We start from the raw sequence: 72089 nt of genomic DNA on the forward strand, positions 1-72089 counted from the left end.
AGTTAATCATACAGAATATTAAGAGTAGTCAATAGTATTTCGTAGCATAATATGAACTCATTTATAAAAGCTTTTTCTTCATATTAGCGTTTTATAAGTTTAAATTCGGGTACTACCTACCCGTTAAGTTCATACTTAGTAGCTAATATACAATTCAACTACTACAATCCATATGAAAAACTGATTATAATAATATATCACATACAAATATTCTTCAAACTTACAACTTCGCTATATTACATATAACATGAAATATAGTACACTTTGATACAGGACAGTTTTGAAGATAAATCTAGTTAATACGCAAGTTGTTCAGCAAAGGAAATAAAGACACGTAATTCATAAGTCCAGAAATAAGTCGTGCATTCTAGTTTTACTAAGACGACTTCCCATCCTTGGTCTTGTGGAAAATAACCGTTATGACCATTGGCTAGGCAGCATGTTGTAATGTCGTCAAAGGACGAGGGTTTCGTAATGTCCAACAGCCCCGTAATAGTCTAAAACCTTGTTTCTCACCCCAATTACTGAATCCGTCACTTGTGGGAAGGTTTTATTTAAAAGTTGCAATCCGATGTTCTTTTTCTCACTTTGGTAAGAAGCGAACATCACTAACCCGTAAGCATAACATGCTTCTTTATGTTGCATGTTAGAAGCTCTTTCTAATTCACGAAATCCTATGTTGGGATATGTTGAGTCAAAATAGGTTCTTAACCAGTAGCGTAAAATTGCATTTGGGTTCCCCGCATTTAACGCTTTAAAGAAAACACGGTGTAACTTATGGTCTCCCCAATGTGATATACCTCACCTATCAAAGGAAAGCCTTTTATAAACTAAGGCATTTCTGGAAAGTCTTTCAAATGTTTGACAAGTTAATTTTGCCATAATTAATTGTGCTGATGAATTCTGACCTACTCTAGACAAGATTTCCTCAATCATATCCTCTGGTAGATCTTCTAAAATATTCGGTTGTCTACCCTTAACGTCCATTTTGTTTTTATACTGTAAAATAGACAAGGATTAGATTCGTAAAAGATAATTAACAAACAATACAAGCAATTTTTACATAGAACATAAAAGTACAAGCACACTACAATACATATAATACACAACATGATTACAACCCTCTAATCTGAATCACTGGTTTCTTATTCTTCGGACTTTGTTCGTTTTCCTAATTTTCTAGGAATATATGGTGCTCCTCTAATACAAGCCGTCGTTTTCCACAATGGTTTAGAAAAACCTGGTGGTTTAGAGGTTCCCGGGTCATTGTTACATTTTAGGAAATACGGATGTTGCCGATACATATAAAGTTCATCGGGGTTGGAATCGGGTTTCTCTATTTTTATACCTTTTCCCTTATTATTTTCTTTCGCTTTATTAAATTGGGTCGAGGTAATTTCTATAACATCATCGGAATCCTCATCGAGATCCGATTCATCAGAAAATTGGTAATCTTCCCAATATTTTGCTTCCTCAGCGGAAACACCATTGACCATTATTAACTTTGGTCCGTTGGTTGAGGATTTTCTTTTATTTAATCGATTTACTATAGGTATGAATATTTCTTCCTCCGGAACCTCTTCTTCTGGTTCCTCCTCTTCTGATTCCTCCTCTTCTGGTTTCTCTTCTTCCGGTTCCTCCTCTTCCGGTTCCTCCTCTTCCGGTTCCTCTTCGGGAATTTGTGAATCTTCTCAAAATATATTCGACTCTTCATTATTATTAGGTGAATCAATGAGATTTGTACTAGTGGTAGACATCTATCACACAATATCAAACACATTAAGAGGTTAATATATCACATAATATTTACTTGTTAATAATATATAGTTTCCAACAAAAAAATGTTAAGCAATCGTTTTTGAAGAAAAACACGGTCGAAGTCCAGACTCACTAATGCATCCTAACAAACTCGGTAAGACACACTAATGCAAATTTCTGGTTCTCTAAGACCAACGCTCGGATACCAACTGAAATGTCCCATTCATATTGATTATAAACGTTCCATATTAATTGATTTCGTCGCGAGGTTTTGACCTCTATATGAGAAGTTTTTCAAAGACTGCATTCATTTTTAAAACAACCATAACCTTTATTTTATCGATAAAGGTTTAAAAAGCATTACGTAGATTATCAAATAATGATAATCTAAAATATACCGTTTACACACGACCATTACATAATGGTTTACAATAAGAATATATTACATCAAAAATACGTTTCTTGAATGCAGTTTTTACATAATATCATATAAGCATGGACTCCAAATCTTGTCCTTATTTTAGTATGCAACAGTGAAAGCTCTTAATAATCACCTGAGAATAAACATGCTTAAAACGTCAACAAAAAATGTTGGTGAGTTATAGGTTTAACCTATATATTATCAAATCATAATAATAGACCACAAGATTTCATATTTCAATATACATCCCATACATAGAGATAAAATTCATTCATATGGTGAACACCTGGTAACCGACATTAACAAGATGCATATAAGAATATCTCCTATCATTCTGGGAAATCCTTCGGACATGATAAAAACGAATTCGAAGTACTAAAGCATCCGGTACTTTGGATGGGGTTCGTTAGCCCCAATAGATCTATCTTTAGGATTCGCGTCAATTAGTAGATCGGTTTACTAATTCTTAGATTACCAAGAAAAGGGGCATATTTGGCTTCGATCATTCACCCATATAATGTAGTTTTATTTACTTGTGTCTATTTCGTAAAACATTTATAAACTGCATGTATTCTCATCCCAAAATATTAGATTTTAAAAGTGGGACTATAACTCACTTTCACAGATTTTTACTTCATCGGGAAGTAAGACTTGGCCACTGGTCGATTCACGAACCTATAACAAATATGTACATATATATCAAAGTATGTTCAAAATATATTTACAACACTTTTAATACATTTTGATGTTTTAAGTTTATTAAGTCAGCTGTCCTCGTTGGTAACCTACAACTAGTTGTCTATAGTTAGATGTACAGAAATAAATTAATATATATTATCTTGAATCAATCCACGACCCAGTGTATACACGTCTCAGGCAAGATCACAACTCAAAGTATATATATTTTTGGAATCAACCTCAACCCTGTATAGCTAACTCCAACATTACTGCATATAGAGTGTCTATGGTTGTTCCAAATAATATATATACATGGGTCGATATGATACGTCAAAATATTTGCATACGTGTCTATGGTATCCCAAAATTACATAATATATTAGAATACATGTATAATACAATATAAGTTAGCTAGGATATGATTTGTATAGAATTGTTACAATATTTCCCGTAGCTACAACAATCAAAAAATATCCAATCTTGTTTTACCCATAACTTCTTCGTTTTAAATCCGTTTTGAGTGAATCAAATTGCTATGGTTTCATATTGAACTCTATTTTATGAATCTAAATAAAAAATGTATAGTTTTATAGTTGGAAATATAAGTTACAAGTCGTTTTTGTAAGAGGTAGTCATTTCAGTCGAAAGAACGACGTCTTGATGACCATTTGAAAAACATACTTCCACTTTGAGTTTAACCATGATTTTTGGATATAGTTCCATGTTCATAAGAAAAATCATTTTCCCAAAAGAACAACTTTTAAATCAAAGTTTATCATAGTTTTTAATTATCAAACCCAAAACAGCCCGCGGTGTTACTACGACGGTGTATGTCCGGTTTTACGGTGTTTTTCATGTTTTCAGGTTTTAAATCATTAAGTTAGCATATCATATAGATATAGAACATGTGTTTAGTTGATTTTAAAAATCAAGTTAGAAGGATTAACTTTTGTTTGCGAACAAGTTTAGAATTAACTAAACTATGTTCTAGTGATTTCAAGTTTAAACTTTCGAATAAGATAACTTTATATGTATGAATCGAATGATGTTATGAACATCATTACTACCTCAAGTTTTGTGGATAAATCTACTCGAAAAGAGATAAATGGATCTAGCTTCAAAGGATCCTTGGATGGCTTGAAAGTTCTTGAAGCAGAATCATGACACGAAAACAAGTTCAAGTAAGATTTCCACTCGAAATAAGATTGTTATAGTTATAGAAATTGAATCAAAGTTTGAATATGAGTATTACCTTGTATTAGAAAGATATCTTACTGTAAATAAGAAAGATTTCTTGAGGTTGGATGATCACTTTACAAGATTGGAAGTAAGCTAGCAAACTTGGAAGTATTCTTGATTTTATGAAACTAGAACTTATAGAATTTATGAAGAACACTTAGAACTTGAAGATAGAACTTGAGAGAGATCAATTAGATGAAGAAAATTGAAGAATGAAAGTGTTTGTAGGTGTTTTTGATCGATGGTATATGGATTAGATATAAAGGATATGTAATTTTGTTTACATGTAAATAAGTCATGAATGATTACTAATATTTTTGTAATTTTATGAGATATTTTATGCTAGTTGCCAAATGATGGTTCCAACATGTGTTAGGTGACTCACATGGGCTGCTAAGAGCTGATCATTGATGATCATATACATAGCATTGTATATGTATATTTTATTGGCTAAAGGCCAAAGGAAAAACTACACGAATTATAATGCAAAGTTGTGGAATGTTCCCTGAAAGTAAGTTCAGCGGTTATGTTTTCACATTAATGCAAGACCGCGGTTTAATCCGCTGAGTTTCCGCGGATAGTTAAGTAACTCGCAGACCGCAGATATTTCGATTCCTATAAATAGAGAGCTTGGCCTTTCATTTATAGGTTGTTGATTCTCTGCCATTTTGCCTAAGCCTTTGTAATTTCCACTTGTGATCTTTCCCAAGGGATTTTTACACCGCGCAAAGGTGAATTAAGCTAATTAACAATCAAGACCGGGTCGGGGTGGTTGATCACTTGATAGTTAAAGTAAAAGACGATCATCGGGGTCCAAAATAATCATCAAACATTCCATCCTCCATTACAATCTTATTGCACTCAATCCGTAATTAAATAACATCATTAATTAAGGATTGATCAATTGGCGCCATCCGTGGGACACGTTTTACAAATTAACCTGAAAATTTTTTGTTTTATGCCGTTAAAACAATTAATTCGATGGTTTAATTTCAATCGTGTTTTTGTTGTGACGATTTGCAGGTGCATACATTTAAAATCGACGGTGAATTGCTTGATTGCTTAGAATTATGAGTAATATTGGAAATAATAGTGATGTAATGATCGTTGTGCGAGCGAATGCCCAAAAAAGAGGAAAAAAACGAAAGTCCGCTAAAATGTATCATAATTGGCAATTTGCGCCAATTAGTTTCCCGAAAATGCAGAGCGATGATTTCTCTGAAATGCCGATAATGGTATCGTGTAAAATCGCGGAAGCTGATATCACAGTCATGAAAGTCCATGTCGACAACGGCAGTAGCGTTGATATTATTTATGAACAATGCTTCGCTCAGTTGCCAGAAAGTATTAAAACAAACCTGCAAACAACCGCAGTTTCACTAACCGGTTTTGCAGGAGAATCTTCATTACCTATAGGTGTTTTGTCATTAAACATTGAGTTAGCTGATGTTAATGATGACGCTTTGGTGCGACAAGTGCGATTAGATTTTTATGTTATGCGAGCCTCTTCTCGCTATAACATGCTGCTGGGGAGAACCGCTATAAGTAAATTTGGAATTGTCCCGTCTACAATTCATGGCATGATTAAGTTTCCAACATATAAGGGAGTTGCCACAATATGTTCAATGAGCATTATGCCTATTTGTGCGGCTGTTAACGTAAAAACCACAGGGCAAGAACCTGTTGATGGTGCAGATGCTATGGAAATAATTAATCCAGCATATCCAGAACAGAAAATCAAAGTAGGACGCAATGTTAGTACGGATACTAGAAAGCAAATTGTGCAATTACTTGTCAAGTATATGGATGTTTTTGCCTAGTGTGAAAACGATATGACTGGTGTTCCGCATCATATTGCGGAACACAGGCTTAATGTGAATCCAGCTCTAAAACCCGTAGTGCAAAAGTGAAGGGGCATGGCCCCAGATCGCGTAAAATGGTTGTGTGAAGAAGTAACAAAATTGGTAAGAGCCGGAATTTTGCGCGAAGTCCAATACCAATCATGGATTGCGAATCCAGTATTGGTGAAAAAACCTGACGGTTCTTGGAGAATGTGTATTGATTACAAAGATTTGAATAAAGCGTGCCCCAAGGATAATTATCCGCTTCCAGAAATTGATTTAAAAGTTGAATCTTTACATGCTTTTCCATATAAATGTTTTCTGGACGCGGCAAGAGGATATCATCAGATTCCTATGGCTCAAGAAGACGCAGATAAAACCGCATTTCATACGGGCAAAGGCATATATTGCTATATAATGATGCCTTTCGGTTTAATCAATGCGGGTGCAGCATATCAACGGTTGATTGATACCGCATTTGATAAACAAATAGGGCGTAATCTTGAAGCTTATGTAGATGATTTAGTCATCAAAAGTGCGAAACAAGAGCGAATCATTGAAGATATGCGCGAAACATTTGACAGACTGCGAAAAATAAACATGAAGCTTAATCCGCTAAAATGTAGTTTTGGCGAAACTGAAGGAAAATTTTCGGGATATCTTGTTACAGAGCAAGGTATTCAAGCTAATCTGAAAAAGATCGCGGCTATAGAAAATATGACCAAGCCGAAAACGGTCAAAGAAGTGCAAAGTTTGACGGGAAAACTAGCCTTATTAACGCGCTTCTTGTCTAAAGCTGCCGAAAGGCAGTTGCCATTTTTCAAAACTCTGAAAGGGTGCTTGAAGCAAAAGAATTTTGTTTGGTCCAGCGAGGCAGAATCTGCGTTTCAGGAGATGAAAACGTTGTTAAAAACTTTGCCTACACTAACAGTGCCGGTTCATGGTGAAACTCTTTATCTTTATATTTCAGTAGCAAACGAAGCTTTTGGCTCAGTTTTGATTGTGGAAAGGAACAAAATACAAAAGCCAGTGTATTTTGTTAGTAAAGCTCTTACGGGGAGTGAAATAAACTATGTGCCGATTGAAAAGTTTGTGTATGCGCTCATTTTAACAACGAGAAGGCTACGAAGATATTTTCAAGGGCATCCCGTGCATGTATTAACTAATCTACCAATCAGGCAAGTCTTAACAAAGCCAGAGATATCTGGTAGACTCGCATTATGGGCGGTAGAATTAGGTGCTTATCAAATATCTTACCTTCCGCGTAGCGCGGAAAAAGGACAAGTTATGGTAGATTATCTCGCTGAACTGTCTGGAGAGTTGGAGGTGATTAATGAACGAACCGCACAAAAACCTGAACACGGTGAAACGTGGGATTTATTTACTGATGGTGCTTCATGTGCAGAAGGTGCAGGTGCGGGTTTAGTTTTGGCAAGTTCAAGCGGTGAAGAGCATACTTATGCTCTGCGGTTTAATTTTAACGTAACAAACAATGAAGCAGAGTATGAGGCATTGCTTGCAGGTTTAAATATTGCGCGAAAAATGAATGTTGTTAAGTTGCGTGCATTTATGGATTCGCAGTTAGTAGCGAATCAATTTAATGGATCTTTTGACGCGCATGATCCCTCTATGCAAAAGTACTTGCAATTGTTGAAAGAAATGGCAATGCGATTTGAGCATTTCGAACTCGCGCAAGTGCCAAGAAGCCAAAACAAAAAGGCGGATGCGTTGAGCAAATTGGCTGCGTTGACGTTCTCGCACTTTCAAAAACAAGTATGGGTTGAGGAATTACCAAGTAAATCAATAGATAGTGACTTAATGGTTGCATCTGTTACAGAAGAACAGCAAAATTGGATGGATCCAATTTTACAATATATCCGCAGTGATATTCTGCCAGATGATGGTCGCGAAGCCCGTTTAGTAAGAGAGCGAGCACCGATATATATCATCCAAGATGATATCTTATATCGCAAATCATATTGCGGGCCAATGATGCGTTGTGTCGGTCCAATCGAGGCAGAAATGATTATAGAAGAAGTGCATAATGGTACTTGTGCACTGCATTCAGGCTACAAAACTATCGCAACAAAAATTATGCGAATGGGATACTTTTGGCCATCCCTATACCGCGACGTAGCAAAAATTGTAAAACACTGTAAAAGCTGCCAAAGGCATGCTCCGCAGAATCGAATGCCGCGGCATGATATGATTCCTGTTAATTCACCATGGCCGTTTAATAAATGGGCTATTGATATTGTAGGGCCATTTCCTGCAGGTCCTGGAAATGTTAAATTCCTGATTGTCGCGATTGATTACTTTACCAAATGGGTTGAAGCTAAGGCGGTTCGCACTATTACTGGTGTGCAAGTGCGAAATTTTGTATGGGAATACATTGTTTGCCGATTTGGCATTCCGCGAGAATTGGTTAGTGATAATGGTGCTCAAATAGCGAAAGATCCTTTTAAGACATGGTGCACTGATTTAAATATTATACAAAAGTTTACATCAGTGGTGCACTCGCAAGCCAATGGGCTGTGTGAAGTAACCAACCGCGATATTGTGAGTGGTATTAAAAAGAGGTTATGCGAAAGGCGAACTGGTTGGGTAGATGAATTACCCAATGTGTTATGGGCACATCGCACTACTTTCAAAAAGAGTACAGGCGAAACACCTTTTAGTTTGGTATATGGTTCTGAGGCAGTAATCCCCGCAGAAATTCTGGTACCAACACATCGAATTGCTAACGTTGATGGCAAAGCAAATGATGTTGCGTTGAGCGAAAATCTAAATTTCATAGAAGAGCGGAGATTAATGGCTGCTATTAGAGAAGCGAATAATAAGCAGCATATTGCTAAGTATTATAACAAAAGAGTGCGTGCTTTGTCTTTCGATATAGGCGAATGGGTGCTACGAAACAATGAAGCAAGCAGAGCAGAAAAGCTTGGCAAGTTGGGTCCTAATTGGGAAGGCCCTTATCAAATTGTGGCAATTAATGCCGCAGGCTCATATAAGCTCGCGGATATAGAAGGGCGAGTTTTACCTAATGCGTGGCATGCTGTTTTGTTAAAGCGATATTATGCGTAGTTTTGCGAAAAATATCAAAGATATATGTGCAAAGTGTGACATTGGATTCAAGGCATATGGCGATATGCTTATTAGGTGTTTTTCTTTTTTATTTTTCTTGCAAGTCTTGATCACGCTTGTAGGAATTTTAAAAATAAGCACTTGTAAAAATATGCGAAAAGCTTATTTGTGAAATACGAATAGTTATGAAATGTTTTAAAGATTGTTTCATAATGATTATAGTATTTCGCAGTGTTTAAATAGCAAAGTGATGAAATTGCCCACTTTTGCATACGAATTATTGCGAAAGGAATTTTATATCCTAAGTGTTTGATTTTGCCAATGCTTAGATGCTTCGCAATGCTAATTAACTGCCTAAGGATCATTTTGGACTTAGAAGATTCATAACGTATAAGCATATACGCATACAGATTGTTTCGCAAAAGTACGCATTTATTATGTGCACAATAATATATGTTGGAAATTGCAAAGGATAAGTTTGTGTTATGAATGTTGATAATGAAAGTGCTATAAAAATAGAAGTACTTGCAAAAATATGAAACAGCGAAATTTTATTAATAATGCCGCAGAGGCAGCTGCGTGCTGTTATACAAAGTGCGTACTAATCCTTGGTTAAGTCAAGCTTGATGATGTCATCTGCAGTGACATCTTCTTGCTCACTTATTGCGGTTATCTTGGGGAGGGGAATTTCGGCTATGCCCTGCTGAGCAACCGCGTATGCTGATTTCGCGTCTTCCAGTGAGCAAAGGCGATCAGCTAATGCAGATGGTAGTGGGTCTGGCAATGGGCAGCGAATAGCAATCTCATCCATAAATTCAACCCTCTCGCATAGCCTTAATGCGGCTGCAAATGTTGAAAAATTTACAGAAACAGGCTTGGAATTGAGAATCTTTCTAGCCAGTTCAGGGAGATGTTGGCGAACCTTGGTGAACTCAAGTTCCGCAGAGGCTTTAGCAGCAAGAGCGTTGTCTCGCTCTGTTGTTAGTTTCGTCACATTCTCTGATAGTGCTTTAATGGTGTCCTGCAGTTGGTTTTCTTTCTCAGTCGTAGTAGCAACCTGTTGTTTCAAGTCATCAACGGTGGTTTTTACTGCGGTTAGCTCATGAGAAAGATTAGCACAACGTTTTTCGCTATCTTCAGCTTTGATCTTCTCAGCATTATACTTTAATTGTTCAGCTTCAAGAACATTGAAAAATTGTTCTTGACGGCATATAACGTCATATGCTGAATTGAAGCACATGTAGAAATTTTGAACAAAACTATTATGCGCGTCCAGCGCAGAGAGTTTAGAGAACTCGCATTGCTAACTTCATCTGTTGGCGCTGATCCAGAGCAGCAGCAGATGAAGCACAAGTATATCCTGCTAAACCATCAATCCGCACTCCATAAGAGTCAGGTGGAGTGCGGAACAATTCGGTGATTTGATCAAGAGTGTTCGGGCTTACAAAGAAAGGATCACCAGAAGAATCGCCTGCAAAATAACATCATTGGTTAGTTGGTGAAATAAAACTAATGTATGTTTTACGTATGCAATAACAATACGCAATATACCAGTTTGATGGTCCCCTTCGTGTTCCGATATAACTGGATTGTCGTGAGGGGGGGTCTCCTGTTGTTTATGTTTTTTGCTTTGCGAAGACGGCGGTGTTTGTAACGGCCGCTTGGTAGAGCTCGGCTTTGTATAGGGAGATTTTGAGGTCAAATTGACGATTGGAATGGGTTGCTTTTCTTTTGATGATGACGATTTAGCTTCCGGGCTTGTTAATAGTTTGGTGATCAAGGTTTTTGGATCAGCCTTCCTATCTAACTCGTTAATCTTCATTTTAAATTAAAGAAGAGCTGCAAGTAATGATTAAAATGATAAAGATTGACTGACGAGTTGAGAAATTTTCTGATACTTTGGAAAATGACTAGTGAATTTGTGATTTCAGGTCACAATATATATAGGCAACGGGGTTAATAATGTTAATTATCTATTGAGATAATTCAAACGGTAACATTGACTGTTATAACGGTAACAAAGATAATGCGAAATATGTTTCAATGCGAATAGTGGTCAGATCAAACTGCGAATTTTTAGAGTTTATCATGGTGCATTTGTTTCGCAATATGTATCATAATAAACTGGGGGGACTTGATCATATACATAGCATTGTATATGTATATTTTATTGGCTAAAGGCCAAAGGAAAAAATACGCGAATTATAATGCAAAGTTGTGGAATGTTCGCTGAAAGTAAGTTCAGCGGTTATGTTTTCGCATTAATGCAAGACCGCGGTTTAATCCGCTGAGTTTTCGCGGATAGTTAAGTAACTCGCAGACCGCAGATATTTCGATTCCTATAAATAGAGAGCTTGGCCTTTCATTTATAGGTTGTTGATTCTCTGCCATTTTGCCTAAGCCTTTGTAATTTCCACTTGTGATCTTGCCCAAGGGATTTTTACACCGCGCAAAGGTGAATTAAGCTAATTAACAATTAAGACCGGGTCGGGGTGGTTGATCACTTGATAGTTAAAGTGAAAGACGATCATCGGGGCTCAAAATAATCATCAAACGTTCCATCCTCCGTTACAATCTTATTGCACTCAATTCGTAATTAAATAACATCATTAATTAAGGATTGATCAATTGGAGTGTATATACTAATAGTACATACATCTAAAAGCTGTGTATTGTACCAGTACGAATACGGGTGCATACGAGTAGAATTGTTGATGAAACTGAACGAGGATGTAATTGTAAGCATTTTTGTTAAGTAGAAGTATTTTGATAAGTGTCTTGAAGTCTTTCAAAAGTGTATGAATACATATTAAAACACTACATGTATATACATTTTAACTGAGTCGTTAAGTCATCGTTAGTCGTTACATGTAAATGTTGATTTGAAACCTTTAAGTTAACGATCATGTTAAATGTTGTTAACCCAATGTTTATTATATCTAATGAGATGTTAAATTATTACATTATCATGATATTATGATATATTAATATATCTTAGTATGATATATTTACAGTTAAATTTTGTTACAACGATAATCGTTACATATATGTCTCGTTTCGAAATCATTAAGTTAGTAGTCTTGTTTTTACATATGTAGTTCATTGTTAATACACTTAATGACATGTTTACTTATCATTTATCATGATTAAACATAGTGTATCAATATCTTAATATGATTCATATGTATTTAGTAAGACGTTGTTATAACGATAATCGTTATATATATCGTTTCGAGTTTCTTAATTCAATAAACTCAAATTTTATGTATATAACTCATTGTTAAAATACCTAATGAGATACTTACTTATCATAATAACATGTTAACTATATATATAATCATATATATGTCATCATATAGTTTTTACAAGTTTTAACGTTCGTGAATCACCGGTCAACTTGGGTGGTCAATTGTCTATATGAAACCTATTTCAATTAATCAAGTCTTAACAAGTTTGATTGCTTAACATGTTGAAAACAATTAATCATGTAAATAACAATTTCATTTAATATATATAAACATGGAAAAGTTCGGGTCACTACACCGCCTACCCATTTTTTACACATCAAAAAACAAATTACATAGAAAGCATCTACCAGGTTGAAGATCTTAAGACCGACAGTTGAGATCATCAAGTTAAAGTGAGGTTCTATTTACCCTGAATTTTGTTACTGTATTATGATAAAGAAACATATATGACGACGCATTAACCATTGTACATGTGCTATATTCAGCGGCAGTGTGATCGACTTGACTATTTGGAACTAACGTGTGATGAATTTCAACATTAAGGCATATGAGTCAATCGAGAAACCTCATATATTATCTGCTACCTCATGCTGGTTGAAAGACTATAAAGGCCAGTTTCTTTTGATCCACCAAACATTCAACATCTATGCTTGGAAATCTACAAAGGAGACCAACGTTCAAACCTCACTACCTACACTTTGGGGGGCTTGCCTTAAAAAAAACATTCAACATCGATTGTCTACAAAATGCTTTTGTAACAGGTTTTTCATTTTTGTTGTTGTATTATTTAGTGTCAGATTAAATTTTTAAAACTTATTTTGTATTCTTTAAGCTAGAATGTCTTAAATTATATGCTACAACATGGTTACCATTTACATCCTTTTAACATTCATTACTCAATGGATCTAACGCAAATGGTAATGACATATAATTATTCAATCAGAGGCGGTAAATGGGTTCATATTGTCCCCTTTAGTTCTATAATGATAAACACTTTTTCATTGATGCAGAGTATTTTTAAAGAGTTCTATTTCAGCAACTATAGGTTATTGATGTTGCAAATGGCAGATTTCGGTAGGTCACTACGTCTTAAAAGCCACATTCCCAACGGGTAAACAGAGCTGGCGGTTTCCTTATTTCATGTTGTTCCTTTTTTTCAATCTTACGTAGTTCGTAAATGTCCAGAGCTACCATGATATTTTATTCACGTTTCAATGGACGGTGGTATGAGCAAAGAGTGCGCGGACTGTATAGGCTGGATCCTGAACCAAATGTTGCAGTTGCAGATCAGATAAAATGGCTGGGTGATGAAGTCTTCTTTTCGTGGGACTGTAACAGTATGTCAAGAATCATAACATATGGAGAACTTTCATTAATGTGTGCAGAAATTAAAACTTCAAACCTCCGGGAAAAGAAAATGATGGGTGGTGTTTGAACTTAGATGCAAAAGGTAATTTCAAAATAAAAATACTTGACTCTATCCTTGAAGATTCGTTACTCCCAACCAACCAACATTCGGAACCTACCATGTCCAATAAATTGATACCACAAATCATGTGTATATTCGTTTGGCGAGCTAAACAAAATAAACTTCTGCTTAGAACCGAGCTAAATAACTGAGGCACTGACTTACATTCGACTAGATGCCCCATGTTTGACGATGATGTTGAAACGATTAATCACACATTAGTATCATACAAAAGAGAGGTTGAAGTTTGGTACAACGTTCGAAAATGGTGGTCTTTAAACCCTTCACAACTCTCGGATATGGCAGCAGCTTGGTGAGAATCAAGACTTAAAAACTCCACAAGGAAAGTTCATTTGTCAAGCCATCGAGTGGATAACCGGTTATATAATATGGAAAAACCGTAACAGTTGCGCCTTTGGAAAAGAACGTCTCACATGTGCTTCAATGGTCAACGAAATTCAAGTAAAAAGCTTCGAATGAATTTCTTGTCATTGGAAAAAAGTGGATTAGAATGGCATAAATGGCTTTCATCTCCAAAATCATATGATGCAGCCTCCAAAAACAAGTCAGTCAGGTATTGGTTAAATAATTGAGTAATCATAGTCTGCGTTCGCACAAGCAAAACTTAGATCGTAGTAACTTAGTTCGTCACTTGAGCATGAGATTCATCGCATCTGCTGCGTTTTTTCCCTTTATATTCATATATTTTTCTAAGGTTATTTGAAATGTTTGATAAATTGGTTTCGCTTTGTCGCTGCTAGATCAGCACTGTGTTTCCTTTATATCTATCTTGCTCGGATCCTTAGTAATCTTCATGTGTTTTAGCTTCTATGTATTTTTATATAGCCCATTGGTGCTCTGCATGTGGTAGGATTCATCATTGTATACTCCATTCTTGAGATTAATAGCATCTCTCTTTTTTTTAAGTGATTATGTTATATTCGTTGATAAGTTATGTCAAATTCTAATCTAATTGCTTGGCTTTGTTTTTTGCAGTTTGGATTGGATCTATGGGCATGACTTTCTTTAGTGTCATGTTTTTCTTCTTTAATAAATCATTCCAATTGAACACACTCAAAGATAATTAATTTTCGTATTTGAGCTGATGATGTATCTTGCCTTTTAGTATGAAATAAATTGAGTTCCAAAGTTCTGATGGTCCGTTGCATATAAATCGGCTTTGTCTTGATGAATAAATTGTTATAAAGACTATATTGGTGTACATTTATTTTATAAATGTTTAGAGCGTATTCCTCCTTATATGTATACTTCGTTAAACTGGTTCATTTAAAACAATTAGTAAATGTGTATAAACTAATCATTCAAAGCTTTTGATGTAGAATTGAAAGAAGTATATTACATGTTTTTCGATTTAGCTTATGATGAGTATGACTTCACGACACTTGTCTCAACAATCGAACAAACATTGTCCTTCATTGGGTTAAATATTGGAGTTTAAGTTTTATCATCGAAGGAATAAACTCATGAACTAACAATCGAACTAACTCTCAAATTTTTTGGTTATATGATTTCTTTAAATAGAGTCATAGAGATGCTCGATAAATGATTTGCCAGTAGGCCGTATACGAATACTTTGTTAATTTTGCGTACGAGTATTTAACACAAACTAAAGTTATGGAATAAACACCAAGAAAACTAAAGTTGAATAATTTATAAGACAAAATTGCTGAAATGGTCCCTGTGGTTTGTATCAAAATGCTGATTTGGTCCCTGTACTTTTTTTTACTGATTTCATCCTCGTGGTATGTTAATGTTGTTGATTTAGTTCCTATTTCTAACGGACGTCTAAATTAGCCGTTAAGTCAGGGTCATGTGCCAAACATGTGAGGGTAAGTCCGTCTTTTACATCTCCTCTCTTTCAACTTACCCATGTTCATCTTTACCAAACCCTAAAATCATATATGTTTTTCCCAAACATCAAAATCACCACAAACAAAACTAATTCAACACAATCTCTATCTCTAAATCCCTTGAAAAAAGAACAAAACTGATTTATTTAAATTCTTTGTTTCTTTGTTTCCAACAGCTTCAAGGATGATTCTGAGAACCCCAAAAGCAAATTTATACATTTAGTCATTTACCTCTTATGAACCCACTCCTCTTATAAACCCACTGCTCCCAAATTATTACCTTTTCGGACGTAAGAACATGGTTTCTTTAAATTTAAATTAAACCCACTTGTAAGACCATGGTTTTCTAATATTTAACTTTGGCTAATAAACGTATGTGGAAATAAACGTATGTGGGATCCAAATTTAACATCTTTACAACACTAAATTCATCTCCGTCAGATCTAGCAATCTCCTTCAGATCCATCAACGTCGCTGATGAAATGGCCGCCGGAAGGCTACTGTTTTTGGACCGAAATAACAAGATTTGGAACAAATTTGGGGTTATGGAACAAACGCGAAACATAAACACGAACGAACGCAATTAGTTTCTAGCCGGCGAGGTGAAATCACCGGAACCAACCGGAATCAAATACCCTTCATCGATCTGCTATTCATCAATTGTTGCTGCTATTCTTCGATTTAAAGGTCCAATTAAGAGAAGAACAAAAGGGGATTTTGAATTTAGAATTCAATTAGAACGCTGATTTATGTTTACGATTTTTGTATGCATTTATTTTGAATTTATATTTGAATTTGAAGTTTTTTTTATGGTTATAATATGAAGAGATGGGTTTTGTAATTTGAAATTAGGTTTGAAGAAAGTGTGCAGGTGGTAGAAGTGAAGAACTTGTTTGACATTTTTTTATTTTATTTTTTTCTTTTAAATTTGGAATCTGGATATAAGATGAAGAATGAATGTGTATATGTAGTCTGATTTGATTTTGGAATTATAAAATTATAAAATGTAAAAGACGTATTTACCCTCGTGTGCGTAGCATGTGACATGAGTTAACGGAAGTTTTTAACGGCTGCTTGCCGGAGGGACGAAATCAGCTACGTTTTCAAACCACGGGGATGAACTCAGTCAAAAAAAAGCATAGGGACTAAATCAGCATTTTGGTACAAACCACAGGGACCATTTCAGCGATTTTGTCAATTTATAATAATAGTAGACCAATTAGGTAATTCGATGAAATCAGTGGTTTTGATTCAACATTGTAGGTAACGATATGTGACGACCCGGAAATTTCCGACCAAATTTAAACTTAACCTTTATATGTTTCCGACACGATAAGCAGAATTTGTAATGTTGAATCTTAAAAAGTTTGGAACTACATTCATGTAATCAATTACCCTTTGACCGTGTTCGACGATTCACGAACAATTATGTGTATATAGATATGTATATATAATATATAATATTAACTGAAAACATTAACAAAGTATTAGATATATGATACTTTACATGAACATATTTGTTTCGATATATTTATCGACAGAATTAAGAGATAATATCAAATGATTGAATTATCAGATACATTATGATATGATTACGGGCCTATGTTATGAGGTCCACTGTGATTTAAGAAATCTATTCTTTTTGATAACTCATTACTTAACCAGTATGATAAAGATAACGATATTTATATTTTATTTTATTAAATATATATAACGATTTAAATTAATATTATATATTTTTATACGCGTATTATACGTACATAGTTTTATACTTTTACTATATTTTAACTTTACATTTACTTTACTTTTACTTTACTTTAACTTTAATAATTCATACTTTAATAATTCATACTTTAATAATTCACTTTAATAATTCATACTTTAATAATTCACTTTAATAATTCATACTTTAATAATTCACTTTAATAATTCATACTTTAATAATTCACTTTAATAATTCAAAAATCTATTATAAATAGAATTCAATAGGTTTCATTATTTCATAGAAACTTGAAAATATATTTCTCTAAACTCTCTCAATCGAATTACATATATATATATTTACTTAGTACTATTTCAAGATATTATTAGTGTACATAAAATACTACGACGGAGTTATATTCAGACGATTTCAAAATAAGTTTTCAAATGAGATATAGCTAAGGAAATTATGGGTTATAGCTATGAAGGTTATGGGTATTGATCGAGGGTATTGCTCGTGAGGTCAACCTAACGTTTATCATTTTTGTTGCGTCTACGTACTTTCCTGCAATATTGAATCACAATATTGATACGTGAGCATTCATATCTTATCTTTTATATATTAATAGTGTATCCCTGACTAGTGCTCGAGTATATATGATTATGCATGTTTGTATGCTTAGTTTCGTCGTTAAATAGTTTATGATAAATCACGAATTTGATACATATGCTACTGAGATAAGTTATATGATATGCATGTCGTTGAAAAGCTGAAGAAAAAATTAATAACTTTTCATTTAGAAATCGTGTAGTTTCGATGAACGGATTAAAAGATATGGTCAACTGAATTATCATTAATTTTAATATTATTATTAAAACGATTATTATAACTGTTATCAGTTGATGTTAGTACTAAAATTATCTTTATTACTAAAAATTAATATTTTTATTGAAACTATCATTTTATTATTTTTATCATTATTATTATTATCAATATTATTTTATCAAATAAATATGCGTACAAAGATATTTTTACCACACGTAATGTAATTACATTAATAATACATACCACTATATTTTTATGATATTAAGTGAATTTTATAAATTTTATTACTTGAGATATATAAAAGTATATTTTTATCATATATGAATTTTAATATAAATTTTTATTTATTAATAAATGACTTGTATTATTTAGTATAATAAGATCTGATAAATATATTTAAATATATAAAACTACTATATATAAGTTATATAATAAACATGTATAGATTCTGAAAGTCATTTTGGGTCAAGTTGACTTTTGTTGACTTTTGCATGTCGGTCTCGAGCATTAGGATTGTGATACACTACGACTTGACCTAAATTGTTAGACAGATATTGACCAACATATAAATATATATACTTAATATAGGTTCGTGAATCCGAGACAAACCCTGCACTTGTTCAGTGCCGTCATATACATAATTGCTACGAAATACAGTATTGTGAGTTTCATTTGCTCCCTTTTTATATATATTTTTGGGCTGAGAATACATGCGCTGATTTATAAATGTTTTACGAAATAGGCACAAGTACTAAAACTAATTCTATGTGGGTTTAAACCAGAAATATACCCTTAGCTTGGTAACATTAAACTACTTGTCTATGTACGGTAGGCGCGAATCCTAAAGATAGATCTATTGGGTCTGACAAACCCCATCCTGACTATGGGATGCTTTAGTACTTCGAGGTTATTTTAAACACACCTGATTTGGTGTACTTCAGAGGGTAAAACATGAACGTTAAGGCTTGTTACCGGGTGCCTACAACTTATAGAATACTTTTATACACTTGCGAGTGTACGGATATTTATAGAAACTGAAATCTTGTGGTCTATTACTATTACGAAAATGATGGATTATGATAAACTAATGAACTCACCAACCTTTTGGTTGACACTTTAAAGCATGTTTATTCTCAGGTATTAAAGAAATCTTCCGCTGTGCATTAGCTCATTTTAAGGATATTACTTGGAGTCATTCAAGACATACTTTGAAAGACGTTGCATTCGAGTCGTTGAGTTCATCAAGATTAATATTAAGTCAATTATAGTTGGATGTAATATGAAATGGTATGCATGCCGTCAATTTTTGATGTAAAGAAAGTTTGTCTTTTAAAAACGAATGCAATGTTTGTAAAACGTATCATATAGAGGTCAAATACCTCGCGATGTAATCAACTATTGTGAATCGTTTATAATGTATATGAACGGGTCCTTTCAGTTGGTATCAGAGCGGTGGTCTTAGCGAACCAGGTCTGCATTAGTGTGTCTAACTGATAGTCGTTAGGATGCATTAGTGATTCTGGACTTCGACCGTGTTTGCATGTCAAAAGTTTTGCTCATCATTTTTGTCAGAAATTACCTGCTTATCATTCTTAGTCTAGACACATCTTATTGCATTGATTGCATGAATAGTGTATAGACAAAATTCATATCTTAGCGTATCTGCTAATTCATATCTTAGCGTATCTGTTACTGTAAACTTTGACTGACATATTTCGTAAATTCCTCCGTAATATACGAAACCTTTTGCTCTATATAATTAGAATACCACCCAATAGCCGGAAAATCATTTCATATCGAAAAAAATTCTTTATTCAATCGTACGAAATGGAATTCGTCATTAGTTCAAGTCCCTCGGATTCCGAAATGGAATTCCACTAAAGTTCCGAAAGCAGTGTGACCGGAATGGATCAACCAATTATCCATCATCTATTTTGGATGAATTGGGGATGGGTTCGTAATCTACTTAACCATTGGAGACAAGAAGAAGGTGATCCCTTTCATCCACCACATTGCCCTCTTGGCAATGAACCTGAAGCACTTACCGGCGAACCTGTCCGAAACACCATTTTCTCTCTCATTTCCAGAGTATCTCGTCATGATTGTATAATACACCAAATTCTAGATCTTATTTATCCGCTCGTCCGAACCGACAATTACCCCGGTGTAATAGAAGAAGTAAACGAGCTTCGCGCTCGGGTAGTGGCTTTAGAGAATATGGTGCAAAGGTTACAAACACCACCAGCAGCACCAACAGCATAACCAGTACCACCATCAACAGTACCATTACCACCACCAACAACAACTGCATCGCAAACCTCAACTTCACAATCTGTCCCACGAGCATCGACGTCATACGCCATGTAGATACCTAGGAATACCACAACGATGAAGTATTGATTCATAACTTCATTGGGGAAACATTCTACGGCGATTATGTAATTTCTAAAGTTTAGAAATTATCTATCCTCGCCTTAACCATAAATCAAATGAGTTTAATTTAATATTAACTCATTAAATCAATATTACATCTGAAGAAATATACACATATATATTTTCATAAAGACTGTAATAAAATTCTTTTGTACAAAATATTAATTGTGAATTTTTTTTAACGGGTAGGTAATACCCGAGAGATATATAAATTCACAATTAATATGTTACATTCTTCGAATCTGATTCAGCAAATCATCCATTATACTCCCTACTTTCACAACAATATACATTCTTTTATAAAAATCAAAACAACCATACTCATTCAAAATCTAATTACATATTCTGATTTTGAAATCTCAGAATTCGATTCAAGATATAACCGAAATCGTCACTCTTAGATTCCTACATCTTTCAAAACTATACTTTGACTTCAAAACTGTCCTAGAACCTCATTTCTATTCATGGAACTCACAAAAATATTTGTATCATTCAAAATCTTAGAACATCATATGTATATTAACAATTACAATATGTGTTCAAACATTTCGAAATTCCTAAAGACATGCGAGATGATGATCCAACCACATATTACCCACTGTCATGCATCTGAAAAGCTCTCGAAACCAAAGTTATAGTTTAACACGTATCCATGTCAGATCCTTTGATATTTATTACCAAATATAATTTTTCAATCTCTTTCCAAAATAGACAGTTTTGTCACAGCTCCAGCAAATCACCTTCATTTGTTTATACGAATAAACCTTATTATAACAATTACCCCTTCATCATTGTTACCGGGGAACCTTTCATATCTCGCCACATTAGCAGTAAACTTATCAACAACTTCATTAACCTTCGACTTAAGCCTCTCCGAAAAGCCACTATACTTATTCATTAAAACCCCATCACGTACTCACCTACATCCTGTAACAATAATTGTCACACCAACTACTGGGAATTAGCAATCAGTATTTTGAATTTCGCGACAATTTTACGTCAAAAGTTATACATATAACGTCTATCTCCTAGACTTACATACTTCGGATGTGAATTTTCTGAAAAACATCCCAAACCATGAACTAGTTCTCCGAAATTGGAAAAATGCTGATGAAGCAGCAAAAACTGTAAACGACTTTAACAGTCAAAAGTTTGATGATAAAGAATAGTATGGTAGTAAAGCTGAGAAAAAGAGAAGGTTTGAAACTGGAAAACGGATTGAGCAGACCATGAAGGAGGCTGTGGACAAATCACAAAGACTAAACCTGCCTTCAAAGGATCCAAATGATTCAGTGTCTACTGAAATCGTTAGCAAACAACTTACTTCTTATTCTAAACCTTCACAGACAAATCTTCTTCATCATCCATATTATCGTATCTTTTATTATAATATCTTCGATATTCCTGAAGATATTTTCACAACTATTCTTATCTGAAATCTTTTATCTCTTCGCAATATCTGCGTTACAACATAAAAAGAAACTGTGTTAGTTTCTAAATTCTAAAAAAAAAAAAATTTTGAATTTAAAATAGGAATGTTTTTGAAGTAGTGTTGGGAACTGAAGCATGGGTTAGTATAATATAATGACACTTGATCAACGTGATTATATTACAGTAAGTCATGCTGAGTTTCTAATGGAACGTGATGATTCACAGAACATACTGTCATCATGTACTGTTTACACGACTCTTACATTTTACCCAATTTCCAAACATATTAAGAACATATCATCTTGATAGCTCTATATTTTCGGATATTCTGGTAATTTGCCAAATCAAGATCGTGCCATTACGATTTTCTTCTTGGAACATTAACTATGTTCATCCAAAAATTCATATCTACGAATTCTGGACCATTATCCGCTTGACTTAAGGTCGGAAAGAGAAAACGAAAGCATGAAGCTCCGAAATATAATGGAGAATATAAAGCCCGATAACAACCCCGAAATTACAAACCGTGTATATCAATGCGTATAGCAATATAAAGACACGGGAGAATGAAAAACACAATAACCCCAAGGTAATGGTAGAAGAAAATAACTTCCTCCGGTGGTAGATGAAAAAGAAGAATGACATATATGAAAGTTAAGAGTATATCAAGAATCAATACTGGATGAAGCATATTAACGAATGCTTTAAAGTATGAATTGGAGAGAAAGACTAGAAGGTGTGAGATGTGGAAATAAAGAAACGAAGGGGGTGGAATTATAGTAAAATATCAGACAGAGAAATCGAGACAGATTATCGCATTTAATCAAAGAAGATCCTGATTTCCTTAATCGCCGAAGAACCAAATCTTATTGCAAAGATTTTCTTTAAATCCCATGAATTCCGAAAATCAATCATAACTACGCTATCGGTTAAAACGAATATACGTTTACTCATTTCACTCTCTTGCGATAGCTTCACTTATACTCTTCGCGTAATCAAATTATTTTATCTATATTACTCAATGATGATAAAACTCTATTTATCAACTCATATTCATCATGAAAACATTTTTATAGTTAGCCATGACGACCTCGATCAAATTTCGGGACGAAATTTCTTTAACGGGTAGGTACTGTGACGACCCGGAAATTTCCGACCAAATTTAAACTTAACCTTTATATGTTTCCGACACGATAAGCAGAATTTGTAATGTTGAATCTTAAAAAGTTTGGAACTACATTCATGTAATCAATTACCCTTTGACCGTGTTCGACGATTCACGAACAATTATGTGTATATAGATATGTATATATAATATATAATATTAACTGAAAACATTAACAAAGTATTAGATATATGATACTTTACATGAACATATTTGTTTTGATATATTTATCGACAGAATTAAGAGATAATATCAAATGATTGAATTATCAGATACATTATGATATGATTACGGGCCTATGTTATGAGGTCCACTGTGATTTAAGAAATCTATTCTTTTTGACAACTCATTACTTAACCAGTATGATAAAGATAACGATATTTATATTTTATTTTATTAAATATATATAACGATTTAAATTAATATTATATATTTTTATACGCGTATTATACGTACATAGTTTTATACTTTTACTATATTTTAACTTTACATTTACTTTACTTTTACTTTACTTTAACTTTAATAATTCATACTTTAATAATTCATACTTTAATAATTCATACTTTAATAATTCATACTTTAATAATTCATACTTTAATAATTCACTTTAATAATTCATACTTTAATAATTCACTTTAATAATTCAAAAATCTATTATAAATAGAATTCAATAGGTTTCATTATTTCATAGAAACTTGAAAATATATTTCTCTAAACTCTCTCAATCGAATTACATATATATATATTTACTTAGTACTATTTCAAGATATTATTAGTGTACATAAAATACTACGACGGAGTTATATTCAGACGATTTCAAAATAAGTTTTCAAATGAGATATAGCTAAGGAAATTATGGGTTATAGCTATGAAGGTTATGGGTATTGATCGAGGGTATTGCTCGTGAGGTCAACCTAACGTTTATCATTTTTGTTGCGTCTACGTACTTTCCTGCAATATTGAATCACAATATTGATATGTGAGCATTCATATCTTATCTTTTATATATTAATAGTGTATCCCTGACTAGTGCTCGAGTATATATGATTATGCATGTTTGTATGCTTAGTTTCGTCGTTAAATAGTTTATGATAAATCACGAATTTGATACATATGCTACTGAGATAAGTTATATGATATGCATGTCGTTGAAAAGCTGAAGAAAAAAATTAATAACTTTTCATTTAGAAATTGTGTGGTTTCGATGAACGGATTAAAAGATATGGTCAACTGAATTATCATTAATTTTAATATTATTATTAAAACGATTATTATAACTGTTATCAGTTGATGTTAGTACTAAAATTATCTTTATTACTAAAAATTAATATTTTTATTGAAACTATCATTTTATTATTTTTATCATTATTATTATTATCAATATTATTTTATCAAATAAATATGCGTACAAAGATATTTTTACCACACGTAATGTAATTACATTAATAATACATACCACTATATTTTTATGATATTAAGTGAATTTTATAAATTTTATTACTTGAGATATATAAAAGTATATTTTTATCATATATGAATTTTAATATAAATTTTTATTTATTAATAAATGACTTGTATTATTTAGTATAATAAGATCTGATAAATATATTTAAATATATAAAACTACTATATATAAGTTATATAATAAACATGTATAGATTTTGAAAGTCATTTTGGGTCAAGTTGACTTTTGTTGACTTTTGCATGTCGGTCTCGAGCATTAGGATTGTGATACACTACGACTTGACCTAAATTGTTAGACAGATATTGACCAACATATAAATATATATACTTAATATAGGTTCGTGAATCCGAGACAAACCCTGCACTTGTTCAGTGTCGTCATATACATAATTGCTACGAAATACAGTATTGTGAGTTTCATTTGCTCCCTTTTTATATATATTTTTGGGCTGAGAATACATGCGCTGATTTATAAATGTTTTACGAAATAGGCACAAGTACTAAAACTAATTCTATGTGGGTTTAAACCAGAAATATACCCTTAGCTTGGTAACATTAAACTACTTGTCTATGTACGGTAGGCGCGAATCCTAAAGATAGATCTATTGGGTCTGACAAACCCCATCCTGACTATGGGATGCTTTAGTACTTCGAGGTTATTTTAAACACACCTGATTTGGTGTACTTCAGAGGGTAAAACATGAACGTTAAGGCTTGTTACCGGGTGCCTACAACTTATAGAATACTTTTATACACTTGCGAGTGTACGGATATTTATAGAAACTGAAATCTTGTGGTCTATTACTATTACGAAAATGATGGATTATGATAAACTAATGAACTCACCAACCTTTTGGTTGACACTTTAAAGCATGTTTATTCTCAGGTATTAAAGAAATCTTCCGCTGTGCATTAGCTCATTTTAAGGATATTACTTGGAGTCATTCAAGACATACTTTGAAAGACGTTGCATTCGAGTCGTTGAGTTCATCAAGATTAATATTAAGTCAATTATAGTTGGATGTAATATGAAATGGTATGCATGCCGTCAATTTTTGATGTAAAGAAAGTTTGTCTTTTAAAAACGAATGCAATGTTTGTAAAACGTATCATATAGAGGTCAAATACCTCGCGATGTAATCAACTATTGTGAATCGTTTATAATGTATATGAACGGGTCCTTTCACGATAACCCTAAAGTGAAGGTTAATTCATACCTGAACATAGGATTTTTAAATCATTCACTTATACAAACAATTTAGAAATCTCTCACTCATATTATTTCAAAATGCCTAGACATTTAAAATCCTTCATTCAAACTTAGGATCTTATGCATTTTGAAATGCGGATTCCTCCAAATCCCACAAATCAAACGCATTGTTACAATCTTTTGGGCATATACTTACTACATTGAAGTCTAATTCTCAAAATTAGGATGTTGGTCGTTTAGGCCCAAAATGCACCTTCTAAATTTTTTGGCTCACACATACATTAACGTGTACATAGATAGAGTACCTACTTAAAATTGCAAACCGAGGGGGAACTATGGTTGGAAAAAGTTATTTCAGGTCAATACAACATGACTCCTTAGAGCCTTATGTCATACGATGTCTTATTAAATTACTTGTTTAATTCATGCTATATTTACTGCGTACCTCCTTCGATGTCTTACTTATCTATTATATTATATTATATGTTACCATAATAACGAAATTCACATAATTATTTTCAGTTATAAACCCACAAGGTTGCAGGTATTAAATTAGTATTTATATAATACATCTATAAAACCTATCTTAAAGCCTGATGGGTCCTTGGCCCATCTATAGCCCATCTATAGAATCACGCCGAATCATAACTCAATATTTTAATAGGAATATTATTATTAACATTTATAAATGAATTTATAAATAAGAAATCATATAAATCAATGTTTTAACCAACTAGCATAAGCTTTCATTCGTTGTATAAATACGAAATCATAAAATAGATAAAAGCTCAAATTCTACACAACTCAGTGACATTATTGACTAACCAAAGTGACTAAAGCAGACCATGTATAGAAAACATGAACCTGAACCTGAACGCATTTGGTTACCAATAGTCATCACATGAACATACTCTTTTTTTAAAATGATGAAACCTATTTGAATCTCTAACAATAATCTCCCTTCCAGTTAAGTCACTCGCAAATTTCATAAAGTTATGACAATCTACACATATACGAATGTTCTTAACGATCCTAATCGCACGTCTAGTTGACTTAAGTTCACCATGCTTTAACGCAAAAACAAACGCAAGTTTCTCGCTATGGTAATTTAGTTCCCTGTTCTTATCTTCCTCTTCTATATCCCTCATCACCAAATTAGTTTCTGTTACATAACCTAAACCCTTTAGTTCTTCAACTAACTTTTCCAAATCATTGAAAATTGTCTTTCTTTGTGGGTGATGAACCCCGCCTGCACCAAATTCATGAACCCGGGTCCCAATTTCAGTCCAGCTCAAACCAGGGTCCTTTTTAACGCCGAGCCCTTTCATTTGCATCCTTATATCTAACCCTTCGTTAAAAGTACCGTTTGAGTAATGTACATTCGACATTTGCACATAACTTAACGAATTATTCGGGTTCAGTTCTTGTAATATTTTAGCAGATAATTCTGCAAGCTTGGTTTCACCATGTTTTCTACATGCTCCGAGCATGGAGCTCCATATTACGGAATCGGGTTTTAATGGCATTTCGTTTATGAGCTTTTGAGCGTCTTGAACTCGGCCCGATCTTCCAAGAATGTCAATCATACAAGCGTAATGATCAAGTTGAGGAACAATTCCGTAACTTTTAGTCATGCTTTCGAATATTGTGGTCCCTTTTTCAACCATACCGGCGTGGCTGCACGCTGATAAGACGGCTACAAAGGTTGTGGAATCGGGGGGTAAGTTCATTTGGTCAAAGCATTCTAACGCCTTTTTTGGTTGACCATGTAACCCGTAAATCTTTATCATTGAATTCCAAGAAACCAAGTCCTTTTCAACAATCAAGTCGAAAACTTTTTTAGATTCGTGAACTGATCCAGATCTTCCATAAGCGTGAATTAATGAGTTTGCAAGCACGGTATCATTTCCAAAACCGTGTTTGAGTATCTGAGAATGAACAGCCAACGTGTGTCGATCAGTCACTAGACCAGCACACGCTTTTAGTACTATTGAATACGTATGACGATCGGGACTAAAATCCTCCAGACGTAGTTTACAGAACATTGATAGGGACATTTCAGGGTCTTGTTCTGCAAAGATTGTAATGAATGCAGTCCATGAAACAATATCTCTAATACCTGATGTTTCCTTAAACAGATTGTAAAGATTGCTAATTTCCGCATTAAGATCAGCATACGCTTTAGCCAATGAGGTTATTACTCCTATTTCGCAAATAAACCATGTTTTTATAGCAAGACAATGCAGCTGAAAACAATACTTGAGACATGAAGCTTTAACATAACTATTATCACAATCTTTAACAAATAGTAAAGACGAAAAGATACTAAGAAGTGTAGCACGGTCAAAACCAATATCGGATTCATGTCTCATTAATGTGAACAACTTAACCGCTTCTTCCCATTTACCACTAGTCTGAAAAGCAGCCATCATCGAGTTATATGACACAAGGTTTCGAGACTTTAACCATTCGAATACCATCCAAGCTTCATGCGTATCATCTTTATTCTTCGAATACATGGTAATTAACGCATTTGCCACATACATATAGCAATCAAAACACGTTTTAACTGTATGCGAATGAACTTGTTTCCCAAATTCGCGATCACAACAGCTTAAAACGCTGGCGTATGCAAACTCATTCGGGCGATAACCTTCAACTAACATGTTATTGAACATACCACAACTCTCTTTACTTCTATCAAATTGAGCATACCCAGAAATAAGTGCAGTCCAAGAGACAACATTTCTCTCAGGCATTTCATCAAACACCTTATGTGCAGACTCCAACGATCCACATTTCGCATACATATTGATCAGGTGATTAGATACGTATAAATTGGGTATAAAATGATTTTGGTTATGGGCATTGAGGAGGTAGTTGTGTAGAGCTTGGCCTTGTAATAGGCAGCCATGGCGAGCACTCGCGTGAAAGAACTCGGCGTATGTTTGTTGGGTATGAGTGAAATTTGAAGTGCAAATTAGAGTGAGTGCTTCATCTAAATAACCTTTTGTTAATAAAAAACTTAGATTTTGATGGCAAGTATTGGTGGTAGTAGTGAATGCGCGCCGGAATGCAAAGGGTATCATTTGATTTGTAATGTTTATGTTTATAAACAACAAAAATTATTTGTAACACTTGCAATGTATCATGCTGCTATAAAAAAATGGTTTATCATTCATGCTTTGTCACGGGTCTTACCTTAAAAAATAAAAATAGAAGAATTTTGAGTATTTAGTATTAGTCTATTAGACTAGAGATTAGGATTACATTATACTGATGGTCCAAGTCAGATTGTTAGTTTAGGGTCCACTACTAGGAGTTACTTATGGTTTCTTTATACTCGTATTTAACAACAGAATATTTTCCTTGACCAATCACAAGTCTCCAACCAAATAACCAACTTCGTAATAGATGTTTTTTGTGCCCAAAAAGAAGAATAGACTTGCACACTAGCTTATATACTAGCTGCTCAAAGAAGAATAGGTCATTATAATCCAAAAACTTGCACACATGCAACAATACACTTGCCAAATTTGGATTTTCAGACCCAAAATCTCAGTTATCAAAATAAAGTCTACGCTTAACAGCTTCCACTAGTAGGGTCTAATTTCAGTTGTTCCATTGCAGCTATCTACTTCTATTACGCACAGAGATCAACCTCTAATTTGTACTCCTCTCCACAACCACATTTAACAGTGTGTGAAATTCCCTGTTAAAACATAAAGACACTATATTAACCAGTGATTACTCAACAAGGTAGATTAGCAGTAATTAAAGGAGACTAAAGAGGTGAACCTTATATATGGGTCGATACACGTTATGTTTTTTTCTCTCACGGGCCAAACAGAAAAAGTTAAACTGAAAAATTTTTGGTTCAGAAGGGTCGAAATTCATAGGAATTATTTACCTTAACAGTGTCAATTTGGTTTTGTAGTGTTTCCTGGTACTCAGTTTCTCCACATTTGTCAGACTTAAGAGCTTGAAGCTCCTCTTCCAAAGTCTCGATAGACATATCTCTTAGTTCTGGCTGCAACCACCAAAGAACAAAATGGTGACGAGAATTATAAATTTGTAATTCATGAAAGAGGCATAGAAATGACTATTTTTAAATCGTTAATGTATATATGTTGCAGAAGTATATTATTAGCAGGACAATACACTGTTTAAAGTTAAATTAGACACCAAACCGACAAGTAAGCACATATAAACGCGTGTGACAGAAAATAACCTATATATATGTATGTTATCACACCTTACCTTGAAATTTTCCATTTTACACTTCAGTTTCTCCACTAACTGCCTGACCTGTACATAAAAGATTTATAAACAAATGGGTGAGCTGGGCTTTCACTTATATGTTACTTAATATATAATTTTCTACCTGAAAATATTTTGACCTCGTTACGTATGAGTGGGTGCATTTCAGTTAGTTTGGGTCAAACGGGTATGATAGAAAAGCACGTGTGAACCAACCCCAACCAAGATGATATGTAATTCTGTAAGGGCACTTAATTTCTAATCACAGGTACTCTTATGATACATCTGTTGACATAAAGTGGTTAGATTTCTAACCTCGTGATGCTCTGAAGCAAGTTCAGATCTCATTTGTGTCAGCTGGTCAAATTTAGCTTTAGCAGCATCAACTTGTTCCATCATATTCTTGTATGTATCATCCTGAAACTCAAAAGTACCTAGATTAAATATTGTCGCATTAACCTAAGAGGTCATCCAAGGATACATACCAGATTTCCACTCATTACTTGTATTTTAGCATCAACGTTTCCTGTGGCATGAATTTAAAGTTCACATTATAAGAAAGTATCCACTCAACCAAAAACTTATAAACACAGGTCCAACACAGGTCCAGGTACTTGTTTTTAGTAGGTGACAATGTTGACACAGTTATTCATGAACGGTTCAATTCGAGTTAAGTTTTGTGTATGATGGGTCAAACGGTATAATTGAAAAATTATCTATCGATGAACATTTTCAAAAGGCTAAACGTCGCCCAAAGTGTATTTTTGATGCATACAACCATCTAACTTACCTTTTTTGCCCGACTTGTTACCCAAAATGCCCAAAACATCTAGTTGCCACTTATAGTTATTAGCAATAATCATCACTTGTGTTATTAATACAATGTTATAAACTACGAAGCTACTAATCACAGGCCAATTTCTTTATCAGTCCCATTAGTGGGTAATGTCTAACATGTTAAATTGTTTAAATGCTCAACCCATCAATTCTTGCTAATCATAACGCCTAGACTGCCAATATACATGGGTTTTTGAAGAACTGATTGAATATACATGGAATAACAGGCAAGAGATGTACATTTTTAAAAGAACTGAATAGGAGAACAACTTATACCTGCGGATCCATTATCCATGCAGTCAAGTTGTGTATTCGCCTGCAAATAAATACTTCATGTAATGCAATAAAGATGAAAATCTGGGAGACCACCATACTTAACATCTTCTAGGGGTAATAACTACTCTTTCTATCCACATTCTACATGAACAGAAGATTTTCATGTATGCAGGCTAGAATATGAGCCTATGAGATCCACACATTCATGTATACACCCCTTATTTTGTTATATACTTTCCTTTTTGACATGCAACTACCATACTTTACACATATGTTACCGGGATTGAGATATATAACAACTCGAATAACTGGAAAAAAGATAAACATGCAAAAAAGACAATGTAACAGGTATATATCAGAATTTACCAAATGTCCAACATTTAAGCCAGCCTTATATGAGTTCAACCAGTCCTATGTAAACCAAAACAAGGTTGTCACTTGACCATTGTATATCAACAACAACAAAAGCTTAAAGATATGAAAGATACAAAACCTGCTGTTCTTTAAATTCGGTACTGAGCTTCTCGTTGATCTTGCCATAGGATGTACTGTTACATTAAGCAAAGCTTACTCAGTACCAAAAAAGAATATATCGTAGTATATTTATTTTTGGTAGATGTCTTTCTAATCACCGCTTCTCAACAAGTTTGGCTGACCAGTTGACTCTTTCCTGTTGAATAAGCTCCAGTGTCTGTATGTTTTTATAGAATCAAAATATGAGAGATACAGTATTTGTGACTGTGCATTTGGTACTAAAACGGATTTTCAGTTTTCCAATTTAAGTAGTTTCTTGCTAAAAAACTTCACTTCTTCAGAGATAAAAAAGATTTTGTAAACTTGACTTCTTGTATATAAAGAATATGATGGTCCTGATTAAGGATGTATGTTGAAGATATACAGGAATAATTTAGTCCTTAGTTTTTTTCTCTGTTTCTTGTATTTCAAGTTTACAAAATCCTTTTAATAGCTATAGGAGTTCTGCAGAAGCAACCAACAATGACTCAAGGTTAAGTTTTATATTCAGATTATTAAATCAGTAAAACGAGGAAAAGGACGATAAGTTATGATAAGTTATAATGGTTTCACTAGCTTCAGATCAAACAGAAATACGATTTTCATATAGCAAAGCATAGTACAGCCATCATTCTCATACTTGGGATTTTTCTACAGCCACTGACTAAATGAACTTGTACTCAATATTTCATTATGCAAACAGGTGAGATATAAACTATGTAAGGTGCTACGCCCTACATCTATGTTCTGTTTGAATGAGGCTCACACTAACTCGTTGGAAGTAAGCATGTAATAAGTATGTAAATAGATCAGTTAATAATGATTTTCATCAAACATATGTTCATCAATTCCGGTCAAGGAAAAGCATCATCACAGATAAAGGCTTATTAGATAAAACTTTCTGGAAGTGTTAACAATCATATGTAGATAAGTTTTTGTGGTTTACATGCCCTGATGCAAATTATACTGAAACATACACCTTAGTGAAGTACATAATATAGTGGTCAGTTTTTCATGATCTGATTTTTATGAAGTCGATACAGGTTGGAGTACGATAAATGTGTTGTTTATCCACTATAACATCTCTAAATCGTAAAACAACAAGAAAAGCACACTAAAAAATTTAGGACCCGGTGCTCTGGAGGTAGTATCCACTGTCCAATGTTAATAGTGAACATATATATGCAATTGAAAGGCAAGAAGTACTCATTCCATTACAAAAACAGCTAACTGAACCCTACTGGCCATACTAAATACTACAGATGGCATTCAAAACCTTGAATTCCTAGTCTATTTTGCAGACCAAGTGAAACCACAAGACATGTCACTCGCCTATTGAAAATTTGAGGCCTTACTTCAGTGACTACTAAGACTTCTGCAGGTTCTTATCACGTTAAAGTATCCTTAAAGTCTCCTCTATCTCAGAGTTAATTAAAATTACGCCATCTTTTGTAATATATTAGTCCACTTCTTCAATAGCAATGGGTCAAAATAACTATACCTGTGACAGTGTGGAAGTGTCGTTTTCCAACAGGGCAATTTTTCTTTGCAGTTCTAATATCTGAGAGCATATGTTTCCCTTTTCCTTCATCATTCTGTCAGAATCCTCCTTGAGTTGCTTTGTTTCAGATTTAGCTGCATTTTCAAAGAATCAGCAGAGTAAGGGGAGCACAAATGTACACATAAAAACTACATCGGAACATGATATGCATGGTTTACACATAAAAGACAGATCATAATTCAGCAGTCACCAGAACAAGCGTTATTTAAAATATTACTTGAAAAACTACTTTCTAAGTTTCTCTAATATAAAAGTTTGACAAATGTAGGGGAGAAACATAAGTATTTTGCTCATACTCCTTTAAAAGAACTAGTTCTGCAGAGTTTGCCCTACCAAGTGATCAATTATATAATGGCCGGTCTTATATATATGCTAGAATATGCATTCATAGTTTCTCGTTTGTTTCATCGTTTATAGTTTTCCTGTTCAGTAGCCAAAGACTGAAATTGTTTTTAGCTGGCCTTGCCCATGGTTACCAAGGATTCTCAATGAACTAATAACGATTTCAAAAAAAATTATTTACACGTCTAGACCAGCTGCTCCAAATGTACAACGAAAAACTCAAACAACTTTGTGTAACCAAAATTCAATTAGAGGTGAATATGTATAATAACTGTTATAGTTTGATGAAGTCCACAATTGGGAATCTAATTGGTAAACGAACAACTCGCATTCTACTAGTTTCTACAATTACTAAACTAGCATCCACCTTTACATAAATACTCTACTATCGAAATTTGAGACATACAACTGCTACATATAGAGTTTTATCCATATGTAAATTATCATTCTACTATCTTGAAAGCACCACCTGGAAGTTATATAAGCTTCCTTATACGAGTAAATTAATCAAAATAGTATTACAGCTACCATATATATAGTCAACTATTGAATCAAAGTAGCATCAACCAGCTATACCTAACATAAACTAATCAGATCTTTAAATTAAATCATTAAGCAAAGTAGCTAAAATATATCTACAGCTAAAGGATGCACATATGCGATTAATAATATCAACCGATCAGTATAATAAAATAGAAACTCGAATACCTAAGTCAATCTCTTTCTTCAGAGTCTGAATAGTAGTGATTTGCATTTGCTCTTCAACTGAAGTTTTCGCGGCTTGATCCTCAGCATCTTCAATTACATCATCGTTAACAAGTAAAAATTGAATAAATTACATAAAACAGCACGTAATCACTTTCGATTTGATAACTGAAAATAGAGAGATAGATATACCGTTCATATGAGTGCGTAAGGTTTTCATGTAATTCAAGTATTCTTCCATATTTTTGACCTTCAATAACCTAAGATGACAAAAAGAAATGATTTGATTCAGAATCAATTGCTGAGATATATACAAAATTAGAGACTATGATTTTACGCACCAATTTAGGGTTTTGCAGCGAGCGTTAAGGATGAAGAGTGAAGTAAGAATTGTAGTGAAGGAGTTTGAAATGACGAGCTGTTATATACCGTTAAGTTGTTGGACGCACCAATTTCAGTTTGTTTGGACGCGGTGATACTGTGAATTTGGACTGTTTGGACGTGGTGATAATGTGATTTGGGCTGTTTGGACGTCGTTTATTTTTCCAATCTATTTCTCTTGTTTATTATTCCTTTCTTTAGTAGAAGTCAACTTACACGCATGAAATGATTTTTTCCACGAATATATACGTATTCTTTACCAGTTGATCCCATAAGACACCTCAATATCACTAATTAAATGGTCTTTCGACGTGTTCTTTTTTAAACTACATATCGAATTAGAAGGCAAGCTTCAAAGATTGTAATATCAAATACTAGCCGAGTTACATATATAAGACCATTTGTAATGGTAACTCGTGTTGTGAGTTCGTCTTGTGCACTTTTTGCACTTTTTTGATGACTATGACGTGTTGAGTTATTGAGTGGAGTAGTGGAGGTGTTGTGAGTTGGTGTTGTGGTAGTGGAATGCTGATGTGGCATTTAATTTTGTAACATAATAAAAAGAATAATAATAATATCAATTAATATTGCATTTTATACTACCTAGTACTCATACTCATATATATTAATATCAATTATTTATATATGGAGTATTAAATAAAAAAAAGTCAAGTTGTAAAATGTGAAACTCAAAGGGGTTAAGTGTATATTTGTATAAAGCTCAGGGGAAATGAACAAAAGTATTAACAAGAGGAGACTATCTTCCTTACACAACACCTGCAACTTCCAATTCCTCATCCCCTTTTTATCAAAACCCTAAAAATTTCTATTTTTCTTTCAATACATCAATAATAAATAATAAATAATAAATAAAATTAAAACAATCAATTGGTCAAGGTATTGGACGAATCAGAAGCATGCGCGTCTCCCCAACGCACGTTGCATCTCACGTTGGAACACCTCCAACGCTGCAAAAACGCCGCCAAAAAACGCATGGAAGTATATATAAATGTAAATATTGAAAAATGAGAAATGAGAAGCACACCCATATTTGAAATATTAATCAAATAAATGTAAATAAACTACATACATACTATATAGTTTCTTCAGTAACATTTTTTTTTTTTTTTTGAAAAAATGAATGAACATTTACTTTCTTTTTCGTATTTATTCTTCCATTAAATTTTATTCAAATTTAATATATGATGTAATAGTCGGAGGATGTGATGACCCGGGAATTTCCGACCAAATTTAAACTTGATCTTTATATGTTTTCGATACGATAAGCAAAGTCGGTAAAGTTGAATCTCTAAAATTTTGGAACTGTTTATATGAATTTGACCTTTGACTATTCCCGACGATTCACGAACAATCAATTGTAAATAATTATATAAAAATGAAAGTATATATAATAAATTTAAAATTATAAAATATAATTTAAACATTAGAATTAAATAAGTAATAAGATACACAATAATTAAGTATAATATAAAATGAATCTATATATAAATATATATGATTTTTATGCATAAATATTATTATATGTATATTGTAATATATATATATATATATATATATATATATATATATATATATATATATATATATATATATATATATATATACAGAGTATAATTATTCAATTTTATATTATATAATTAGTAACTATAATATAATCAATAAATTATTATATTAAAATACTAAATGTAACTACCAATTAACAATATAGTACTTTCATTGTTATTATTCAATATTAATATTAATATGAAAATCGGTATCATTAATATTATTATAGATATAAAGTTTGATTTATATAAATGGTTATAGTATTATTCTTACTAATATTATTATTACCATTAACAAAATTAATATTAGTATAATTAATATTATCATTAATAACATGATTGTTATAAATATGATAGTTATCATTATCATTAATAATAATATTATTATTAATATTATAAATTAATATTATTATTGTTATTATTATTAATATTATTATTAAAATTAGAAATATTATTAATACTGTTATATTTACTAATGAATAAGATTAATTATATATATATATATATATACATACAAATACATAAATACAAATAATTCATAAATATAGTTAAATACAGATAAATATGGATATATACAAATATTAAAACCAATAAATATAAATACAGTTATTGATACGCGTTAATAATCTGATTCTTAATTTCCTTTATTATTTTTTCTTTTTCTGTTAAGTCCGTGAGAGAGGTCGACTTCCATCAACCCTACCATAAAATTTTTATCGATTAATATTGTGAAAACGAATCTTCAAACAACGTTATATAAGCTACTCTGTGAATTAACAAAGAAAAGCAGGTTCCTTATATTTTTCTTATATTTTTTTTCTTTTTCTTTCTTCCTGTCGTGATTTAACCTTGATCTGATTCGAATCAAAATAAGGAAAAGTAAGAATGTAGATCTTTTCATATTCATGCCGTGATTGTGTACGCAAAATTACAGATTTTAAATCGATAAAACGAGGATGAATTTCAAGGTCAAAGTTTAAACTTCAAAAGTCAACCCTTTTGTTCTTGAGGAAATTTGTAATTTTGTTGATGTTATGGGATCAATTGACGATCCAGAATGTTTCTATGATAAATTTAAAACTTATTTCATGTTATAAATTTCGTCCAAAACGTCCTAGATTTTGAAATCAAATTTTTTTTTTTTTTTAATTATGCAGCGAACAGCAGCAGCCTTTGATAAAAAAAATTATATTTTTTTTGTTTTGTTTTGTTTTAATTAAGTTAACAAACCTCTTAATCGTTCTGTTTCAATGCTAAAACCGAGCTTGATTTGGTCGAGGTGTTTTTTTTTATTGTTCACTGTCGAATTGAGTCTCAGAGGGTAGAAGAAGAAGATGGAATCACAAATTAACGGGCTATATTTTAATGGGTTTGTGAATTAATCAGAAAAATAAACTTGGAAGGATGGTTTAGGGGATTTGCGTATAAGCGAGAGGTCTTGGGTTCGAGCCCGGTTCAGGGCAATTCTTTTTAAATAAAGCTTTTAAGGATATACACAATTCCTTTTATTTTTATTATTATGATTATTATTGTTATTGTTATTATTATTGTTATTATATATATACTAACACTAATAATATAATTGTTATTATCACTAGTGATATTATCATTATTATTACTAGTATTATCACTTAAAAATTATTAGTACTATTGTAACGACCCGTCAAAATCGCTATTGACGCGGCACGTTAATCATTGATTCCACAGTGAGGTTTTGACCTCTATATGATACGTTTTGATAAAATATTGCATTCATTAAAATAAGTGACTTTCTAAACATAGAAAGTTATAAACATGTGGGCGAGTGCTTAGGTATAAGCAAAACCCCGAAATACATAAGTCTTTAATTTACAGGTTGACATCACAGTCCAGTTATTTATTACACAACGCAGTTTTATTTTGAATGCAATAAACTTTGTACAAAGCATGAGAGACTCCATGCAGGCAACAAGCACATCACAGCGGAAGCATTCTAAGGACCTGAGAATAAAACATGCTAAAAAGTCAACACGAATGTTGGTGAGTTATAGGTTTAATTGCTCGAGTCATAAACATGTATAAAGATAGACCACAAGATTTCATCAAAAGTTTATCAATAGATTCTACGTAACAGAGCACCCTGGTAACTAAACTTAACGCTATAGTGATAATTACCCCATTCGTTTTAATACACGCAAACCAACGTGTCTTAAACTCAAATAACATACGTCCGTTAAAAGGCTAGCGCTCTAGCTCGGACGGGGATGTCAAGCCCTATGGATCCATATACAATTATTCGCGCCCACCAGTCCATATCCTATGTACTGGCAGCTACTAGTTACCAAAGCTAAGGGATTTTCGGTTTAACTCAGTGTAGAATTTTGTATGTACTTGTGTCTTATTGCGTTTAAAATAAATTGCATGTATTCTCAGCCCAAAAATATTTAAAGTATTTAAAAAGGGAGACTATAACTCACAGTTCAATATTGCGATTCAATATTGTAGGCAAATTGCGTAGACGTAATGATGGTAGACGACTGTATGGTTGGCCTTGGATTCAAGAACAATACCCCGAATAATACCTAATATTTCCTTAGCTTAAAGCGGTTTGAAACCCGAATTAAAACACCCTCGTATATAACTTATTATTATTAAACTTAAATTTAAAATTATAACTATAATATAAATATAAATATTGAGAGTTTAATTTGAAAAAAATTCGTCGAACGAACTGCGTATTTATATTACTTTTCGATTTACTGTAGCTCATGCGATCGCATGAGTTTTCAGTGTTTTTGCCATGCGATCGCATGGCCGCCTTTTCCGTTTTTGTTTGCTAGTTCGTCGACATCAAATAGTGTTTACTGTAGCAAATAGTGTACTGTAGCAAATAGTGTTTTACTGTAGCAAATAGTGTTTTACTGTAGTAAATAGTGTTTTACTGTAGCAAATCACTGTAGCAAACTCGTTTTCACTGTAGCACTGTAGCAAAATACGGTTTCACTGTAGCAAATAGTGTTTTACTGTAGCAAATTCATTTTTACTGTAGCAATTAATGTTTTACTGTAGGAAAGTCGTTTTTACTTGTACATCTTATAATATATATATATACATACATATATGTATATTTACATAATATTAAATCATAAAGAGAATTGGTTTAAATTAGTAGAAATTTTTCGGGTCATCACAGTACCTCCCCGTTAAAGAAAATTTCGTCCCGAAATTTTGAGTAGTACCTGTTTCATGAGCGATATCAATGAACAAATGTGGATACTTTTGCTTCATTTGATCTTCACGTTCCCAAGTAAACTCGGGTCCTCGTCTTGCGTTCCAACGAACCCTAACTATCGGTATTTTGCTTTGTTTTAATTGTTTGACCTCACGGTCCATGATTTCAACAGGTTCTTCGATAAAATGGAGTTTATCATTAATTCGTATTTCGTCAAGAGGAATTACGACATCCTCTTCAGCTAAACATTTCTTCAAATTTGACACGTGAAATGTGTCGTGAACACTACTAAGTTCTTGCGGTAGCTTTAATCGATAAGCAACTGCTCCAATTCTTTCGGTGATTTCAAAGGGTCCTACGTACCTAGGACTTAGCTTTCCTCGTTTACCGAATCGTACAACGCCTTTCCAGGGTGACACTTTCAACATGACTTTGTCGCCCACTTGAAATTCTAGCGGTTTTCTTCTTACATCAGCATAACTCTTTTGGCGACTCATGGCCGTTTTCAATCGCTGTTGTATTTGAATGATCTTTTCGGTGGTTTCTTGAATAATTTCTGGTCCAGTAAGTTGTCTTTCTCCTACTTCACTCCAACAGATAGGAGATCTGCACTTTCTACCGTAAAGTGCTTCAAATGGTGCTGCGTTGATGCTCGTATGATAGCTGTTATTGTATGAAAATTCTGCCAACGGTAAGTGTCGATCCCAACTGGTTCCAAAGTCAATCACGCATGCCCGTAACATGTCTTCCAATGTTTGTATTGTTCTTTCACTTTGACCATCTGTCTGTGGGTGATAAGCGGTGCTCATATCTAATCGAGTTCCCAATGCTTTTTGTAATGACTGCCAGAAACGTGATGTGAATCGGGTGTCGCGATCAGATATGATAGAGATGGGTACACCATGTCTGGAAACTACTTCCTTCAAATATAGGCGTGCTAATTTCTCCATACTGTCTGTCTCCTTTATTGGTAGAAAGTGAGCTGATTTAGTTAGACGATCAACTATCACCCAAATAGTATCATGACTACTTGCAGTCCTTGGCAATTTCGTAATGAAATCCATGGTTATTCTTTCCCATTTCCACTGTGGAATTTCTGGTTGTTGCAGTAATCCTGACGGCTTTTGGTGCTCAGCTTTAACCTTTGCACACGTCAAACATTTGCTTACATAAGTAGCAATTTCTGTCTTCATATTAGGCCACCAATAAAACTTCTTGAGATCGTGGTACATTTTCCCGTTTCCTGGGTGAATTGAGTACCTCGTTTTGTGTGCTTCATCTAGTACTAGTTGCCTTAGATTACCATGTTTTGGTACCCATATCCTATCAGCAAAATACAGGGTTCCATCGGCTTTTACTTCAAGCTGTTTTTCTAACCCTCTGCTCATTTCGCCTTTTTCATTTTCTTCTTTTAAAGTCTCTAACTGTGCTGCTTGAATTTGCTTTGTGAGATCAGTACGAATTGTAATATTCAAAGCTCGGACCCTAAGAGGTTTTACTCTTTCTTTTCGACTTAGGGCATCAGCTACAACATTAGCTTTTCCGGGGTGGTAACGGATTTCACAATCGTAATCGTTTAACAACTCTACCCAGCGACGTTGCCTCATATTGAGTTGTTTTTGATCAAAAATATGCTGAAGACTCTTATGGTCGGTGTACACTGTACACTTGGTGCCATATAGATAGTGTCTCCATATTTTGAGTGCAAAAACTACTGCTCCAAGTTCTAAATCGTGCGTCGTATAGTTCTTTTCATGAATTTTTAGTTGTCGTGAGGCATATGCGATGACTTTTGTGCGTTGCATTAATACACATCCTAAACCTTGGCGTGAAGCATCACAATAGATCACGAAATCATCATTTCCTTCCAGTAATGACAAAATGGGTGCAGACGTTAACTTCTTCTTTAATAACTGGAATGAGGATTCCTGTTCTGTGGACCAATCATACTTCTTTCCCTTTTGAGTCAATGTAGTTAAGGGTTTGGCGATTCTAGAGAAATCTTGAATGAATCTTCGGTAGTAACCAGCAAGACCTAAGAATTGGCGAATTTGTGTTGGAGTCTTCGGGGTTTCCCATTTACTAATGGCTTCGATCTTGGCGGGGTCAACTTTAATTCCATGTTTACTGACAACATGGCCCAAAAATTGTACTTCTTGTAACCAGAAATCACACTTCGAAAATTTTGCGTACAATTCTTCTTTCTTGAGTATCTCCAGTACCAGTCTTAAGTGTTGCTCATGTTCTTCCTTGTTCTTCGAGTAAATCAATATGTCGTCGATAAAAACAATGACAAATTTGTCTAAATACGGTCTACAGATGCGATTCATTAGATCCATGAATACTGCTGGAGCATTAGTCAATCCAAAAGGCATGACTAAAAATTCATAGTGACCGTAACGGGTTCTGAACGCTGTTTTAGGAACATCTTCTTCCTTCACTCTCAGCTGATGATATCCGGAGCGTAGATCAATCTTAGAATAAACACTTGATCCTTGCAATTGATCAAACAAATCATCAATCCTCGGTAATGGGTACCGATTCTTGATCGTTAATTTGTTTAATTCTCGGTAATCTATGCACATTCTCATAGATCCATCCTTCTTCTTGACGAACAGAATAGGAGCACCCCAAGGTGAAAAACTAGGACGAATAAATCCACGGTCCGATAATTCTTGCAACTGGTCTTGTAATTCTTGCATTTCTGAAGGTGCAAGTCTATATGGAGATCGGGCTACAGGTGCAGCTCCTGGTATGAGATCAATCTGGAATTCTACACATCTGTGTGGAGGTAGCCCCGGTAATTCTTCTGGAAATACTCCGGGATATTCTCTTACAACCGGCATGTCATCAATGCTTCTTTCTTCCGTATCGATCTTCTTTACGTGTGCCAGAATAGCATAACAACCTTTTCTTATAAGTTTCTGGGCCTTCATACAGCTGATAAAGTTCAGTTTTGAGTTGTTCTTCTCCCCATAAATCATTAATGACGTTTCATCCTTACGAGGGATGCGGATTGCTTTCTCAGCACAAACAACTTCCGCTCTTGTTTTGGACATCCAGTCCATGCCAACGATTACGTCAAAACTTCCTAATTCTACGGGTATCAAATCGATTTTGAAGGTTTCACCAGCAAGATTCATTTCGCAGCCATGGCAAATTTTATCGGCTTTTATCAGTTTACCATTAGCTAATTCAATAGTATATTTATCGTCTAGAGGTAATGATGCACATTTTAGTTTAAAACTAAAGTCTTTACACATATAACTTCTATCAGCACCCGTATCAAACATAATAGAAGCTAGTTGATTATTAACGGTAAACGTACCCGTGACAAGATTAGGATCCTCACGTGCTTTACTGGCACTAACATTAAATGCCCTCCCACGTGCGGGTTCTTTGTTCTTCTCCTTATCAGGGCATTGATTTATAAAGTGACCAGACTTCCCGCATCCAAAACATTTCTTGACATCGGTCAGTTTTGTCTTTACTTCAGAAACGGTGGCATAACAATCTTTCGCCACATGTCCTTTCTTGTTACACTTATCACAGACCAATTGGCAATAACCTGCATGATGTGTGTAACATCTTTTGCAGAACGGATGGGGTCCCTTATAGTTTGGACTTGCAGTTGCCCCATCTTGGTTACCTTTAAAAGTTTCTTGTTTCTTCAGGTGAGTACTTTTGCCCTTATAGTCTTCCCATTTCCTCTTTCCTTCAGTTGTCTTGACTTCGGTAATTGGTGCCTTAATCGAACTCTCTGTGATCTGGTCCATGAGTTGGTGTGCCATTGTCATGGCTTCCTGCATCGTATTCGGTTTGGACGATGTAACATTTCCTTTGATATTGATCGATAAACCGTCAATATACATTTCTATCTTTCGTTTCTCGTTTGGCACCAATTCGGGACACAACAAGGCTAGTTCCATGAAACGCTTTTCATAGTTATTGAGATTCGCGCCGATAACCTTCAGATTACGTAACTCAGATTCCATTTTTCTGATCTCGTTTCGAGGACAGTACTCCTCGATTAGCATCTTTTTCAGTTCTTCCCAAGAGATATCATATGCCGTATCTATTCCTTCTGCTTTAGCATAATTGTTCCACCAAGTAAGTGCACCATCTTGCAACGTGCACGAAGCATACTTTGACTTGTCTCCGTTCGCACAATTACTGATTTTGAAAACGGACTCCATCTTTTCAAACCATCGGGTTAGACCGACTGGTCCCTCAGTTCCACTAAACGTCTGTGGTTTGCATCCTTGAAAAGTTTTGTATGAGCATCCGTTTCGTGAATTTGTGTTTACGGCTGCTGCTTTGGCTGCTGCTTCAGCTGTTGCTTTTGCTGCTTCGGTTGCAGCAATTCTTTCATTCACACGTTTCTCGACTAGTTGCTCAAACTCAGCATCCGACATTTGAGACATGTTTCTTCAATAAACACAACAGATATAATTTAATCATATAGAATATTATAGGTAAAATGAGTTGTCAATAGTTAATCGTAGCATATTAATAATATGAACCGATTATTATAAAAGCCTTTTCTTCTTATTAGCATTTTATAATTATTTCTAGGGTATTACCTACCCGTTAAGTTCATACATAATAGCTAGTACAAGGAATTAACTACTAAAATCCTAATAATATTCCACTATGAAAAATTATAGCGAGTTACTACATTATTATGTAATAATAATAATAAGAAGTAGTAATAATACAAATAATCATTCCATGCATTTATTATTAATAAACCAAAATAATACAATACCATACAATACTGATATTTTACATATGCTTATTTTACATAACAAGATAGAGTAGCACACATAAGCAATAAAATAGCGCATGGAAGATTTATGGTTGCGAGGTCGTTTATTCAGAACTATCAGAAACTTCTTCCCATTTGGTTCTCTCTGCCAATTGTTTGTGTGCACATGGTCCGACAGACATTCTGGCAGTGTATTTTATTTTTGGTTGGGGTTTTGAGGTACCCGTTGCCTCAGTGGGTTTAATACAATAAGGGTGGTTACGGATCGAATGGTCCTGTTCTTTTTTAATAATTAAGGACATTTTATTATTGTGGTTGTTTTTATTATCTATAGCAAGTTGGAATTTCTCCTTAGTGATCTCTTTTATTTCATTAGCGAAATCCTCCTCCTTACTGATCTCGTCTGATGACGAACTGTCTAAGTCATGTGTAGGAGAATATGATGACGAACTGCAAGAAAATGTACCGGTGGTCATGAACCGAAATCTGCCAGGCGTAATCGGCACAACCCGCCCGTCGGCGGTATATCTGGACCAATGTCCATATTTGTTTAGAAATGGACGATCCTCGTTTACTCCAGGGATCATGGGTCCATGCCAACGATACTGTGGCTCCGGAAAACTAAAGCTGGGTGGAACTGGAACCTCCTCTGGGTTTACCGGGAGTTGAGATTCCCCGGCTAACACAATTTCTTCTTTAATAGGTATTGGAACGCCCTTTTCAGTTGTGGATAGAATAGATTCAGTGTCCGATTCCGAGTCGTACAAAATGATAGGATTAGAGGAAGTCATCTATCACATAATTGAAACAACAATTACGTTAGCATATAAATATATCACATATAATATTTTTAACCAAATAATAAGCAAAAATCAGTAAAAACGGATATGGTCATAGTCCAGACTCACTAATGCATCCTAACAATTACCAGTTAAACACACTAATGAAATTTCTGGTTCCCTATGACCTCAAGCTCGGATACCAACTGTAACGACCCGTCAAAATCGCTATTGACGCGGCACGTTAATCATTGATTCCACAGTGAGGTTTTGACCTCTATATGATACGTTTTGATAAAATATTGCATTCATTAAAATAAGTGACTTTCTAAACATAGAAAGTTATAAACATGTGGGCGAGTGCTTAGGTATAAGCAAAACCCCGAAATACATAAGTCTTTAATTTACAGGTTGACATCACAGTCCAGTTATTTATTACACAACGCAGTTTTATTTTGAATGCAATAAACTTTGTACAAAGCATGAGAGACTCCATGCAGGCAACAAGCACATCACAGCGGAAGCATTCTAAGGACCTGAGAATAAAACATGCTAAAAAGTCAACACGAATGTTGGTGAGTTATAGGTTTAATTGCTCGAGTCATAAACATGTATAAAGATAGACCACAAGATTTCATCAAAAGTTTATCAATAGATTCTACGTAACAGAGCACCCTGGTAACTAAACTTAACGCTATAGTGATAATTACCCCATTCGTTTTAATACACGCAAACCAACGTGTCTTAAACTCAAATAACATACGTCCGTTAAAAGGCTAGCGCTCTAGCTCGGACGGGGATGTCAAGCCCTATGGATCCATATACAATTATTCGCGCCCACCAGTCCATATCCTATGTACTGGCAGCTACTAGTTACCAAAGCTAAGGGATTTTCGGTTTAACTCAGTGTAGAATTTTGTATGTACTTGTGTCTTATTGCGTTTAAAATAAATTGCATGTATTCTCAGCCCAAAAATATTTAAAGTATTTAAAAAGGGAGACTATAACTCACAGTTCAATATTGCGATTCAATATTGTAGGCAAATTGCGTAGACGTAATGATGGTAGACGACTGTATGGTTGGCCTTGGATTCAAGAACAATACCCCGAATAATACCTAATATTTCCTTAGCTTAAAGCGGTTTGAAACCCGAATTAAAACACCCTCGTATATAACTTATTATTATTAAACTTAAATTTAAAATTATAACTATAATATAAATATAAATATTGAGAGTTTAATTTGAAAAAAATTCGTCGAACGAACTGCGTATTTATATTACTTTTCGATTTACTGTAGCTCATGCGATCGCATGAGTTTTCAGTGTTTTTGCCATGCGATCGCATGGCCACCTTTTCCGTTTTTGTTTGCTAGTTCGTCGACATCAAATAGTGTTTACTGTAGCAAATAGTGTACTGTAGCAAATAGTGTTTTACTGTAGCAAATAGTGTTTTACTGTAGTAAATAGTGTTTTACTGTAGCAAATCACTGTAGCAAACTCGTTTTCACTGTAGCACTGTAGCAAAATACGGTTTCACTGTAGCAAATAGTGTTTTACTGTAGCAAATTCATTTTTACTGTAGCAATTAATGTTTTACTGTAGGAAAGTCGTTTTTACTTGTACATCTTATAATATATATATATACATACATATATGTATATTTACATAATATTAAATCATAAAGAGAATTGGTTTAAATTAGTAGAAATTTTTCGGGTCATCACAACTATCATTACTAATATTAATATTATTATTAGTACTACTACTATTATTATTATTATTATTATTATTATTATTATTATTATTATTATTATTATTATTATTATTATTTTTATTATTATTATTATTATTATTATCCTGATTATTATTGTTGTTGTTATTATTGTTAGCATTAAAAATTAGTATAATTGTTATTATCATTATCAATACAAGTAGTAAATATTATTATTATGATTATAATTGCAAAAATGTATATTGTTATTATTATTGATTAAGTAAGGTATTATTATAACTATCATACTACACTTATCATTAAATATTAGTATTATCACCATATTTACGATTATTATTAATAAAAATGATTATCATTATCAATATGATTATTATTATTATTATGGTTAAGTTAATTATTTGTATTACTATAATAATCCAATTACATATTATTATCATTAAAATGAGTACTATCATCATAATTATTAATATTATTATTATCATCATTAATATCAATATTAAGATCATTATTATCATTTTTACCACTACTAATAGTAATTAGTATTATTATTTTAACAAACAAATGATATATATAAAAATATGTATATATTTAATATATATAACATAATAAAATTAATATTTGTATATATAAAATGAATAATTGAAACATATAAATTATTAATATAAAAAGAAAATAACTAATAAATTTATATATATAAATTTGTTCGATTTCAATTATATGTGTTAAATATATATACAAATGATATAGGTTCGTGAATCCGAGGCCAACCCTGCATTGTTCAATGTCGTCATATGTATTTTTACTACAAAATACAGTATTGTGAGTTTCATTTGCTCCCTTTTTAAATGCTTTTGCAATATATATTTTTGGGACTGAGAATACATGCACTGCTTTTATAAATGTTTTACGAAATAGACACAAGTACTTAAAATTACATTCTATGGTTAGATTATTAACCGAATATCGCCCTTCAAGTCTGGTAACCTAAGAATTTAGGAAAATGACCCCTAATTGACGCGAATCCTAAAGATAGATCTATGGACCTTGACAAGTCTCATTCGGGGTACGAATGCTTTAGTCCTTCGAGATTATTATACAGACGAGAGGTTCTGTTTTGGGGATATTATATGCATTAAGTTAACGTCGGTTACCAGGTGTTCAATCCATATGAATGATTTTTATCTCTATGCAGTTTGCGAAATGCCTGATATGAGAATGATGTTTATGAAAATATAAAATCTTGTGGTCTATTAAAATGATGAAAATGAATGCTTATGATAAACTAATGAACTCACCAACCTTTTGGTTGACACTTTAAAGCATGTTTATTCTCAGGTATGAAAGAAATCTTCCGCTGTGCATTTTTTCATCTTAGAGATATTACTTGGAGTCATTCATGACATATTTCAAAAGACGTTGCATTCGAGTCGTTGAGTTCATCAAGATTATTATTATTATTAAGTCAATTATAGTTAGATATATTATGAAATGGTATGCATGCTGTCAACTTTCGATGTAATGAAAGATTGTCTTTTCAAAAACGAATGCAATGTTTGTAAAATGTATCATATAGAGGTCAAGTACCTCGCGATGTAATCAACTGTTGTGAATCGTTTATAATCGATATGGACTTCGTCCGGATGGATTAGGACGGGTCCCTTCAGAGGAGATACTCGCTCCATTTGAATTAAAAAAACACAAAAAAAATTTTTATCAAAAAATAATTTTTTTTTTTTGGTATTTATCCGCCTGTCACTATTTCAACTCATCTGTGATCGGGTTCAATTCTACACTTAGTGATTCGTAAAATTGTTTCGGGTCGGGTTTGAGCCGGATTTAAGTAATCCCAGACTCGAACCCGATTAAGAAACCTTATTCCAAACTCGGGTTCATACCGTCGAGTCCCATTAACTTACTAATTGTCGGTTTATCGGGTTCTCCATGGATAAACGGGGATCCCCATTTTCTTACTAATTCTCGAATTACCAAGTTTTTTGGGTATCGAATATCTCCGTCGTTAGTAATTCTCATTCGCCGTTTGTAGTGACCCGAACTTTTCCATGTTTATATATATATTAAATGAAATTGTTATTTACATGATTAAGTGTTTCCAACATGTTAAGCAATCAAACTTGTTAAGACTTGATTAATTGAAATAGGTTTCATATAGACAATTGACCACCCAAGTTGACTGGTGATTCACGAACGTTAAAACTTGTAAAAACTATATGATGACATATATATGGATATATATAGTTAACATGATATTATGATAAGTAAACATATCATTAAGTATATTAACAATGAACTACATATGTAAAAATAAGACTACTAACTTAATGATTTTGAAACGAGACATATATGTAACGATTATCGTTGTAATGACATTTAATGTATATATATCATATTAAGAGATATTCATACATCATAATATCATGGTAATATAATAATTTAAAATATCATTTGATATTATAAACATTGGGTTAACAACATTTAACAAGATCGTTAACCTAAAGGTTTCAAAACAACACTTACATGTAACGACTAACGATGACTTAACGACTCAGTTAAAATGTATATACATGTAGTGTTTTAATATGTATTCATACACTTTTGAAAGACTTCAAGACACTTATCAAAACACTTCTACTTAACAAAAATGCTTACAATTACATCCTCGTTCAGTTTCATCAACAATTCTACTCGTATGCACCCGTATTCGTACTCGTACAATACACAGCTTTTAGATGTATGTACTATTGGTATATACACTCCAATGATCAGCTCTTAGCAGCCCATGTGAGTCACCTAACACATGTGGGAACCATCATTTGGCAACTAGCATGAAATATCTCATAAAATTACAAAAATATGAGTAATCATTCGTGACTTATTTACATGAAAACAAAATTACATATCCTTTATATCTAATCCATACACCAACGATCAAAAACACCTACAAACACTTTCATTCTTCAATTTTCTTCATCTAATTGATCTCTCTCAAGTTCTATCTTCAAGTTCTAAGTGTTCTTCATAAATTCTACAAGTTCTAGTTTCATAAAATCAAGAATACTTCCAAGTTTGCTAGCTTACTCCCATTCTTGTAGAGTGATCATCCAACCTCAAGAAATCTTTCTTATTTACAGTAATATATCTTTCTAATACAAGGTAATACTCATATTCAAACTTTGATTCAATTTCTATAACTATAACAATCTTATTTCGAGTGGAAATCTTACTTGAACTTGTTTTCGTGTCATGATTCTACTTCAAGAACTTTCAAGCCATCCAAGATCCTTTGAAGCTAGATCCATTTGTCTCTTTTTCAGTAGGTTTATCCACAAAACTTGAGGTAGTGATGATTTTCTTAACATCATTCGATTCATACATATAAAGCTATCTTATTCGAAGGTTTAAACTTGAAATCACTAGAACATAGTTTAGTTAATTCTAAACTTGTTCGCAAACAAAAGTTAATCCTTCAAACTTGACTTTTAAAATCAACTAAACACATGTTCTATATCTATATGATATCCTAACTTAATGATTTAAAACCTGAAAACACGAAAAACACCGTAAAACTGGGCATACGCCGTCGTAGTAACACCGCGGGCTGTTTTGGGTTTGATAATTAAAAACTATGATAAACTTTGATTTAAAAGTTGTTCTTCTGGGAAAATGATTTTTCTTATGAACATGAAACTATATCCAAAAATCATGGTTAAACTCAAAGTGGAAGTATGTTTTTCAAAATGGTCATCAAGACGTCGTTCTTTCGACTGAAATGACTACCTCTTACAAAAATGACTTGTAACTTATATTTTCGACTATAAACCTATACTTTTTCTGTTTAGATTCATAAAATAGAGTTCAATATGAAACCATAGCAATTTGATTCACTCAAAACGGATTTAAAATGAAGAAGTTATGAGTAAAACAAGATTGGATATTTTTTGATTTTTGTAGCTACGGGAAATATTAACAATTCTATACAAATCATATCCTAGCTAATTTATATTGTATTATACATGTATTCTAATATATTATGTAATCTTGGGATACCATAGACACGTATGCAAATGTTTTGACATATCATATCGACCCATGTATATATATTATTTGGAACAACCATAGACACTCTATATGCAGTAATGTTGGAGTTAGCTATACAGGGTTGAGGTTGATTCCAAAAATATATATATACTTTGAGTTGTGATCTAGCTTGAGACGTGTATACACTGGGTCGTGGATTGATTCAAGATAATATATATCGATTTATTTCTGTACATCTAACTGTGGACAACTAGTTGTAGGTTACTAACGAGGACAGCTGACTTAATAAACTTAAAACATCAAAATGTATTAAAAGTGTTGTAAATATATTTTGAACATACTTTGATATATATGTACATATTTGTTATAGGTTCGTGAATCGACCAGTGGCCAAGTCTTACTTCCCGACGAAGTAAAAATCTGTGAAAGTGAGTTATAGTCCCACTTTTAAAATCTAATATTTTGGGATGAGAATACATGCAGTTTTATAAATGTTTTACGAAATAGACACAAGTAATTGAAACTACATTATATGGGTGAATGATCGAAGCCGAATATGCCCCTTTTGCTTGGTAGCCTAAGAATTAGTAAACCGATCTACTAATTGACGCGAATCCTAAAGATAGATCTATTGGGCCTAACGAACCCCATCCAAAGTACCGGATGCTTTAGTACTTCGAATTCGTTTTTATCATGTCCGAAGGATTTTCCGGAATGATAGGGGATATTCTTATATGCATCTTGTTAATGTCGGTTACCAGGTGTTCACCATATGAATGAATTTTATCTCTATGTATGGGATGTATATTGAAATATGAAATCTTGTGGTCTATTATTATGATTTGATAATATATAGGTTAAACCTATAACTCACCAACATTTTTGTTGACGTTTTAAGCATGTTTATTCTCAGGTGATTATTAAGAGCTTCCGCTATTGCATACTAAATTAAGGACAATATTTGGAGTCCATGCTTGTATGATATTATGTAAAAACTGCATTCAAGAAACTTATTTTTGATGTAATATATTCTTATTGTAAACCATTATGTAATGGTCGTGTGTAAACGGTATATTTTAGATTATCATTATTTGATAATCTACGTAATGCTTTTTAAACCTTTATCGATAAAATAAAGGTTATGGTTGTTTTAAAAATGAATGCAGTCTTTGAAAAACGTCTCATATAGAGGTCAAAACCTCGCGACGAAATCAATTAATATGAAACGTTTATAATCAATATGAACGGGACATTTCACCGTTCATCTTTGTTTCAATAATATTATTAAAATGAGTAGTAAATCTAAATCACTATATATAAGTATTGAAGAATAATGTGATAGACTGATAGCAAACAAATTGTAGCTTATATTATTATTATTAATCTTTATTATTTTTATTAATGAAATTAAAATCCCTTGTGGTCATGGATACGGATATATGGTGCGGTTATATGGGCCGGTTATGCGGATTTGTATCTAAATTCATCCTCATATACGAACCCGAAAAATATTAAAATCCTCTTCATACCCGACTCACAACCCAAATATCAGGACCTGAACCCGATCCAAAAGTGTCGAGTTTTGAGTTTACTCATGTGATACGGGTCTTTTTGCCATGCCGTATAGGGGCGAACTAAAACAATGATATAATTGCAAGAAAGTAAATTATAGTGCCCCAAATGAATATTCATAAGTTTGGTGGTACAAATGAAAACCGTATATAGTTTGTAGGTGAAATGAAAAGCTTCAGTACGACACTATACTAGCCCCAAAAAGACGATAACGTCTATAGAGACGTGAGTTATAAACAAACACCCAACAAGATCGAATCAAATAACGAGTCCGCGAATCATTCAATGAAAACATTATTTTTTTTTTTTTTTTTTTGAAAAACAATTAAATTAAATAAATAGTAGATACAGAATTATGTTCCTATTATTAATCATGAATTTAAATTTGAATTAAATTCTGTCACTTTCCTCATTCAATCAAATTTACCATCTCTTAAATTCATTGATTCAAGAAAAAGCAAAATCAAAATTAGAGCTAATTTCGACTTCAAAATCATCTTATATTACTACGGTTTTTTGATTTAATTACGGATAGCTTTCATTTAATTACAATGTCGAGTTCACGGAAAGGGGGATTAGGAGCAATCGGTTCATGGATTCACAAGAAAGTTATTGATCCTTTTATTAAAATCCTTAGCAGGTAAACTTATATTTTGATTTTAAAAAAATGAACTTTTGTTATTATCATAATTTCTTAGAACTGATGATATGTATTCTGTGTGTGTTTGGTTGAAATTATGATGCTCTGTTTTTCAGGGGAGCAGAACCTAAGCAGCTGGCGTTATCGACTGCACTTGGTATTTCGTTAGGAGTTTTTCCGATTGTTGGTATGTTATTTGTTCAAATAATCTCTTTATGATTAAGAAATAAAACTAGAATTTGATTTGATTTATGTGGTTAAATATATGTTTATTGAAATATAAATGGTAATAATCTTACATCCGTAAAAAATGACTGTATAAAGATTCAGCTGCATAGTTCAAGTTGTAGTGTCACACTGTCACCTAAGCAGCACTGTTCATCGGTCCGGTTTTTAGTTTAAGGTTTCCTTAGTTTTTATAGTTCGGTTGTAAAAATTTTGGGAGCAAAACCGAAAACTGAATTCAAGTTGAAAATCGAATTTAAATTCGGTTTGGTTTCGATTAAAACTGAAAAATAAAAATAAAAATCAATATTTAACCAAATTATTCTAACCTTTCACACATGATTTAAAACCCTTGGAAATTTTATTTTACCATTTTCATGGGGTCTTAATTTTATTTTAATTTTAATTTTTTTTTTAATTTTTTCCTACTTATTGGTAGGAGGTCCACTCAGAATCAATCTCTCTATCCGTCGAATAGAGAGGGATAACTTTCTGGGTGAAGAAATTACTTGTCTTTATTCTCGGATAGGGGAAAGATTGTTTACATCTCACCTCCTCATACACCACTTATGTGGTATTGAGTTATGTTGGTGTTTTGATTTTAAAATCGGTTTGCGGTCTTTATATATTAATAATTTTATATACTATTAGTTGAATTCAAGGGCGATTCTAGGGCATAAGGGGTGGGGTCCTATGACCCACTAGTGTGAAATATTTCTATAGAATGTATACTTCAAATTCTATAGGACACCACTAAATTCAGTACGGGACCCCATATATTCTTAAAATTTATGATTATGACCACTAAACTACACTTCAAATATAATTAGTTTCAAAAATTTTTTTTGGGACCCCATAAGGTTTTCATCCTAGAGTCGCCACTGGTTGAATTAGGTTTAACCGAATTCAAAAAAGTAAAACCAAATGTTGAACAATTGAATTCAGATTCTTAAACCGAACTGAAAACTGAATTCAGATTTTAAACTGAGCTGAAAACCGAATTCAAATTCGTGTTGATTTTTTTTCAGTTCGGTTTTGGATAAAATGGTCTGGAACAAAATATTGATCACCGGCAAATAACCTGTAGAATAATGGTATATGATCATTTTTGTTCTTTTTGTGTGGGTACTATTTTTCATTCAAAGAGTTAAGAAGGTAATATGATTTCTTACTGATACCTGTAACTTGAATTATTGTTGGGTTAATATGAGATGACCATAGAAGTTATTTTGGGACCAAGAGTAATTAAGATTAGGCAACTTATGATTAGACAAAATGATTAGGCAGGCATTGTTGAGGTAATGTAATCTTATAGATTATCTTAGTGCAGAATGTGAACCAAGAAAATTTAAAGATCACTCTTTTCTTTTCTTCCCATAATAGTTACTCCGTATATGATTAGAAAAGAGATAAGCTTTATGCTAAACTTTAGGGGGATAGAACATGAAGTTTGTACTCGGTATGGGTATACCTGACAAACGGGTCAGGTTGGGTCGGTTTGGGTAACGGGTCAAAATGGCTTTGGGTTGAAATGGGTTATGGGTCAAACGGGTAAAAATTTTAAACGGGTCCAAATGGGTAGGAATTCTTAATGATGAGCCTGCCAAAACAGTAGGTGGATGTCTAGTATGGTTCTGGAGTAGTATTGTTTTCAGATTGTGTATATATTATTGTGGTATTCTGGGTAACTTGTTAGTATTATGTAACAGGGGTGACAGTGTTTCTCTGTGGGTTGGCTATAGCAGCGCTTGGACCTTCGGTCAATGCTCCAACGGTGATGCTGGCTAATTTTGTTGCTACTCCATTAGAGCTTAGGTGAAGTTTTTAAATCTCAATTCTTTTTATGGTTTTGTCGTCTTAAACTGAAAATGGTTCATGTTGCTGTTTGCCTTTTATGATTGCGAGAACTATGGGGTTTAAATCTCAATTCTAATTAGTTTTTCTCGCAGCAGATAAAAACATGATGCAATTGCTATGAATATTTTACTGATGCGATTGTTATGTTCATATTATCTATTTTCATTCAATCTCAATCTTCTTATTTATATTTCTCTTTTACTTTAGTTTGATGATAGTGTTCTTACGCTCGGGTGAGTTTCTTACTGGTGGAGCTCATTTTTCTTTGACTACTGATGCGTTAAAGAAGGTATTGACTGGTGAGGCTTCGATGGAGATCTTTCGAAGTATCCTCAATGCGGTATGCTCACTTTATATAAACCTATTTCTTTTATTTGTAATACATCAAATTGATATAAGAAATCCAAAAAAACTGAGTAGAAAGTCACCCCAAGTGTTTTGGTAATTTACACAATCTGCTAATTAACTTTGTTCAGAAAGTTAGAATACATGATAACAAATTTATTCATAATTGTTTAATAAATTGGCAGATTGGTTTTGCAGACTAATCCAACAAGACCCGACCCATTTTAAGCCATCTAAAAAGTAAAAAGTTACTGGTTTTGAACGTTTACCCAAGCTTCCCAGTCATCAGTTTTATCCTCTTTTAGTCGCAAGTCACTATTTTACGTCATTCTCTACATATTTGGACTGCAAATGATGAGCCAAGCTCGAGGTCGACTCGACTTGACCGCCTTAGCCAAAGCTCTATCTTGGCGAGCCTTTATAATGAAAGCTTGAGCCTTTATATAAAGTAGCTCGAGTCGAGTTCAAAATCGAATGACCCAATAAAAACTTGACTCGGTTGCATACATGCATAGTAGTATAGTAGTAACCTATTACATAGGGCTTTATAAGAATTCAAGTTGAGTTCTTATAACCCGCTAAAAGCTTTACTAATTTGCAAAATCTAATTCAGATGCATGACTTGATTAACTGCTTGCAGTTGTTGGGGTGGTTGTTATTGGCACCTTTAATCCTGGGGGCACTTTATATTATACTTTTACCCTGTTTTGTGATCCTGGTGCGCAAGTTCAATCCCGGTTTGAGCCCAAAATTAGCCACACCATCCAATACAGAACTGAAGCTTAAGGTAAGGGACACCTGAGGTGTGCATAGTAGCAGCAGCAAACAGCTACAACCCACCCATTGCTTCCATCTCACTTTCGATAGAAGCCGATGCGCAGACCAATTAACGTTAAAATTTGGTACTAAAATCTTCTTTATATTGAAAAAGTGGATAACTTATGCGTGGACTATTAGTTATGTTCATTCGATATTTAGTATTGAACTTGTAACAATATATAAGTTGTTTAACTTTGTAAGTATGTAAATGTAGTGATATTTTGTTTTGGAATCTTAGTTTTCTGGAATTGAAGATCAAAATAAGTAAGATGTCTAAATCTAATCTAATATTTGAAGATAAAAATGCACATCCATGCAAGGTGGTTCATAAATGTTTATGTATATTAATCCAAATATTCATTTCTCTTAAAAGAGATTTTTGGCATTTATGTTTAAAAAAAAAATTAAAACTGGATCTCAAATTTGACTATAGTTTATGTGGATTCTTTATTATATTCTACTCAAATATTCATGTTTTAATTTCTTGTACAATATTTAAGGCCCATGTGATAACAAGAGTTTATACTATACTACTTGACCAGTCAAAAGACAATTTTTTCTTCTACTCTATGGTCAAGATATACAAGCACATAGCATAAGCATGTAAATTAACAATCAGGAACCTGTGTTAATAGAAAATTAGCAAGATAAGATATAATTAATTAAAGGGCAGTTTCTAAAAGATGAAAACGAATAAGTAAAAGCTCATCTCAATCACCATTGATTGAGAATGAGTCTTGCAATTAAGCAACATTAATTCCTAGTTACAATAATCCCAAGTTCAAGTATTAGATCATCATGATTACATTACATTACATATTATAAAGAAGAGTACCAAGTTTCGTCTCAAAGTAGCCTTAATTCGAGATCGAGAGGAGATGAAGAGAGACATAGATGTGAAAAGTTGACCTGAGTCCTAACCATGGTTGATGTGTTAGAGATCATAAACCGAGAGATTGAAAATATCTCTCCCGATTTACTTTCTGATGCATTTGAGTTTCGTTTCCATTAACGAAACTCATGATACCTAGCTAAAAAGTTGGTACGAATAACCCTAAATGCACTACAACTACAACTTAAAATGTTATTTAGTCACATGGCTAAAACTCCCATTGTTTAGCCAAAGTAAAATTTACAAGTTATAAAAAGAAACATCATCTATATGTTCTTACCCTAAGAACATAAGATGGTTTTATAAAGAAAATATTTTTTTCATGAAAACTAAAAAAGAAATATTTTCAACCAAAACATACTAGCCAAGTTTTAAAAAAAAAAAAAATCTAAGACTAGGGTTCAAGTTTTTTTTAAATTTTTACCAAAAACTTGGGGCATATTCCAATGCCCATCATTTAACCTATATGTATCATATTTATAAAGGACATCTTTCATCAAAAGTTTTGGACTTGAATCATTTACAAATTCCCTTAGATTTACATTGATGTCTTTTTTTTAATCGTTGGCCTTTTCCATAGGCCAAAACGTTTAGTAAATAATGTTTTCTCCAACTTAGGAAAGAGTTTTTCATAGCCATAAGTTGGTAAGATGCACATGCATATGCTTTGTGGGGTGTCCTTATCTCTTGTGGGGGCCCCTGCCCCTTTAAGAGAAAACAGAAAAAAGTACTCCAGATTTGGATGGTAGCCCCTATGGGGGGCTTGTTTTCATGCCTTGATTGAATGTATAATAATCAAGGATCATGAAAAATTGAGAGAATGAAAGAGATGTAACCATGGTTGGGCCAAAGGTCTTCTTTTTTGGAATGCAAAAGATTCTAAGAATCCAAAAGGAAGATGTATCCGAATTCAGTTCCATTGATGCAATTCTTGAATCTCTTAATGATGAGCAGTGGGCGATTGTAGAACCACACTTACGCCTGTAGCACAGAAAAACAAACTGTCAAAAATGTTAGTAACTCTCTCGATACGCTTATAATCATTCTCTCATTCCATCCCTAAGTGTCGTAATTCTTTTTTTTCGATCAAATTTTGAAGATTTATCATTTGTGTAGATTTATGGAAAATATTTAATGGATTTATCATTGCCCATAATATGTTTGGAATAAGAAAATTAATGACCAAAGAATATATACTGTAATAAACTCGACGTGTAATGCAAATCAAACCTGCAGGTTGCAATGGCGGAGAAGCTGCAAGGGAAATCGGGGTACCATATTGTTGTGCGTACCCTCCTGAAGAATTAACGGCCGAATACTGGTAGAGATGGTGTGGATACACACCATAGCTCTGACCAGCAGTGGGGTAACTTCCATGACCACCTTCGGCCATGTTCAAATAAGGGTAGAAGGCGGCGGCTGCAGCGGCTGCACCGGCAGTTGTGATCATACCACCACCAGCTGCACCAACACTTGTTCCATAATATGGATATTGTCCATTTGTTCCTCCATACACATTGTAGTAACTCTGAACATAAAAATATTAGTCAAATTGAACATCACAAATGATACAAACACTACTATAACTATCTCATGATTTATTAGCACATTATCATTAAAAAGTGTGAATTATTTATATTAAATTCCTTACACTAAATGTGTGTATGTTTTCACTCATAAAATAAAATTGCAAGAAAAATATCACATTTAATGGTGTGTACAAAACATAAACTTAGCAGAATCAACATTGTTAAGTTAAATTTATCAAACTTAATTTGTTCACACCTCCCATTGTGTGAAGAAATGAGTTGGACAAATTACTTGTTCACACCTCCCATTGTGTGAAGAAATGAGTTAGACAAATTACTTCACACTTTTAATTGTTACGGAGTATTAAGTATTAACCTTTGTAGTAAACATTTTATGTAGTATAATTATAAAGTGTCAAAATGTGTAAATATTTTTTTTTTTTTTTTATCTATTTTCACGCTTATGAATGTTTTAAACTTTTTAAATACTTAATTATAAGTGGGATTACAACGAAATATTTATAACTTTTTTGTTATAGTGAAAATACTATTTTTTTTCTTAAAAAAATAAGTCTACACTAAGCGCTAAGCGTAAATTTCAATTATCTTGTAATTATTTAACTTTTTATGAGTGAAAAGCGTGTATTATATTCCTTATTTTAATAGATTACGTACTTTGTAAAAGTAAAAAATAAAAAAATTAAATATTAACATTTACTTTGAAATATATGTTATATAAAAGTAATTAACGACTCTTAAATATATATGTCGTACCGTTGGATAGGTGTAATCTGGAGAATATGGAGAGTATCTGAAATCAAAAAATTAGAAAAATTAGAGAACCTGAAACTTAACTTGCAGAATAAGTAACATATGTAGAAGTGTATGCATATTCATGAACGAATAATAGTAATTAATGTAAAAAAAAAAGTCCATAGGAATAACAGAATACATATTACATATACCTACAATTATATAATGTCGTATGGCAGGATAAATGTAAATTAAGTACTAGAAGTCCCAAAATTATGTTAAAAGTCGAGTAAAAGTACAGTACTAGTCATGTGCAGTTTACAGGTTAGTTTGACTATGGTCAGAGATAGAAAGAGCATGGTAATCATGATGATGATGATGATGATGATGCATGTGCCTAGTGGAAGCATGCTTGAATACAGAAAGTAAATTTACAGATGAATGCTTTTATTTGTTTATTAATTTCTTTTTCTATGAGTTGTCACTCCCCACATGCTTCACAACCACTCATTAATTTCATTTTTTCATTTCTAGCAACAATTTACCACTATATTTATTATTTATTTATTGTAATAACCATTTGTGTATATGTATGTTACGTGCATGTGTAGGTAAGTGAAAATAGCTAATGAAAGAAGAGAGACTTAAAAGTTTAGTAACATGCATATTAACATACCAATAACAATAGCAATTAATAATAATAATAATAATAATTAATAATTAATAATTAATAATTAATAATAATAATAATAATAATGAAAATAGCTATTATTGGGGACACTTTGGTGGTGGGGAAGGTTTTGCATTTGATTATGGAGGATGGGCCTCGTTTTGGGCTACATCTCAACGTTGAAAAAACTGAAATTTTCTGGCCTAAGGAGGACCCTCGCAGCAGGTAAGTAGGTGTCTTTCCTCCTAATATTGCTCGACCTTTAAATGATGTTAAGTTGCTTGGGGCCCCCGCAAGTTTCGATCCTGGTTTTTGTAGTGAACTGGTGATGCAAAGGGTGACCAAGTCCATTGCGCTTATGGATAAGGTTGCTAAGCTTGATGATCCTCAGTGTGAGTTGTTGTTGCTTTCTAAACTCTAATTTACCTTGCGTACTTGTCCTCCTAGTATATTTGAGGCGGCTCAACGCGCTTTCGATGGAGCCCTTCGATCTTCCTTGGAGCGTATTGTTACTGCTTCAGGGCCTGGGTTTGGTGATTGGCAGTGGCGGCTTGCCACCTTGCCATTTGCATTTGGAGGGCTTGGTGTTTTTTCTGCGGGAGATGTTCGTCATTATGCTTTTCTGGCTTCTCGATTACAGTCTGCTGGGTTGCATACCGAGCTCCTACGTCATGCGGGTATTGTTGGTCTTGGTCGTGCTTTTGAAGATGCATTGGGTCTGTTTAATAAAACGGTTGGGTTTGATATTTTAAGTAATCCGAGTGAGGTCGCTGCCCCAATACTCATGAAGAAATTGGCAGATGTTTATTTCACAAAGGTTACCGCTTCTGCAGATTCCTCTTTTTCGTTATCTCCCCGACAATCGGCCTTATGGAAATCACAGCAGGGTGATCACACCTCTGATTGGCTAAGGGCAGTCCCTATTTTGGGGTTGGGTCAGACGATGAACGCAAAGACTTACCGATGTGTGTTGTGCTACCGGTTGGGTGTTCCATTGTTCTCTATCTCGACGACATGCTCTGCCTGTTCAAGGGTTTTTACTGGGGATATTTTTGGGGATCACGCGGTGTCTTGTGCTGGTGTGGTGGGTATTAAGCATCGACATAATGTTGTTCGGGATTCACTTGTTGATGTTTGTTATCGATCTGGGATTTCAGCGAGGGAGGAGGTTGACATTGGGTTGTCTGGAGAGAACGACAGAGCCCTCAGACCTGCAGATGTGTTACTTTATTCCTGGGATTGTGATCGCGATGTTTGTGTTGACTTGACAGGGTCTTCTCCTTTGACACAGTCTGGGCTTTCTGACTTTGTCCCTGGACGTGCTGTGGTTGATGCGGCTCGTCGGAAGCGGGTCAAGTACGGATCTAGCTGTCAGGCGATTGGTTATGGTTTCATTCCTTTCTCATTTTCTTCACTTGGGGAATTAGAAATGGAGGCTGTTTCTTTACTAAAGAGGGTTCAGAAGAGTTCGATGGCTCAAGATATTGGTGCGTGCTGCTGCTTATATTTTTACCAGGATAGGTTTTGCTATTGCTAGAGGTGTGGGGGCCCAGATTGTCTCTAGGTCTCCCACTAATTTTTTGTAAGTTTTAAAACTTTTAAGTTTATTTTTTTTATAATAATAATACAACAACAACAACAACAACAGTACCCAATACCACTTGAGTGGTGTATGGGGGAGGTGAGATGTAGACAATCCTTCCCTTATCCGAGAATAAAAACAAGTCATTTCTCCACCCAGAAAAGTAGAGAAAGTCATCCCTCTCTTTATTCGGCGGATAAAGAGATTGCTTCCGAGTGGACCTCCGGCCTTTTTTTTATTTATTTATAAAAATAGTAAAAAAAAAAAAAAAAAAAAAAAAAAAAAAAAAAAAAAAAAAAAAAAAAAAAAAAAAATAATAATAATAATAATAATAATAATAATAATAATAATAATAATAATAATAATATTATTATTATTATTATTATTATTATTATTGGTGGATCTCATATTTATGTTACCGGTGATGATTTATATACTACAATTTTGGAGTCGTACGCTATCATTTTGAATCGTATACCATCAAATATGTTTTAAACTATCGTATAGCATAATACTCTAAAGCACGTTTAGGACAAATGACAATGATTGTGTGTAATCACTTTTCTCTTGTCATATTTATGTTTGTAAACCCTTGATATTTACATTAAATGATTTATGCAAGCTATTTCATGATACATTTATTAAATCAAACTATATATGTAACGTGCTTTAGAACATTATACTTTACAATACGCTATGGTTCTTAAATATATGTCTTAAAGTTTAATACATAAAGTAACCTATTTGATGTAAATCAATTTTGAAATCTTTTGTTTTTGTGTGTATATATGTGTGTATATATCGTTTGCACGATCTTTAGATTCGTTATATGTGAGTATTACGTTTTTTGGCAAGAAAATAAAAAAATATTTATGTATGTTTCATGTATGTAGAGAGAGCGAAGATGAGAGAGAAACCAACCCATAAAGATTAGTAGTAGGAAAAGGGATGCCTTGGTGGATGGCATAATGAGGGAAGGCTGTAGCAGAAGGGAAAGCTGTTGTTCCCATTCCACCTGCACCACCAGCATGACCTTGATGATGATGATGATGATGATGATATCCTCCTCCATAACCACCCATAACCCTAATGGTCCTTCCTCCACCTACATAATATATAAATATAATTATAGTTGCATGCATACATACATTTATGGGGGATGATTCTCACACACATTTTTTTGAGCCTCACACACCAATTTAAAGAAATGGAGTATTATTAGAAGAGTAAAAGGTTAAAATAGGTGTGTGAGGATTAAAAAAGGGTGTGTTAGAATCATCCCCTTACATTTATACATACTAGTTAAATGCATGCATATGATGTTGAAAACTCTATGTTTATACTATACCCTTTAGGTGACCATTTTAGATATTTGAATTTTATGCTATGTGATTCTTTATACCATATCGTTTACACATATATCATGTAGATATACTAATTTAGTCATCACATGATATATACTTATATACAATTAAAAATGTTATGCTTTTAATCGAACCAAAGTTAAATTGGCTTGCAAGCAAAGATTTGTTCTAATTGTACCAAAGAAAGTGTAAAGTTTATATCAAGTTTATATGAATTTATATTTTTGAAATCAAATGTGAAACTACTACTACTGTATTTTAAGTTACGCATGTTGAGAAAATAATATAAACACAGTACGATCAAGTTGAACATATATGAGACTAATAATATGAGTATATGACCTGTCATGCTTCGTTATTTTGTTTTTGCTTTTATAAGAAACACGCACATAAATATAGATACATATTTATGTATGCATGTTTTGTGGTTGTAATTAAAGCATTACATTCATACAATCATACACTTCTTTATAAAAGTGGAAACCCTACATCACTCAACAATATTCATTGATTCCTTTTAGTCACAACTTCAACTTTTATGTTAATCTTATTTTGCAAAGGATATTCATTTGAACTTATGACCTCTAAGTTATTATCTTAACAAATTTACTACGTACATATCATTCCCTTAATCGACTGTACGTCTGATCATATCTACATATATAATTCAATCAAATTCAAGATTTCATATGCTAAAACTAATAAACAGACCTAAATTCCATAAAGATTAATATTTTTTATACCCAAGTAACAAAACCAACATAAAATATCCACTACTTTATTTATAAAAAAGGTTTAAAAAAACATAATTGTAATTCAAAAAGTGATGTCATACCAAGTTTGTTAGGAGTAGAAGGTTTAGATCTTTGAACACCTAAAGAAGCAAGATTACAATTAGCCCTCCGGCCATCAATCACCGGAGCTGCATCAACACATGCCCTCATCGCCGCATCAGCTTCCCGGAAAGTCACCTACATTTTTGGCCGGAATTTAGTAAAAAATAAAAAAGAAAGAAACTCACAAACACAGATAAAAACTCAACATCATGACAAAATTCTTTTGCAAGATTTTAATACACCAAAAACCCATTACAATAATGAATAATAGAAGTAAGAAAGATGAAAAAAAATCATACAAAGCCATAGCCTTTAGATCTGCCGGTAGTTTTATCAGTGATAACAACGGCTTCCAAGATCTCACCAAATTGTTCAAAATAAGTTTTCATGGTATCTTTTTGTGTTTCCCAAGCCAACCCACCAACAAAAACTTTTGTATATGTTGTATCACCAAACTGTCCAGCTGTGTAGTTACTGGTGGGTGTCACCGCCGCCGCAGCCGGAGTCATTTTTTTCTTTTCGGTTAGATCTTTTGGTGGTGTAAATTGGTTGGTTTGTTAGTTACAAAAGAAGTGGTTTATTATAAGGGTAGGGGTTTAATTAGGAAGAAAAAAAAAAGAAAAACAAAGAGGAAAGAAAGTGATGGTGTTGATGATCAAGCAGACAATATGGTCAGAAATCCAGCTATTAAACTAGAATTATTTATTATTTATAATTTATAATACAAAATAAAAAGAGAAAATAAGAATGTGAAAAAATTGAGAGAGAAAAGCAAAAGGTAGAAAGAGTAAAAGAGATATGATAATACGGACCAATTATACACCATTTGACACCCCACTATTTGATATCTACCACCTTCTAACCACAGCGACTGTAATCTACTTTCTTTCTTGGTCAAACTTTCATGTTGACTATGTTTACTAGATCTAACTTTCTGATAGTTTCGATACCTAATTTGTATCATATTGAACGGTTAACTTAAGTAATAGTTTTAAGTGTAGTTAGTTCCGATGATTTTGTTAAATTTATATCCTAATTGCAAGATTATCTTTATTTCTAATCATGTTATTTGTTTTGTAGTTTGATGTCTTTATTGGAATAAACTAGTTTTCGAACCTTCGCTTCGCGTCGGGAGTTCGGTTTTCAAAGTATTTTAGTGCGTTTAGTTTGTAAAATTATTTTGTAGTTAACGATGATGTCATTGAAGCGCAACTCGAGTCGAACTAAAAGGTGTAACCCGTCAAAGATTTAAATTTTATTTTAAATTAACAATATATGTGTATCTTCGCGTTTCGCTATGGGATTGTTGACTTTTAAAAATTTAACGCAATTAAGTCGTTATCTTATATTAACACTTCGTATGATTTAAGAGTTGAAGATTTATTGAGATATATCCAAAAATCACTAAATAATTAAAAAATAATAATAAGACCCATATGTGTTTGTTGTTAATAGATAAAAATAGTTACGGAGCCTGCGAGTGAAAAATCAACGTGTATGAAAAGTACCCCAAATATTTAGCGTTTTTTTAAAAAGAATCCATTTTGCGTATAGTTAGTGACATTGTGTTCGTAAAATTATTTCGAGTTTAACGATGGTGCCGGAAAAATTTAACTCGTTGCGAGCGAGAAAATATGACCAGTTGAATATTTGGGTGGAGTTTATTTAAGATTTTTTATAAAAATGTTGATTTGACACTTTAACCCCCTGTTTGGGGGGGCGATTTTAATTTTTGAACAAAGTGTGGGGGTTTTTTTGGTGAAATGGAATTTAGTAAAAAAAAAAGGTGGAAATGACGAAAATACCCCTGGTATTATTCATCATTTTTGTCTAATAGTTAATATAGTAATAAAAGTTTGGTGCTTTGTTGATGATGTCCAAAGTTGTGAGGGGCTAAAGTGTAGATTCTGGTCCTTCAAGGATGTGAGATGGCATTGTGGATCAAATGACCCGTTAGGGTTTCTGTCTTCATCATAAAAACAACCGATCTTCTTCAATTGTTCATCTTGTTCAATCTTTCTGTTATTAAGTGTTGAGTATATGTGATTATCTTGTTGATATTCACCGTTATTGCCTTCTTCCTTATTGTCTAGTTCATTTGTCTTTTCTCTATTGTTACTCTGTGTAATTATGGTTTGGATTTGGAGTGTTTATCAATAAATTATATATTCTGGAGTTGGTTTTGCATATTTCTTCATGGTATCAGAGCGGATTGGTGATGATTCATGATTTCATTTGAACAAATTGAAACCCTAATAAGTAGGGATTCGTAGTTGAATCGTTTCTTGCGATTCCTGGATTTCTGTTCATATCTATTGGGTTCGTTGGTGGGTCTGTTCATATCTATTGGATTTCTGTTTTTATGTTCTGAAGGTGTATTGAAGAAAACCTTATTTTCAACAAACTAAGGGTTAGGGTTTTTTGTTTTGGTCTTGTCTAATCCAAGTCTTCCGCAGACTCTGTTTCGTGTTTCTTCATTGACTCTCATATCTTTAAAGGGGAGTCTCGTGTTTATTCGTGTTTTTTCTATTACCCTAGATCGGATCCTCTGTGCCCAACTCTTGATCTAGATCCTTGAAATCCATGAATACCTGATCAAGCACATAGTTAATTCTTGACCACTACTTTGTGTTTTGCCTATACTAACCTACAGGGCTTGCTTGGTTTTTTAACCAATTTGCTTTTGGAGTTCAGTAAGTTGGTTTCTTCCTTACAGGTGTTTGTGTAGTGTTCTTTGCTGGTCACTGTGTTATCTGCTCTGCTTGTTGGTTGTTTTTTATTCTACTTCTTTACTTAAGTTGTCTTTGCTTGCATTCGGGTTCTTGTATTTGTTGCCTTTTGTTTTGTTTAATGGCTGGTGATGATACTAATGGTAGTGGAACCACGGTCACTCAAGTGAGTAACCTTGATTTTGGTAATATACTTTACTTGCATAGTAGTGATACTAGTATTACTGCTTTTATTTTCTTGAAATTAAAAGGAACGAAAAACTATAATGTCTGGAGTAGAGCTATGTTGTTAGCTCAGCAAACCAAAAATATCACTGGGTTTACTGGTGGGACTGAAATTAAAAGTACTACTGATGAAGTTCTTGCTTTACAATGAGATAGATGTAATTCTGTGTTCCTTTTGTGGATTCTTGATTCTATTAGTGAAGAATTGTTCTCTGGTCAAGTTTTCTCTAAATATGCTAAAACTGTGTAGGATGAGTTGAAAGAAACTTATGACAAGATAGATGAGTCAATCACTTTTAATCTGCATAAAAAGATTAATACAATCTATTAAAATGGTGATTCATTACCTGATTACTATCATAAGTTAAATTCTTTGTGGAAACAGTTTGATGCCCTTGTTAAATTGCCTTTTTGTGGTTGTGATAACACTGAGTTTAAAAGTTATATGATTTAATTAAACTTATGAAATTTTTAATGGGCTTGGATGAGTGTTATCATGCTGTTAGGAGCAATATTTTGAACAAAGAGACACTTCCCTCTGTTCAAACTGCTTTTTCTATTGTGACCAGAGTATGAGATTCTTCTTCTGCTTCTTCTTCTAATAGTTCCCTCAAGTCGCAACATTCTGCTTTTCTTATGTCAAAAACCTTTGACAACAAAAAAAATTTGGTAGAGGTCCTAACACAAACTTGAAGTGCACTAAGTGTAATATGACTGGGCATACTATTGACATGTGTTATGAAATTGTGGGCTATCCTCCTGGTTGGGTTAAAAGGAATAATGATAACACCATTAAAATTGTTACTAGTAATAATGCCATGTCTACTTCTAATAATCAAGGATCACCTTTCACTTCTGATCAAATTATTAAGCTTATGCGTTTGATCAATGATACATCTGTGACTGGAAGTGCCCAAGGAAATGTTGCAGGTACTTTTAAAAATATGAATGTTTTTTTTATAACAACTTTAAAAGATTTTTTAAGTCCAATAGTTCCGCTAATAATCTTAGTAAGTGTGGTTGTTGGATTATTGATTCTAGGGCAACCCACCATATGACTGGTAGCTTGTCCAACATGAAAAATGCTTTTGATGTATCAACTTTAGGTATGACTGTTGGTCATCCTAATGGTGCTCAAGCTTTGATTACCAAAATTGGTGATTTAACTCTAAATGTTAACATTACCTTGTCAAATCCGTTGGTTGTTCCTGGATACTGTGTTAATCTTCTATCTGTTCATCAGCTTTCAAAAAATATAAGAATATTTGTTGGTTTCAATGATTCTAAATGCTACATTCATTACTTGTTGGAAAAGTAGATTGTAGGAACTGGTAGTATGAAGAATGGTTTATACCCTGTTTGATGTTTTAAAGGTGAATATTCCATATGTGTGACTAAATTCTATGTGTCTTTTAATCTTTGGCATTGTAGGCTTGGACATCCTGCCAAGCTTGTTCTAGATCTGTTAAAACATGATCTAGAGTGGAGTGGTGATTCTGGGAATCACATCTGTGATACTTGCTATAAGTCAAAGCAAACAAGGGAGCCTTTTCCCTTAAGCGATCACAAATCCACTGCTTTAGGTGACCTTATACATTTGAATTTATGGGGGCCATATAGGATCACTTCTAGAGATGGGTATAAGTACTTTCTTAATGTGGTTGATGACTATCCTAGAGGTGTGTGAGTTTATTTGCTTAAATCTAAAAATGATGTGTTTGATATGCTTGAAACCTTTTCTAACTTGCTTTTGAATCAGTTTGATAAACATGTTGAGATAATAAGGTCTGATAATGGAACTGAATTTGTCAATAGCAAGTTTGATTTATTTTGTAAAAATAAAAGGATTGTTCATCAAACCAGTTGCGCTTACACTCCTCAACAAAGTGGCATTGCTGAGAGAAAGCATACATATTTGCTTAATGTTGCTAGGTCTTTATTATTTCAAAGTGGATTTCTCTTAATTTTTGGACTGAGTGTATTTTAACAGCTGGGTATTTAATCAACAGGCTTCGCTCATATGTTCTAGGTGGCAAATCTCCTTTTAAAATCATATATGAAAGAAAATGAAATTTCTCTCATTTAAAGGCTTTTGGGTGTCTTTGTTTTACAACTTTTTAAATAGTAGTGATAATTTTTAAAAAATAGCTGAAAAGTTTGTCTTGATTGGTTATTCAAATTTCAAAAAAGATTACAGTTGCTGAGTTTAGTGTCATTAAACAGAAACAACACTTGGATTATTTCTGAACTTCGTCCTGGAAGTAAACCCATTGGGTGTAAGTGAATTTATAAGATAAAATATAATTCAAATGATGAAATTGAAAGATACAAGGTCAGATTAGTTGCTAAGGGGTACAACCAAAGGGAGAGTATTGACTATGAGGAGACCTTTTCTCCCGTTAGCTGTAAAAAATGATTGGTCTATGTTCCAACTTGATATTAATAATGTATTTCTTTATGGTGATCTTGTTGAAGATGTTTATATGAATCTACCTGATGGTTACTTTGATAAATCCGATAATAGAGTGTGTAAGTTAACCAAGTCATTGTATGATCTAAAACAAGCACCAAGACAATGGAATGAAAACTTGACCTCTTTACTGATTGAGTATGGTTTTTTGCAAAGTGTAAATGACTATTCTCTTTATACTTTCTCAAAAGATGATATCTTTATAGATCTGCTTGTGTATGTTGATGATATTATTGTCACTGGGAACAATAACTCTGAAATTGATAAAGTTAAGAGTTTTCTTAAGTCTAAATTTAAAATAAAAGATTTCGGGGATTTGAAGTACTTTCTTGGTATTGAGTTGGTTAAAACCGAAGATAGGTTATCTTTAAATCAAAGAAAATATTGTCTTGAGTTGTTAAGTGAATTTGGTATGCTTGGTTCCAAGCCTATGGCTACCCCTTTGGAACCTAACTCTGTGCTTGCATCTGATGAGTCTGAATCTGTGTGACGATCGCTCCAAATCCATATGGACGAACACGTCATTCATCGATTTCATTGCGAGGTATTTGACCTCTATATGATACATTTTGTAAACATTGCATTCTTTTGAAAAGGCACACCATAAATGAATATTTAAATCAAAGGTTTTCGACATCTGATGATTTCTACATATAGACAATCACCATAAATAATAGTTTACAATAGTACTTCCGTTGACAATGCAGTCAAAATAAGATACATGGTGATGATTTGGTGAATGCAACGTTTCCTTGAAAAAATATGCCATGTAAGACTCCATGCACATAGCTTGTGTAACATATAATCAAACAGCGGAAGACTTCTAGGGAACCTGAGAATAAACATGCTAACAAGTGTCAACACAAAGGTTGGTGAGTTCATAGTTTTAATGTTTCGTATAATCTGTATATAAAGGTGGATCACAAGATTTCAGTTGTTTCATCCAGAAACGTTTATCAAAATATTCTACGAAATTGAGCACCCTGGTAACTAAACTTTAACGTATATATAATTTGTACCCTTTGTATAATCATCTTAATAATACACGCAAACCAACGTGTACGCTTCTCAAATAGCATACATCCGTTAAAAGGCTAGTGCTCTAGCTCGGACGGGGATATCAAGCCCTATGGATCCATATACTACTACTCGCGCCCACCAGTTCTTATAACTGGCAGTTACTAATTACCAAAGCTAAGGGATTTTCGGTTCAAACTCAGTGTAGAATTTAGTATGTACTTGTATCCATTGCGTTTAAAATAAAGTGCATGTATTCTCAGTCCAAAAATATAGATTGCAAAAGCAATTAAAAAGGGATCAATGAAACTCACCTTAGCAGCATATAAAGTCGTTCACCAAAATGTGATCGAAACTCGGATTACCAAATAATCGTAGATCTCAACCTAGAGAACATATGTTGGTCAATAAACGTCTATCAAGCTAGGTCAGGTCATAGTGTATCACAATCCTAATGCTCGAGATCGACATACAAAAGTTATCCAATATCGTTTCAAAAGTCAATTTTGACAGTTGTTTAACAAAACGAGACGTACCTTATATAAGGATTCATTTACTCGGTTGGTAATATTCAAAAATCCAAATTATCAATCTCGTAAACGAGTTGTTTAAATCTTAATTGTAGATTCAAAAGCAATTTTAATTAACGTCAATCATAATTCAGTTGATCATATCTTTTAATCCGTTCATCGAAATTATTCGATATCTAAATGAAAAGTTATTGATTTTTCGCCAGCTTTCCAAAAACATGTATATCATATACTTTTTACCAGTAATATATGTATTTAATTCGTGATTCATTATAACTGTTTAACGACGAAATTTAGCATACAAGCATATATAATATATATATATATATATATATATATATATATATATATATATATATATATATATACTCGAGCACTAGACATGGATACACAATTAATATATAAAAGATAAAATATGAGTGCTTACGTATAAATATTGAGATTCAATATTGTAGGAAAGTACGTAGACATAACGGAGATGATAAACACTAGATTTGATTCACAAATATACCCCCGAACATTACCCATAACCTCTTTGGCAATAACCCATAATTTCCTTAGCTCTATCCCGCTCAAAAACCCATTTTGAAGGTGACACGCTCATAACCTCATCGTAGTATTTTAGGTATATATACTACTAATAATAATATTATAATAAGATTAATAATAATAATATTAATCTTAATAATAATAATAATAATAATAATAATAATAATAATAATAATAATAATAATAATAATAATAATATAAAAAATAATAATTCGGAGGAATGAACCGAGCTTTTATAGTATGTGGCCTGCTACAGTACCTCATGCGATCGCATGAGTTTTCAGTGTTTTTGCCATGCGATCGCATGGTCGTCTTATCCGTTTTTGTTTGTTAGTTCGTCGACATCAAATAGTGTTTACTGTAGCAAATAGTGTTTTACTGCAGCAAATAGTGTTTACTGTAGCAAATCACTGTAGCAAGCCGTTAGCAAAATACGGTTCACTGTAGCAAATAGTGTTTTACTGTAGCAAATAGTGTTTTACTGTAGCAAAGTCATTTTACTGTAGCAAATAGTGTTTTACTGTAGGAAAGTCATTTTTACTTGTACATATATATATATATATACATACATATAATTATTCATGAATCGTCGAGAGCAGTCAAATGTAATGAAACAGTTCTAAAATTTTGAGATTCAACTTCATAGACTTTGCTTATCG

At 33.2% G+C, this 72089-nt stretch overlaps 4 protein-coding genes across 6 annotated transcripts; 1 reads left to right on the forward strand and 3 right to left on the reverse strand.

The window, feature by feature from the left end:
• Positions 1-26632: 26632 nt before the first annotated feature.
• On the reverse strand, positions 26633-28779 carry LOC139894004 (pentatricopeptide repeat-containing protein At1g71420). The gene has a single exon (XM_071877209.1). The coding sequence runs from the start codon at positions 28646-28648 to the stop codon at positions 26723-26725; it is 1926 nt and encodes a 641-aa protein (XP_071733310.1). The 5' UTR covers positions 28649-28779; the 3' UTR covers positions 26633-26722.
• A 647-nt stretch (positions 28780-29426) lies between these two features.
• LOC139890319 (uncharacterized) lies at positions 29427-34587 on the reverse strand. The gene is made up of 12 exons (XM_071873208.1): positions 34525-34587; positions 34336-34422; positions 33226-33359; positions 31844-31902; positions 31705-31759; positions 31578-31622; positions 31212-31251; positions 30584-30624; positions 30414-30515; positions 30099-30158; positions 29749-29868; positions 29427-29550 (listed from the first exon to the last, which is right to left on the reverse strand). Exons 1-12 carry the CDS (start codon positions 34571-34573, stop codon positions 29482-29484), a joined length of 861 nt encoding a protein of 286 aa, XP_071729309.1. The 5' UTR covers positions 34574-34587; the 3' UTR covers positions 29427-29481.
• Positions 34588-52722: 18135 nt separating this feature from the next.
• Positions 52723-56521, forward strand: LOC139894005 (uncharacterized). 2 transcript variants are annotated; one of them, XM_071877210.1, is made up of 5 exons: positions 52723-53038; positions 53155-53225; positions 54973-55078; positions 55328-55460; positions 56079-56521. In XM_071877210.1, the coding sequence occupies exons 1-5, from the start codon at positions 52950-52952 to the stop codon at positions 56265-56267; spliced, it is 588 nt and encodes a 195-aa protein (XP_071733311.1). In that variant the 5' UTR covers positions 52723-52949; the 3' UTR covers positions 56268-56521. The 2 variants fall into 2 exon arrangements, with proteins under 2 accessions (XP_071733311.1, XP_071733312.1); XM_071877211.1 differs by having other exon boundaries at positions 56106-56521.
• A 436-nt stretch (positions 56522-56957) lies between these two features.
• On the reverse strand, positions 56958-64657 carry LOC139894006 (uncharacterized). 2 transcript variants are annotated; one of them, XM_071877213.1, is made up of 6 exons: positions 64210-64657; positions 63910-64045; positions 62632-62815; positions 59480-59516; positions 58407-58704; positions 56958-58177 (listed from the first exon to the last, which is right to left on the reverse strand). In XM_071877213.1, the coding sequence occupies exons 1-6, from the start codon at positions 64417-64419 to the stop codon at positions 58152-58154; spliced, it is 891 nt and encodes a 296-aa protein (XP_071733314.1). In that variant the 5' UTR covers positions 64420-64657; the 3' UTR covers positions 56958-58151. The 2 variants fall into 2 exon arrangements, with proteins under 2 accessions (XP_071733314.1, XP_071733313.1); XM_071877212.1 differs by having other exon boundaries at positions 56958-58157; positions 64210-64656.
• Positions 64658-72089: the final 7432 nt, after the last annotated feature.

The sequence above is a fragment of the Rutidosis leptorrhynchoides genome, chromosome 2 (assembly GCF_046630445.1).
Source record: "Rutidosis leptorrhynchoides isolate AG116_Rl617_1_P2 chromosome 2, CSIRO_AGI_Rlap_v1, whole genome shotgun sequence".
Taxonomy (NCBI): Eukaryota; Viridiplantae; Streptophyta; class Magnoliopsida; order Asterales; family Asteraceae; genus Rutidosis; species Rutidosis leptorrhynchoides.

What these genes read in the sequence shown, in the direction of transcription:
- LOC139894004 (XM_071877209.1), bottom strand. Translation starts at nt 28,648, where the DNA reads ATGTATGCGAAATGTGGATCGTTGGAGTCTGCACATAAGGTGTTTGAT.
- LOC139890319 (XM_071873208.1), bottom strand. Translation starts at nt 34,573, where the DNA reads ATGGAAGAATACTTGAATTACATGAAAACCTTACGCACTCATATGAAC. An exon ending in CTTACGCACTCATATGAACG is followed by an intron (nt 34,423 to 34,524) that starts GTATATCTATCT and finishes ATGTAATTGAAG; the next exon opens with ATGCTGAGGATCAAGCCGCG. An exon ending in AAGTAATGAGTGGAAATCTG is followed by an intron (nt 30,516 to 30,583) that starts GTATGTATCCTT and finishes TTTGAGTTTCAG; the next exon opens with GATGATACATACAAGAATAT.
- LOC139894005 (XM_071877210.1), top strand. Translation starts at nt 52,950, where the DNA reads ATGTCGAGTTCACGGAAAGGGGGATTAGGAGCAATCGGTTCATGGATT. An exon ending in TTTATTAAAATCCTTAGCAG is followed by an intron (nt 53,039 to 53,154) that starts GTAAACTTATAT and finishes TCTGTTTTTCAG; the next exon opens with GGGAGCAGAACCTAAGCAGC. An exon ending in AGGAGTTTTTCCGATTGTTG is followed by an intron (nt 53,226 to 54,972) that starts GTATGTTATTTG and finishes ATTATGTAACAG; the next exon opens with GGGTGACAGTGTTTCTCTGT.
- LOC139894006 (XM_071877212.1), bottom strand. Translation starts at nt 64,419, where the DNA reads ATGACTCCGGCTGCGGCGGCGGTGACACCCACCAGTAACTACACAGCT. An exon ending in TTCTACTCCTAACAAACTTG is followed by an intron (nt 62,816 to 63,909) that starts GTATGACATCAC and finishes TATATTATGTAG; the next exon opens with GTGGAGGAAGGACCATTAGG. An exon ending in CAGATTACACCTATCCAACG is followed by an intron (nt 58,705 to 59,479) that starts GTACGACATATA and finishes TTTTATGTTCAG; the next exon opens with AGTTACTACAATGTGTATGG.